Source organism: Danio rerio, chromosome 4 (assembly GCF_049306965.1).
Source record: "Danio rerio strain Tuebingen ecotype United States chromosome 4, GRCz12tu, whole genome shotgun sequence".
NCBI classification, from domain to species: domain Eukaryota; kingdom Metazoa; phylum Chordata; class Actinopteri; order Cypriniformes; family Danionidae; genus Danio; species Danio rerio.
The window spans coordinates 57,480,713-57,542,299 of record NC_133179.1 but is presented as its reverse complement, the minus strand read 5'-3'; the positions used below and the strand labels follow the sequence as shown (position 1 = coordinate 57,542,299).

The 61,587-nt window shown below is 36.7% G+C and overlaps 2 protein-coding genes and 2 long non-coding RNA genes across 7 annotated transcripts; all 4 read right to left on the bottom strand.

Annotated features, from left to right (window-relative positions):
* Positions 1-18,262: 18,262 nt before the first annotated feature.
* LOC137491151 (uncharacterized) lies at positions 18,263-22,605 on the bottom strand. The gene is made up of 10 exons (XR_011011130.2): positions 21,391-22,605; positions 21,123-21,256; positions 20,715-20,989; positions 20,496-20,614; positions 20,286-20,405; positions 20,049-20,118; positions 19,859-19,947; positions 19,585-19,665; positions 18,514-18,617; positions 18,263-18,428 (listed from the first exon to the last, which is right to left on the bottom strand). It is a non-coding gene; the product is annotated as an uncharacterized lncRNA (long non-coding RNA).
* A 3,178-nt stretch (positions 22,606-25,783) lies between these two features.
* On the bottom strand, positions 25,784-27,115 carry LOC141381938 (uncharacterized). Its single transcript, XR_012402848.1, has 2 exons — positions 26,688-27,115; positions 25,784-26,193 (listed from the first exon to the last, which is right to left on the bottom strand). It is a non-coding gene; the product is annotated as an uncharacterized lncRNA (long non-coding RNA).
* A 4,165-nt stretch (positions 27,116-31,280) lies between these two features.
* Positions 31,281-60,002, bottom strand: zgc:174704. 3 transcript variants are annotated; one of them, XM_073946248.1, is made up of 3 exons: positions 59,853-60,002; positions 35,956-36,106; positions 31,281-32,714 (listed from the first exon to the last, which is right to left on the bottom strand). In XM_073946248.1, the coding sequence occupies exons 2-3, from the start codon at positions 36,038-36,040 to the stop codon at positions 31,804-31,806; spliced, it is 996 nt and encodes a 331-aa protein (XP_073802349.1). In that variant the 5' UTR covers positions 36,041-36,106; positions 59,853-60,002; the 3' UTR covers positions 31,281-31,803.
* LOC137491109 (uncharacterized) lies at positions 47,288-61,318 on the bottom strand. Of its 2 annotated transcripts, none has more exons than XM_068220201.2 (3): positions 60,589-61,318; positions 59,853-60,000; positions 47,288-49,280 (listed from the first exon to the last, which is right to left on the bottom strand). In XM_068220201.2, exons 2-3 carry the CDS (start codon positions 59,935-59,937, stop codon positions 48,568-48,570), a joined length of 798 nt encoding a protein of 265 aa, XP_068076302.1. In that variant the 5' UTR covers positions 59,938-60,000; positions 60,589-61,318; the 3' UTR covers positions 47,288-48,567. The 2 variants fall into 2 exon arrangements, with proteins under 2 accessions (XP_068076302.1, XP_073805049.1); XM_073948948.1 differs by having other exon boundaries at positions 61,172-61,318.
* Positions 61,319-61,587: the final 269 nt, after the last annotated feature.

The following is a 61,587-nucleotide window of genomic DNA, read 5'->3' as shown; positions in this document are numbered from 1 at the left end:
TTAATAGAAACTTCTTTGCCATGATGACAGTGAGTGATATTAGACTCGATATGCTTCAAGACACTTCTGTACAGCTTATAGTGACATTTAAAGGCTTAACCGGTTATCTAGGCAGGTTCAGGTAATTAGTCAAGTTCTTGTATAACAAAGGATTGTTGTTTTCAAAACTCCTGAAAAATTGTAAAAAAATAAAAATAAAAAACCTCCCCATTTTCTCCGGGCTTGGGACCGGCACGAACACGACAAAGTGGTAATTAGTCAAGTTCTTGTATAACAAAGGATTGTTGTTTTCAAAACTCCTGAAAAATTGTAAAAAAATAAAAAACCTCCCCATTTTCTCCGGGCTTGGGACCGGCACGAACACGACAAAGTGTCAATGCTAGTGGCTGGGTTAAAAAAAATAGTTTATTTATATATTTATTTATTTTTTTTTAACTAAATAAATAATTAAATAAACAAATAAGAAAAATAAAGCAATGAAAACACACACACACACACACACACACACACACACACACACACACACACACAAAAACATGGCTGGCTGGACCCTGGGCGACTTGCTGAAGCCTTAAAGAGAGAAAAAAAACAAGATGAGTAAGGGGAAAAAAATTAGTATTTTAAAAGTATTGGATGCTCACCTGTAGTCGTCCAGCCACCTGTGCAATTGATACCAGTCCCTTTAAAAAAGAACAAGGAGGAGAAGGTGTCAGTGAGGGCCTCCTGTCTCCTAACGCCCTCCCTATGCGACAGCTCCTCCCCATGGTAGTCGCAAACAACATCTCCTTTTTAAAGGGCATGGTGGTGACAACACATGCACAGAACAAAAAAAAAGAAAGAACATGTTTTTGGTTAAGCAAATGACTAAACGCAGGGTTTCTGCAGATATCAATGTCAAACTGATGACTTTTCAGGACCTTTTTAAACACCATCGAGTATTAAATGTAAGACCTATGTCAATATCAAAAACAGGCATACACAATTTGCGGTGAAAAAAATGTATTCAAAAGGAACCGTACTAAAGACAGATTACATAGGGTACATTATTCTACAATTCACCACACTTTACTGTGTAAAACTACACTGCGTTTCTTTTTATCAGTTCATCATTCTTAATACGACAGTATGCTGAAGCATCTCTGGAGAGCAAAAACATGAAAGAGGAAACACAAGACACAAAAATTGTGATTCTGCATCGTCCTGTAGGGCAGGACAAGGTATTTTTATAATAATCGCACAGGATTGTAAGTTTGTAGATGAAGGCCTAAATACTCACATTTAAAATTAGTTTCAACAATATTTTGTTGTTCTAAATAGAAAACCCATAGTTGGCCTTTTACAGTCTAAGTATACTTGAATTAATGCCAATTTGTTAGTCGGATCTCTAACAACATTGTATAGCGTTACCACGCTGCTCCGTCTAACATGTTTTAGTCTGTTACTAACCTGTACAGTGGCTTGTAGTGCTATGAATAGCAACATTTACCAGTGATAACACAAGGACTGTTTAAATAATTCAAAACATAATTTATTTACCAGGTAAACGAAGATAATTCAAACAATCAAAACATTAATCAATTCATTACGTAACATCAGTCAATCAAAATTACATTAGTGAAACAAACGTTTAGCCAATTCAAATTACATAAATGAAGATTTAGAAGTTTACCTGAAGACAAAAAAAGACTACACACAGCAATTGTGCGGGAGATCTGGATGCAGATTCCCCAACTTCTCTGCCACCTTCCCTTAAGTACCCGTTTTTGCACCTCAGGGTGTTTCTTTGATATTCACATTTGGCCATTTCTCTACTGGGCATGTCCTTTTGTTTTCATGGGAAGAAGTTTCGGTTGAGGTTTCTGTGGTATTACCATTTGTGTGTTTCTTTGTTCTTGGTGAGATGAGGTTTTGATTGAGAAGCCTGATTATAATTTTATTACCGGACTGAGGGCAAATGTTTCAATATCTAAAGGGGTGAGAACCTTCTTTATCAGACACGCTGGAACCTTCAAAGTTAAACAGAGACAAAAGGGAGAGGGTATATCAGGAGATGCGTGTCCGGGGGAAGTTTCGCTCTCACACTGAGAGTGACAGATGTGAGCTCTTTGATGCTTATCAGGTAGCTGTTCTTATTAAAAACACAGATGTTGTAAATAATCATTCCTGGTACCAGCCTTACAGTCCCACGGAGCGAGAGCAGGTCATGTGGCGCAGCCGCGCCACCACAGCAAACCTCCGCAAACACTGCGATTTGACGTCACAATCGATGCATGCTGTAACAGAAAGCTGATTGGCTGATGCAAGTTGACCTCATTTGTAGTTGTAATATCGCAAATTGCAATCAGACTAGTGAAACAAAGAACAACAACACCACGGAAGCCTAACAACCGGAAAAAAAAGAAAAAAAAGATTTTAAATGAGCATTAGATGTAGCGTTACATGGAAAAACATGACCGGTGCAAAAACATTCAAGACCTAGAGCAGCAAATTTGGGACTTTTTAAGGCCTTACATTTCAAATTTCTAAATTTTAGACTTTAAGACGCTGGCGGCAACCCTGTAAACAAATCCCTCTCACCTCGTTCCCGTGAATAACGAGAGAAAGGTCTCACCTTTACCCCCAAAGGTTTGGATGTCCAGGCCCTTTCAAGACTGCTGGACCACTGACATGACCAGCTGATGGTCACTGGTGACGGTGGACGGCGCCTTTGTGAGCTCCCACTCCGCCAGGACGCTGTCCACCGTCGGCACGTGCAGTCATGCTGCCAATGGCCTTCTGCACCCTAGTCAAGGAAGGCTTCCCACCCTTCCGGTTGCTGCAATGATCTGGGGGAGAAGGGGAATGTGTGAGTTTCACTACATGAAAATGTTGATGGTGTGACGGGGCATAAAGGTAAGCACTTACCTAGGAGATGGCGCGTTGGGGGTTTGTACTGCTCCCTCCTCCAGTGGTGGTAGTGGCTGCCTCTGCCATACTAGGGGGCTTCCCATTCAAGTTGATTGGAAACTTGTCCTGAAAAGCCCCCCAATAAGAGGCGGAGGCAACGGAGGGGGTTGCAGGTCAGAGGTGGACAGCCTGGAATAGAGAGATAGAGAGAAAACGATAAATCTTCAACTTTTTTTACTATTATTGTTTATTACTGTTTTATCCTAAAATGTTGATTGTTAAATGTACAGATTGTTAAATATATTATTATAGATTTTTTTATTTATTGTAGACAAAAGAAAAAGAAATATTTAATGGTTTCAGGCTCCTCTGAACAGAAAACAAAAGACTCTTCCTCAAATTAAATAATTTTATAACATTTCTGCTGCTGGATATGTATTATTGATTATCCTAAACTGCATGTCTTGATTTTTAATAAAATTGTCCATTTTTAAGATACTGGCAAAATTATTTTTAAAGATTTCATTATCAAACTGTCCATTTTAATAGTGTATTGAAGTTGAAAAATTAACTTTAAAATACGCCCAATTACTTTGTTACTTTTTTTTTGTTCTCTGATACATCTCTAATCTTTAATTCAAATAATTTATTAGATACATTTTAATATTTTACAGTATATTTTTAAGCAATAGGAATCACTTAAACTATTACATTCTCTAAAATAACTTTTTATCTTATTTTTTTTTGCATGCATGAATTATGTTAAAAATTTGACCATTTACCTTGTTAACTCTCAGCAAAAAAGGTTGCTGATTCAAGTCCTGGTTGGGTCTGTTGGTGTTTATATGAGTGGGGTTTATATGTTCTCCCTGTGTTTACTTGGATTTCCTCCGCGTTCTCCTGTTTCCGCCCACGGTCCAACCATGCGCTATAGGTGAATTGAATAAACTAAATTGGCCATAGTGTATGTGCGTGTGTATGTAAGAATGTATGGGTGGTTTCCAGTACTGGGTTGCAGCTGGAAGGGCATCCGCTGTGTGAAACAGATGCTAAATAAGTTGGCAGTTCATTCCGCAGTGGTGACCCTTGAGGAATAAACTCGAAAGAAAGTCTAAAGAAAAATTAATGAATTTGATCGTTTTCATCTAATAGATCTAACACTATGTAACCTTTTGTCATACCATGCTTATTTAAATATAGATTTTCTATTTATAATAATGGATAGGTTGTTCCACAACCAACATAGGCTCTTCATAAAATGTAGCCCTATATACGTTTTTGGACATCGCAAATTATGTAGCCAGATGTACGTATGGCTGCATTTCATCTTTTAAACGAACGATATGAGGCGATATGACGCCGTTCCTTTTTTGAGCAAGCAGCGGACCACTTCACCCCATATGGATGACTTTTCTGCTGTAAACAGGTTGTCCAAGTAACCAGCAGCATACGTTGGTTAAGACGCTTAAAGGAGTTGACTGCGACAACATGGTTTGGATACAGCGAAGAACTGTTCCAGAAAGTTTTTGATACAAATAAATGCAATAAAACATAAAGAATCGCTTGTTGCTAACATTATTAGAATTAAATTGTTGGTATGTGTGTGTGTATGCATTCGTGTGTGACTGCCAGCCCACTCCGGAGATCCAACTATGAGCTTTTTAGCCGCAGCAACTTTTATCTTTGCTAGAGCTTTTTTATTTACAATATTTCAGGAAAAATCTGGAGGTTGCAAAAGTTTGAGGTGTTGGAAATAAAGGACTGAATGAAATATGTTGTTTTACATCCAGTCCACTTACAGCTCTTTTCTAGCTCTTCATTGTCTCCAATGTCTCTGGTTGCCATGAAGAGAATGACATCTCTATCATTTTTGCTGGAGTGTGGAATCCATCATCCATAAACTAAGGACAGAGGCTGGCAGTGGAAATTGTCAATGCATCAATGCATCATTGCATCAATGCGCAAGGATTCATTTCTGCTGTTTCCAGCGTTGATTTCAAAACCATCCTCTGCACAAGCTGCTGTCCATTACCTGGTCCAGACACTCAACAGGCTTCCATTGCTTCATAATAACTGAAGTCTTTGGGACATTTGATGTCCATCTCTGCTTCCTGATCCAGGCATCTATTTTGTCCTCAGAGGGTCAGCGGCCAGCAAAGTGTTCTGGGAAAACAGAACAGAACAGAACTGTTTGTTGAGATTTCACCATTTGTGTGATTTTTATCAGGTGTATACTCACCAAGGGCATGCTGTTGTTCACACAGCTCCTGTCTGTCTGTCCTTTTCAGAGCAGGCCCCTCAAGGGTCACTGGATAGGACTCTGCCCGACTGCTGTAGGGCGTCTGCTCATCTCTCAGCTGGCAGGTGCACTAGATGGTTGTCTGAAAGATCACAAACAAATAATGAAGAGAGGGCAAATAATCACTGCTGTGACATGCAGAATTAAGAATAAGAATCATCGTAGTCATTAGATGTGTACTGTGTTTTACCAGCAACCTGGTCAACAACCTTAGAAGCCAGAAATGCATATAAGTGCATACATAGAAATGCGATAAGTGGACATAAAACAATGTCAAGAGAAATATAAGTGTTCTGTCACCTGTATTGAAGCCTTTTTAAAATCATTTGATGGTTTATAAATTGGTCTCCCGGTGCTCGACACAAAAAATGAGCTGGCTGACACATCACTGGCCACACCTCACTGAAGTGCAAGAGAAACCAAAGAACCAGTAAATTTACATTATATTTAACTTGCTATTATGGCTTTATGATTTAGATTCCTATTTAAACTTACAAGTTTCATTTTGTCCTACAGTGGCACTTCTGCTATTTGTAATGCAGTTGTTTTAGGCTTCTTCACAGCAATAGAAACACCGGCCTCGTTGTGAATTTTCCCTTCCCATTCCTTAACCTGCAAAAAGAGAGTTGAGAGATAAAACAGAGTAAAGAAAATAATTTAAAAAATAACTAAATTGTAAAATAACGGCACAATATAGTCTAACTCTGAACAACTATGCTAAGGTGTAACTAACACTTGTTCAAAAAATGTTTGCAAATTAAGTTATTCTTGAAAAGAGTGAGTAATAAAGAGTTCAGACTTAGTCTTCTTAGTGACCACTCCAGGCTGCTGCAGAAGCCTTAGCAAGATGGCTTCCAGGTAGTAGGGGATAAGCAGCTGTTCATTCTTGGTTAGACTCTCCCTGGTGACAGCTCCAGAATCTTGCAGCTTTCCTGTGACTGAACTGAAGTCTTTAAGCGCAGCTTCAAAAACAGCAGGGCAGTCTTTAGGCAAGATTTCCTTGCCATAACTCTGGGGAAAGTAAGACACAATTTTTGTATTAAAATATAATAATAATAAAAACATATTTCAGTTTATTAGTTAGATATAAAATGCTGATCCTTTCTCACTTTTTTGACATTCTGCTCGATATTCCATACAGAGTGTAAGAATCCAAAATATTAGACCCTGAGAACTGTTATGGAATTTCATGAGACAAGATGCAATGCTCCAATGCACATCTAATCTGAGAAGTGATGAAGAAACCAGCTGTTCAACTGTTCTAACAGTTATTTTTTTTTTAGAAGCCCTAGAAAAGGCTTACATGCATTAAACCTTCGACCATGCTGTTAGTTTCATCTTTGGGCTAATAGATGGACTCTTACACTATCAATAGACAATCAGTATTCAATAGACTAGCCTACATCAATATAAAAACCACTGACTTTATCCCTTCTTCATCTCGGGAGGCTTTTTTTAGTTCATTCATAACAATTTGCTTTTGTATAATGTTATGATTATTAGCAGTATTATTTATTATATGCGCATTTATATTTGTTTTATTAAACAAGCTAGCATGTGTATTAGGATATAACTCAGTTTTTTTGACCACACTTCGTTATTATTGTTCTTTTATTAGTTTGCTGGAAATTAGAACTGAATTTAGAAATAGTTTTGAAACAAATCTTTGCGCTTAAACAAAATTAAGTATTTATAGGCTAATTGATGTCTGTGTGTACAAGGTTTCCCTATCTACGAGAGCGAAAGTGAAATTTAATAATTTCTCTCATTCTCCCGCTGTAGATGCTGTTTAACTGTTTTATTTATTTATTTATTTATTGCTAGTGAAATGCTCAGTTTTTCCACTTGCTCTTACTTTACGTCATGTAAATAGCAAATGCGCCATGGCGCGACGCAACTGACTTTTGAGGGGAATGAGGTGAGACTCTGATCTGAACTCTGAACACACCTATAACTCATTAAGAAAATAAGCTCAACCCTTTTTAGACCATGCAGCACGGCGCAAAGTGAAATTTTCCGTCCTTATATTAGCAAAAGTGGATTCTGACACGCCCTGAATGCGTTTGCGCCCTGTGCAGGGACTGTCAACATAGAGCCCTGAGTTGACAGTGCAGTGGACATGTTCTAGTCAACAGGATTGCCGTTGACAATTAAAAACGCGGCCGGGACTGGTGTATGTTGATTGTAGCTATAACGTAGTCACTATTTAAAATTAAGACACTTTTTTGTTTTTTTCACACCAAGTCTTCAAAGATGTGCGTTTAATCAAATGTGCTAAAATATTCAAAGAAACTTACGATCACACTTCCGGTTGTTTTCAGCTAAGGAATACGTGGGTTCTCGCGTTACTGTCACGTCGCTGTCATCAGAAGACTGAAAAATATTAAGAAGAACACGCGCATCACCACATTTGAGCAATGATTGTTTGTACAGAAACAAAAATGAGGATGCTTGATAATTTGCGGTTCATTCCGCTGAAGCGACCCCAGATTAATAAAGGGACTGAGCCGAACAGAAAATGAATGAATATATTTTAATAAACTCACAATCTCTATCTCTCTTTTATTCGCTGTCCGTTGGCTCACGATTGTACATAGCTGTGGGCTGTTTTCTTGGCTCCTCTCAGTAACATCAACAACATACTCAGACTGTCCGTCCTGAAAAATATTGAGAAGAGCACACGCATCTTCACATTTGAGCAATCAATGTTTGTACAGGAACACAAAAAACGAGGATGCTTGATAAGTTGCCGGTTCATTCTGCTGTGGCGACCCCGGATTAATAAAGGGACTGAGCCGAAAAGAAAATGAACAAATCAAGATATTCGTTAAAAAAAAAAAAACAAATAAAAACACTTAATCTGCTTCTTTTGAGCTCTGACACATTTCCATCTTGTAAATGAGTGGCATCTCGCATCTCTTCAGCATTATTGTGATCGGGAGCCTTTCCTTCCTGAAAAATATTGAGAAGAACACACGCATCTTTACATTTGAGCAATCAATGTTTGTACAGGAACAAACACAAATATATTTTGAAATAGGTTGAAAATCTGTCTTCCCCCTAATTTGCATGCCAAATGGCTACCAGGGCTTGTAACATTTTAAAACGGCACACATTATTCTTTTGCGGGCGACTCGGTGGGGCAGCACTGTTGCCTCACAGCAAGAAGGTTCGAGCCTCGGCTGGGTCAGTTGCCGTTTCTGTGTGAAGTTTGCATGTTTTCCCCACATTCGTGTGGATTTCCTCCATTTTCCCCCACAGTCCTAACACAAGTGGTACAGGTGAATTGGATTGACTGAAATTGTCTGTTGTGAATGATTGTGTATGGATGTTTGCCAGAGATGGGTTGCAGCGGGAAGGGCATTCGCTGCGTAAAGCATGTGCTGGATAAGTGGCGGTTCTTTCTGCCGTGGCAACCCCCGGGACTTAATAAAGGGACTAAGCCGGAAAGAATATGAATGAATGAATTTAAAATATTCAAACAAACTTAGTCAAATCACCCTGTCACTTCTTCTGACCTCAGGCACATGTAGGTGGGTTTGTGGGGTGGATTTAATAAAATACACGCATCTTCACATTTGAGCAATGACTTAAGTTAACTTGTTTCATGCATTATTTTTCAAAATTCCTATTTTGCGTGGATCAAAGTAAATACCTTTTTGGCTGCACGTGTAGGTTAACAAGAATGATTGAAACATCCTGGTTAAAAATATGCAGCGTGGAAATGACATTAATTCTGACATTATTTGGAAAAGTTTATAGATAAGGCTGTACGTGAATATACGCAAATGCAGTTAACGTTGCCCTTGGGAACTCCAGCTCTGCACTAAAATTCACAGAGTCTTAAGAATCTAACGTTTACATTACAGCCCGAATTAATATATGATCACAAACATTGGCGTCACTTTGAGACATCAAGTTACACTTTCTGCAAAGCAGCTTCGAGATTTGTTATGAAAAGCGCTCGAGGCATCAAATAATGCGACGATTAGGTTACAATATGGACGCAAACAATACACAAGTTACCCAAACATTCGAATTTATCGAAGTGTTGATACAACAAATCATAAAATTTACCTTTATTGCAGCCATGTGGTGCGTGCGTGTCGCTGATGTGTCTGTGTGTGAGTGTCACTCAGGTCATAACGGATACTGTATTTTTGGCGCTTTTCTGCGGGTATATGCCCTTATTGGCTAATCGGGGTTTTTTTTTTTTTTTTTTTTTTTACGAGCTTAACTGCTCTCTTAGCAGTTTTTATTTTATATACCATCTTGACCTACCATCCAGGTCATCTTTTAAAGGCTTCATCTATGTCTTGGGTCTCGAAACCAACTTAAGGAGGGCCGAAGCTCTGCACAGTTTTGCTCCAGCCCTAATCTAACACAGTTGACGCAAATAATCAAAGTGTTACCTATTTTCAATTATTTGGATTAGCAGTGTTTTAATTGAGGTTGGAGGAAAACTATTATTTATTATTTTTTTTTTACTTACATGGGGTTGTTGCCTTTCATTCAGCTGCTCCCTGATTCTTGCATTTGTGGGCCAAAATAGCTGCAGGAGGTCATCCAGGTCTTCTTCACTCCTCTTTCTTTTGGCATCCGGCATAGATAAAGCAGGTGCCTGCGAGGCTGTTTTCACTTTCCTTGTCGCTGTCGTCAGTGGCGCTTTCATCGTTGGTGCTGTCAGTTGCCTCTGTTGGTGCTTTCGTTGAGTCTGTCCTTGTCGGTTGCCTCTGTCGCTTCTCCATTTGCCTGCCCTGGTCTGTGATGGTGGATTTTAGAGCAGACAGCTCACTCTGTACAGCGGGTAGATCTCTTTCTGTCATGGTCTCCGTTTCTTCTCTGAGGGTTCTATGCGATTCCCGTAACTCGTCTACTTGGCATACCAAAAATGTTTCAATTCTTTTCATCCTGATGTTGAACTCTTGAGTGGCAACAAAGTCAAGGTCACTTCCACTTGAGCTGCTCATCTTGTTTAGTTTGTGTCATTTGGGTGATGCAAAACACAGAAGAGGTGAGAATTAAGTTGTTGCATTTAAAAACATGCGTGTGTGTGAGAAAGGGAGAGAATGGCATGCATTTATACTTGTGCTACGTCCTGTGTTTTTTTTTTTTTTTTTTTTTGGTTTCCTAATTTCTTTTGTTTGCAGATTGCTGCCACCTGATTCCAATCTGCGCAGCTAATTTACTGAGCTATACAGACATCAGTGCCTTGTGGCTTTATCGGAGTTATTGGACTTTGTTATTTTGGACCCCCACATCCTGACTCATTATTTTTGTTTTCCATTATGTTCTTTAAAATTTAAGATGCATATTTTCTTCTGATAACAAAATTAACCAATGCTCGCATCATGGTGATCAGAAAGATGACTAAGAATATGTTTGTCTCATAATTCTGGGTATGCTTGACGCTAGGATCAAAGGGTGTGTGTGCACGTCACAAAACACCAGCGTGTTCCCTATAAAGTGGTACAGTGCCAATTAGTAATTCTGTGGTCAGTCATTTCACTTAAGCACAGTAAAAGAGCGATCAACCTACTCCGTTACACTTTGACAACTTTAAACAAAAGACACTATTTAGCAATTTTTTGACTGACAGCACGCAGTCTGGACATTTTAACAACACTAACCATATCAGTAACATTATTATCAGTAACTACAAGTTAAAGATATGCATAGTTAAAATAATTCAAATGTTTGTTAACATTAAATGAGAACTTTTTGATGTTTTTATGTATTTATATGAGACATTTACATAGGTGGTAGCATCTAAAATAAAAACTATACTCATGCTTTTAGTTGTACATCAGTACATGAAATACATAATTCAAAATAGGTTTAACGTTATGTCATTATAACGTTCTTTTAAATTGCATGCATTCAAACAAGATTTCACTGCCTTTACGTGAGTGTGTGTATATTTATATATATATATATATATATATATATATATATATATATATATATATATTTATATTTATATATATATATATATATATATATATATATATATATATTTATATATATATATATATATATATATATATATATATATATATATAAATATATATATATATATATATATATATATATATATATAAATATATATATATATATATATATATATATATATATATATAAATATATATAAATATATATATATATATATATATATATATATATAAATATATATATATATATATATATATATATAAATATATATATATATATATATATATATATATAAATATATATATATATATATATATATATATATATATATATATATATATATATATATATATATATATATATATATAAATATATATATATATATATATATATATATATATATATATATATATATATATTTATATATATATATATATATATATTTATATATATATATATATATATATATATATTTATATATATATATATATATATATATATATTTATATATATATATATATTTATATATATATATATATTTATATATATATATATATATATATATATATATATATATATATATATATATATATTTATATATATATATATATTTATATATATATATATATATATATATATATATATATATATTTATATATATATATATATTTATATATATATATATATATATATATATATATATATATATAATTTTTCACCTGTGTACACCGGAAAATGTTGCAATAACACGAGCATGTTTCCCATATCAGCTGCGTTCAGTAAAACACATGGTGGTTACTCATTTAGTGATCCTATATTTTGCCTAAGCACGGTAAAACGAGCATTTAGCAGCAGCCTGTTACCTAAATCTGCAGAAGATAAAAGGTTCGATGGCGAGTATGGATGTTGTCGGATGATGTCACACGCTCATTTGCATATCAGTGACCATGTAATATTCAATTATTTGAATAAATCGCAATCAACAAAAAAAATTTTTATCTGAAAGATATTATTTGTTATTATTCTAATCCCAAGAATAAAAATGAAATATATATATATATATATATATATATATATATATATATATATATATATATATATATATATATATATAAAGTTAAATATAAAAAGTGATATGTCTATCTAACAACAAAAAAAATCTGCAAGTTAATAGAAACTTCTCTTTGCCATGATGACAGTGAGTGATATTAGACTCGATATGCTTCAAGACACTTCTGTACAGCTTATAGTGACATTTAAAGGCTTCACCGGGTTAATTAGGTTATCTAGGCAGGTTAAGGTAATTAGTCAAGTTATTGTATAACAACGATTTGTTGTTGTTTTTCTAACACAACAAAATATCAATGCTAGTGGCTGGGTAAAAAAAAATAGTTTATTTATTTATTTTGTTGTTGTTTTTTATCTTAAAATAATTAAATAAATGAAAAAAAGAAAAAAAAACTGTGAAAGAACACACACACAGACAAAAGATGGCTGGCTGGACCCTGGGCGACTTGCTGAAGCCTTAAAGAGAGAAAAAAACAAGATGAGTGAGGGAAAAAAAAAATTAGTATTTTGAAAGTATAAGATGCTTACCGCGCCTAGTCATCCAGCCATTTCAAATCTTTCCCTTCTCCCCCGAAGGACGCCCGTCTAACACCGTAAACCCACAATAGCTCCTCACCCACCGAGATGTCCCGAAGGGCGTGGAATGGCACACTCCTGTGGCCCATGTGGCAGCGGGAGTTGCACCACAATAGGCCGCACGTTGTGGCGCCGGGAGTGGTTCAACAGCCTTCCATAAGTTTCCTTGCCCGGGTGACAGGGGCAGGGCCAGGACTGGGCATCCAGGCAAATGCGCTTACCACCAGTCCCTTTAAAAAAGAACATGTAGGAGAAGGTGTCAGTGAGGGCTTCCTGTCTCCTAACGCCCTCCCTATGGGACACCTCCTCCCCATGGTAGTAGCAAACTACATCACCTTTTGTAAAGGGCATGGTGGTGACGACAACTGCACAGAACAAAAAAAAGAAAGAACATGTTTTTGGTTGAGGAAATGACTAAACACAGGGGAAAACCTGTAAACAAATCCCTCTCACCTCGTTCCCGTGAATAACGAGAAAGGTCTCACCTTTGCCCTCAAAGGTTTGGATGTCCAGGCCCTTTCAAGACTGCTGGACCACCGACGTGACCAGCTGATGGTCACTGGTGACGGTGGACGGCGCCTCTGTGAGCTCCCACTCCGCCAGGACGCTGTCCACCGTCGACACGTTGGTGGTCCATGCAGTCTCGCTGCCAATGGTGGCCTTCTGCACCCGGTCCAAGGAAGGCTTCCTGCCCTTCCGGTTGCTGCACTACTCTGGGGGAGAAGGGGGATGTGTGAGTGTCACTACACAAAGACTGTGGTGTGACGGGGCGTAAAGGTGAGCACTCACCTAGGAGATAGCACGTCGGAGTTTGTACTGCTCCCTCCTCCAGTGGTGGTAGTAGCGACCGTGACTGCCTCCGTCATACTAGGGGGCTTCCCATTTCAAGTTGATTGGAAACTTGTCCTGAAAAGCCCCCCAATAACGAGGCGGGGCTGCAGACCAGAGGTGGACGGCCTGGAATAGATATATATATATATATATATATATATATATATATATATATATATATATATATATATATATATATATATATACATACACACAGTGTGTGCAAACAGAAACTGGCAACGATTGTCCCACCTATGATTACTTCTGATTGGCCCACTGCTCTGAAAATAAGTTATGACTGTACAGTCTAAAAAATATGTTGCTCACATACGTGGCCTTTCTAAAGACTAAAGCTTAAAAGTCAAACATGTCCATCAACCATGTGTTCACATAGAAAACAACGGTAAACCCGTGTGGTAGAGTGGAAAAATGCAGTCGGTGAGGACAGACCCTTACTCACTAATGGTCATATTGACATGTTCAGGGAATAGAATTGAATCGGAAGATCATTACAATGTACTTTATACTATTCCTACTGTTAGTTATATTTCCAAAAGTTACTTTAGATTTAGCAGTATTCCTAGTTTTAAAAGGTTTGTGGACAAAATCTTAGCCGTTCTCTGGCAATAATACATTGGATTTCAGGATTGACTCTGTTTTACCTTGTGTTACATTGTATTCTGTGACTTTCCATAACATATAGTGGAACTACCTGTTTGCAGTTCACGCATGTTTGCTGCAAAGGCTTACCTTGTCCCATACTGTCTTACTAAAATGTAATTCACAACAACACTAAGGGAAAATTTACATATAACCCACAACAAAAAGTTATTGACATTACCTACCTTTTGATGATCACCCTTCAGAGGAAGGTTACATTGCAGAGGAACAATGTACGCCACAGCTTTGTTCAAACTGCTTCTGTTCTTGAGAAAGTTTACTGAATAACCATCTGATGGCATAACAATATCAATGAGTTGCTTGCTCCTGCAGCAACACATTATTTTAAAGCCTCCAGAATGTTTAAGAGAAGGGAGGCATCTGCAGCAATATCTATAAATTTCTGTTGTGTGCAATGCACATCAAAAAAACTCCCTTTTTTTCCCCAAGTCCACTTGCCTGGAGGCACATGCTTTCTTCCACACTTGGAATTTCTGCTGTGTTTACTAGAGCACAGCAAAAAAAGGTGTGCTCCCATGACTGGGTTGGATTCAATTTTTTTGGAGTCTTTACTATATGGCTCAAACGGCTTGCTCAAAGAACGGCTTGCTGAAAACTGATGCAGGGAGGTGAAGGGTAGCTGAACAGTTGGAGTGACAGTTGTTGGAGCGACACTGTAAAACATTGCTGTTAAAAACGGTCAGATTCTACGGTAAAATAATGTTTTTTTTTCACTAAAACAGTAGTATTCTGTTAAAAACAGTGCATTCTGGGTAACATTTTTGTTTTCGAGAAAGTAACCAACTGCAGAAAACTGTGAGCTAACAGAGGTCTGATTCGACATTTTGAAGTCTGTGTTTGAAATCACACTTTGTGCCCTTGTTCACTATTCCATCAACTAGTTCACCAATATAGTTCACCTGACAGAGTTAATGAACACTAATGAGGGAATTCAGACACTGACGAACACCTGCTGTTAATAATCACAATCACTGAAGGAAAGAAACAAGAAACACAAACAGTGACTTGAGTTACAACATTAAATAAAATCAAGTAAAATAAAACAGCTTCAGACAAGATTGGGCGGATGAGTGGGGGTTTAGATTTTCTACTGATAAAACTCAGGTTATTTGTTTTTCAAAAAAGAAAGTTAATCCAAATATAAATATTAATATATACAGACAAAAAATAGAACAGGTATCAGTAATTAGATATTTAGCAATGTGGATGGATGTAAAACTGAATTTTAATATGCATATTCAAAAAATAATAGATAAATGTAAAAAAGGAATTAATGTAATGAGGTGTTTGGCAGGAGCTGAATGGGGTGCATGTCGTTTCTCGCTTAAAAGAATCTATAATGCACTGGTAAGATCTACTATAGATTATGGATGCGTAGTATATAGTTCCGCAGCTAAAACTCAGTTGTTGAAAATAGATGCGATTCAATCTCAGGCACTAAGAATATGCTGTGGAGCACTAAGAACTACACCCATTATAGCATTACAAGTAGAGATGGGGGAAATGCCTCTAAAAATTAGAAGAATTAAGTTAAAAATGAGATATTGGGTTAGCATTAAAAGCCAAGAAGAGAGGCACCCAGTAAAGACAGTACTAAAGGAATGTTGGGAATATGGACATAAAAAGATATATAGTTTTGGTTGGACAGTAAAAGACGAGGCTCAAAATATGGGCATAAGAGACATCAATTTAGCCCCTGCTGTGCCAACCTCTGCCATTCCGCCTTGGCTTTTCCATAAACCAGTAGTCGATTTATTACTACATGAGGAAAAACACAAAAATAATATGTTAAATGAAAAAGAAATACAACAATACATAAATCAGTCATATTTCAATTATTTACAGATATATACAGATGGGTCAAAAGATCCTAAAGATGGAAAAACGGCAGTAGCAGTTTACATCCCAAAATTCAATATTAAAATATCAAAAAGAATAACGGACCGACTTTCTGTGTACACTACAGAAATTGTAGCTATACTTCTTGCTCTTCAGTGGATAGAAGACGTGAAACCATTAAGATCAGTAATATGCTCAGATTCTCTGTCAGTACTAAACAACTTAATTACTGGAACATCTAAGGCAAGACAGGACATAATGAATGAGATAATGCAAAATTTATTCAGAATCAGACAGGGTGGACTTTTTGTAAGCTTCTTGTGGATTCCTGGTCATATGGGAGTAGTAGGTAATGAAGAGGCAGACCAACTTGCAAAGGAAGCATTACAACATACTCAGATAGAAATAAAAATAAAAATAAGTAAGTCAGAGGTAAAAAACATAATTGCAAAAGAAACAGGTAGAATGTGGCAAAGGGAGTGGGATAATGGAGAAAAAGGCAGACATATGCATAATATTCAAGGATGTGTGGGTGGTACTAGAAATAAGTTTGGTAATAGAAGGAATGATGTGGTAATAACTAGGTTGCGTGCTGGTCATTGTTTGCTAAACCAGTATAAGTTCAGAATAGGGAAGCACGAGACAGGATGTTGTGATAAATGCGGGAAAATAGAAACATTAGAACATGTAATTACAAAATGTATGGCATATGACAATCAGAGATATCAGTTAGTTCAAGGATTAAGTATTTATGGGATTAAAAATTTGTCATTTCAGACCCTATTAGGAAACAGTTCAAATCAAGTTGAAATAATAATGCAATTAATTAATTACTTAAAGAAAACAAAATTGATTAATAGAATTTAAGAATAGCTTAGCAAAATAAGGAAATAAAATTTACTATGATTTTTAACTAGTATTGTTTTTTTTTCTTTCTTTCTCTCCTCTCCTCCTACTGTTATTACTGTTCTCTCTTCCCTATGGTAATCTCATCCCTCCATTCGTATCATATATCTTTAGTACTCATGCTTTTTCCAACATTATGCGCTCCACACTCCTATCCAGTAGGTGGCGGAAATGCACCATTTAAGTTGGTCTGCCAACCGCCATTAACCCCATAAGAAGAAGAAGAAGAAAACACCTTCAGTCTTAGCAGAGGATCCTTAAACAACTCCACAAACAACAGCAGACACACTTATTACTGACTGCTTGGACTTCCATAATCTGATTAAGATCCAACAGAAATTTAGGTGTTTTTTGTGTCACCGTAATGGAGTGAGGGGCTGATTTAGTTGGGCTCTTTGGTCCATGAAATGCTTTGCAGTGCTTTGTTCAATTCATACCGTCATATTTTTTAAGATGCAAGTATTCCGCTTAGTGACATTTTAAGGCTTTACTAGGTCAATTAGGGTAAAGTTGGGGAAATGTTGGCAATAATTATAATGGGTGAAAGATGCGGGAATTAAGGAAAGTTTAGTTGGCTCATATTGTAATTCTGCTCTTTTAGCATTGAAACAAAACACTCAGACTGTAGTCAAGATTTAGTTATTGAAATACTACAAAAGTTGTATAAATTAAAAGGAGAAAAGTAAAGGTATTGTTCATGTGGGTACCGGTGTTACACCAAATTCTGTGACTATCGTTTTCTGTGACCCTAGTAGGCGCTGTTCTCACAGTTGGCTTGAAAACGCTCCCTTATTCGGGATTGGACACGCAAACAGCGTACATGCCATCACGTGAACGCACTAGGCTCCCGTGAACACTATATCAGCGTGCATCATTCTCCGTTCAATATATTTTTCTTGCCTTTGATATAAAGATGTTAAATTCATATCTATTTACCAGCCTATTCAAGAACCATTTTACTATAATATGAGCAGTACAGCACGTTTTTACCTTAATTTTATGATTTAAAATAAATAAATCAGTATGTTTTTGCCTTCTTTTTCCCCGATAAGCAGTTACGTAGATTACGGTTGATCCTCTCAAATGTTTCCTGAAATAGGTTTATCCAATTTCTTAATTGTTTTTTAAATTTAAAAGAAAATATTGTGAAATGTTGTGAATGTGTGTGAAATGCTGATTAGACAGAATGTAGGCACACAAATTAAAACAGAAAGTCCATACTTTAAATTTGCAATAAAATGTTTTTATTTACTTATTTGTGTATATTTAAAAAAAAAGGTTCAATTCAAGATAACATTTAATTTAACAAAACTTAAGACAGAGTATGGGATTAACATGCTGCACTGTTGTACGGCTTTGTGGGGTCAGGGTCACACGTGTCACACTGAATCTGTAATGAAGAAATAATACATGTTATTTCTCCCAGGGTTAGGCAGAGCACTGAGATTGACCATCTTATTTCGAAAGGTCCTTACCCAAGAACAAGGTGGTGGTTTTCGGTGCTTTTCCCCTTTCTTTCCTTGGTCTCCCACTTCTATATTATTTTCCCCACAATAGAGTCACAGCTCACTAAGGTCATCTATTGAACCAAAAGATAGAATTAAGTTCAACTATATGGAGGGTTAATTAAGTCTTAGGGTGCTATGACACCTACACTTTTGTTTCGGAACGTGTCTCGTTTGCCCAGTTAGCGCGGTTCATTTGGCATATGTGAAGAGGGCAATCGCGCTCTGTTCCGCGCCAAAGTAATCGCTCAGAGATCGCTTGAATGAGGTGGTCTCGGCTCGATTGAAACGAACCCTGGAGCGGTTCGATTGCAGTGAGAAAGCAATCCGATCCGAGCTCTGTTATATCACAGTGTTTTATGGATATGTAATAGGCTTACGGCTATATGAAGAGAGAATTATGAGTAGGGCAGGAAGTTTCGCGAGTCCGGATGCCCGCAAACGAGTGATGATCTCCTGGTAATCTCGCGTCTCCCTCCCGGTCCTCAAATAGGCATCATCGCGCACCCTTCTCACCCCTCCCCACCGCATCTCTCCGCGCGCGCACCCTGTCAATCACCACCAAACCACCACCTCTCCTGACAGCTGAGCGGGACGCTGCAAAATAAACCCTGACACTCTGACCAATGTGAGGAGAGTTTACTCGCACATGACTTGTTTTAACTCTTTTGGTCCGATTAGAAACTTTGCAGTGTGAAAGCGAACCGCTCCAAGAGCAAAGAGCAAAAATGTAACAATTGTAATTTCTGTTTCGGAACCACTGAATCGATTCACAGGTGTAAAAGCACCCTTAGTCAATCGGGGAGGGGCGGGGTAGTTACCATGGCAATTTTTATTTGACAGTTTGACAATTAGTGATCTCAAAAGTGTAATATAGAATTAACATTTTCTAATTTTGCAATATTTTTAATATGATACATTTTCTGTGGTGTGAATAATATATATATATATATATATATATATTATAGTGAATAATTATTTGAAATGCTACAGTTACAATAACACAGAATAAAAGCAAAGTTACTTTTAGGACAAATATACCATATGAGGTGGCATCATTTTGAAGGCTGTGAGGCTCTGTGCTGGCTGGACACCTGGCAGCTTTGTTTTCTTGTGAAAGCCCTAACAAAAACAATAGAAACAAAAATATATACATATAAATTCTATACAATTAGTCATAAATGTATATATATATGTATATATATATATATATATATATATATATATATATATATATATATATATATATACATATCCCCTCAAAAAATCCCTTTTTTAATGAGACCGTTTCTACATTTATGAATTCATTGGTTACCTAGTTGACTCCAAACACTGTTTGATTTTGCCAGAATCCTTTCCGAGGCGATCCAATACAAGGCTTCTTTTCTCAGAAGGAAAGATTACCTGTAGAATTGTAAACTTGGATTTACCTTCACTGCTACTAAAAATATGGTACAGTATTTCTCTTCAAAGCTTAGTAAATAGATCAAAATATTTGATCTTACTCCCAATATCCAGTGCCCAGGCTCATGGCCCCATAGCTTCCAACATGAAAGCGTATTTTGTTGGATCACACTAAAAAGGCAAACATAATTTATAAGCTTTCAAAACTAGACATAAAATGATGATCACACAAAGCCTGACACAAGTGTAAGTACATAAAATAAAATTCACAACATAAACTTTGAGTTTGGCTTGAGGTAATTTCAGTAGATGGGAAAAAAACGTTCTTATATGCTTACCTTGAATCTTGAGCCCTTTCCCTCCTCTATCCTATTAATTCCATGTGTCAATATGAAGTGCTTTTTTTCTTGTGCAAAATTGTGTTTTTTCACAACAACGGCCATGTATGCATTGATCACCTAAACGTTAGAAATATAGAAATAGTAAATAAACAGGAATGCATTACTGAAATGTGTACATACATGCCATGCAAACAAATCTCTCTTTACCTCACTCTCAACTTCTTTATTGGGAGCTGTCCCAACTATGTCCCAGTAAAAGAGTTTATAATTGTCAATGCGGGAAAGCAGAACATGTGCATTTTTTCCTCCCCATGCATCTTGAATCGCTGTGTAATGAAGGAATATTAATGAAGGAAATCAATTATTTGATGTATTTGCCATTTTAAGCTAAAAAAAGGTCCAAGTTACGTTTTCCAAGTTACATACATTTTTTGTGACCAGATTGGACAGGATTGTCCTGCTGGAGGAGAAAGAGGTGAAGGTGGTGGAGGAGGTGGAGATGGAGGAGGAGAAGGCCAAATATCCTCATCTGGACAACAGGCATCCTGAGGTGGACAGACTTGAAGTGATTTGAGGTTGAACTGAAAATGGGGCTGAGGTGGCAAAGAGAAAACTGATGTTTCCTGATTTTTTAGGTATTCTTGGCCTCTCCTCATGGTGGAGTTTCAAATGATCAATGTTGACCCTTTGCGTGGACTGTCCTATAGGGTTGAAATGGACCACACATTTGTTATCTATTTTGGTCACCATAAAGGGATCAAAATATTCAGGGTCAAGTTTTCCTCCCTTTCGTTGTTCAATGCGAACATTTCTCCTCCATACTATGTCCCCCACCTTAAGGCTTTGGCATTGCCTTTTTGAAAGTCGCCGTCTAGTTCTTTTGTGGGTTTTTTCTGTGTTTTTCTCCACTAGATGCAGAATGTTCTCATGGCATCTGATGTCAACAGCCACCTCTTCCTTACAGCACTCTACTTCAAATGAAGAATCAACGTTTGGCAACATGTTAATGAGAAATATATTTTCTTCATTTACATTTACTATATACAGCTTTGAAAATATATACCTGGCACTTTTTATAAAATTATAAACAAATATTTTTCACCTGAGCTTTCTGGGACTTAAGAAGGGCATCTTGCTTCTCTCCCAAACATGAGAAGAAAACCTTGTGGTAAGCTGTTTTTGGTCCGCAGACCAAACATGGCTGCATCTAAATATTGGTTCCAGTTGCTGGGTTTGTCCTCCACTAGCTTTGCAAGTACTCTAATAACACTAAAACATAAAAGGTAAATACAAAACTTGAAGCATTTTTTGTAAAAAAGGATACAAATGCTTACAGTGTTGACAAACTCCCTTCCTTGATTTACTGAAATCAATGTTTCCTTGATTGACTTTTAACATTTGGACTGTAATAAGACATTTTGTTAGATACATGCAAAATGTTACATGGATAGTTCACCCAAATATGACAATTGCCTCATCATTTGTTTTCGGTCACTTGTTTTTTTCTAAATATCTTCCTTTAACTGAATAAAGGAATGCAAATGTGTTTTAAGCATGTGAAGGGTGTGTAAAAGATGGCAGAATGTTCAGTTATGGGTGAAATATTGCTTTAATACAAATCTTACATTTGTACTGTTGTCAAAAGTTTATATCAGTGTTCTGAAGGAGCAAGGGAGAAATTCAACAAAGTTTTTCAACCAAAGACAAAACTCATTTTCTAGGGTTTATGAGAAAGAGTCACTCATTTGTAACAGATATAACACAGGCAGTCAAAGTACAGGGCCTTCTCCTGGGCGATGCTGGCAGGTCGAACACAAAGGTTCCTCATCAAAACCGTTGAATATAATAGAACAGACCTCAGGCAGGAGATTGTATGGATTGGCTTTACTCGAGCACAGACTGTGGGCAGAGTAGAGGTGAGCCAAAGCACAGTGGAACAAACAACAAACGGGTAGAGACAGAGCACGACAAGACGAAGTTCACAAGACTCAACAAACTTGGATACAGGTAGGACAAGTAGCTTAGAAAGCTTACTGACATCAAACAATTATCAAGCACAGAACGAGGGAGAAGGGGAGATTGAATAGACACATAATCAGGGAGAGCAGGTGAGAGCAATGAGGATGGAGAAACAAGGGAATTGGTAACAGGTGTAACTGCACACAAATAAACAGACACAAGAGGGAGACAAAGAAAGCACAAAAACCCTGACAATTAAACAATGTTAGAAACATGGATGTAGTACCTTGATTGGAATATAATCTGGTTCGTGTTTTAGATATCTCCGGCTTTTTTGGCAAACAGTGCACTGTGAAACCTCAAACAGTGATAATATGAATTAAGTCAAAAGTGATGCAATTTTTTGATTTCATAAATTCAGTGAACTGAAGTATTCATAAAGTGCATTAGCTTACCCATTTCACAATGTCTTCTGACATGCCAGGCCAGTAAAATCTTTAAGAAATCGCATCTCTTGCCTTAAGTTGCCCACAATGTGCACCAATGTTGCTTGCATGATATTCTTTGAAAAGTTGGTCAGCCTCCTCTATGCTACACACAACTTTACATTTCGTCTCTTTATCAGAGCCCTTTTTCTGATGTAATATAAAACGTCATGTGCAGAAAATATATATTTAAAAAACATGTCTAAACCCAGCTCTTACTCATATACAGGAATAAAATGGTTTCTCAAATATATGTGGCCCTGGGCCACAAAACCTAAATATTGTAGAGGTTGGGAAAAATATTCATTGTACAGATCCAAATTATAGATTCTTTTTTTTAGGAGAAAAAGATAAGGAAAATATTATTTTCCATTGAGATGTTTTATTTGTAATTACACCTCATATTTGAAATCTTTTTTAAATTGTAAGAGTTGTATCTCAGCTAAATATTGTGCAATCATTTTACTTGCAGCACTCACTGCAGACAGTTGTTATATTTATCTTTGAGTAATGCCAATTTCTAGCCATAGTAAAGTTTGATACTCTCCTAATTATGCAATATCGCTGGTGTTTATCAGCATTTTTGGGGGTATTCACCCAAAAGAAGGTAGGCCCTAAGCCAGGCTAGGAAATTAGGATCCATGATGTGCTGTGGTAACTTGCAAGTCATCCTATACCGTGCTCATCAGGGAAGTTACTTCTCAGTGTTATCAGTGGATTATAAGCACCTGAGTACACCTGATGTGCATTTATTCAATATATTCTTGATGTAATATGAAGCCTTGAGCTGCGGTCACATTGGGCTTTTCCTCCCATAGATTTCCATTCATACGCATGCGAATGCATCAGCTTTGTGAACTTTGACCTGCGAAATCGCATCACTTTACTGCGTGAGACTGATCGAGGATCAAAACATGACCTCTCTAGACAGAAATTAAAAAAATTAAGCAATCGCTCGCTTTTTAAATGTCTAATCATCTAGTTTAGTCCCGCCCCTTTTCGCAGCACCGCACAACAGAATTTCGCACACACAAACTCTAGTGTGACCGCAGTTTAAGCTATGGTCAAACACACATGGAGCCGCCCTCCACTCTCTGTAACAAGCTACAAGTCGATTATGTAACTTAACTTACATAACTTAATCTTACTTATCAAAAAAAAAAACATTGATTCTCTAGCTTTTCTTAGAATAAAGCATAAGGTGGATATATAGCGTTTTGCAAAAAAAAAAAAAAAAAAAAAAAAAAAAATGGTATGTTATGCACATTCCGACCAAAACTAACTCAGAATCTTATTATTATTAATCAATCTTTGTTTAGATTATTCCATATATTTATGATGTGTGTGTATATAAATATATATATATATATATATATATATATATATATATATATATATATATATATATATATATTTTTTTTTTTTTTTTTTTTTTTTTTTCATTAATAATTTAAGATGTTTGACAATGTTAAGATAAATTTGTTGCATTTTGGCATGGTTTTTGACTTATGTATGAACTATTTATGGACATAAAACTAAATAAAAAATATCCTGGATTTGAAAATATTGTGTTCACTGAGCTAAAGCAATAGTTTTATGTACAAAAATTGTGAATGAACTTGACTGTTGATGTCTTAAAGCAGGGCTCACCAATCTCGGTCCTGGAAGGTCGGTGTCCCTGCAGGGTTTAGCTCCAACTTGCCTCAACACACCTGCCTGGATGTTTCAAGTATACCTAGCAACACCTTGATTAGCTTGTTCAGGTGTGTTTGATTAGGGTTGGAGCTAAAATCTGCAGGACACCGGCCCTCCAGGAACAAGTTTGGTGACCACTGTCTTAAATAATAATGTCAAATAACTAACATTTTTAAAAATGGATATATCTCGTTTTAAAACTAAACTCTTCATATGTTTTTTTTGTAACACTTACTTTTACAACCCGCAAAGTACCACGTAAGTACAGTGAAATAACGGTGTACTTTTGTGTACGTATGGTATTAGTAAAATGAACGTACGTGTTGGTATAATGGAACAAACTGTAATGCTTGGGTAATAAAGGGGGTAACAACTAGACATGCTACACGCAAATTACCGTGTAAGTATATTGATTTTACAGTGTACTTTTCTATAAAGTGCAAAGGAACAAATGGGTAATGTGTGGGTAATAAGGGGGTAACAACCAGATATGCAATGCTTGGGTAATTTGGGGGTAAGAACCAGACATGCAACACGCAAAGTACCGTGTAAGTATATCAATTTTACAGTTTACTTTTCTATAAAGTGCAAAGGAACAAACGGGTAATGTTTACGTAATAAGGGGGTAACAAGCAGATGTGCAACACGCAAAGTACCCCATAAGTATATTGAATTCACGGAGTACTTTTCTTTAAGTATTATATAAAGAATGAATCAAGGGTGATCACAACCTAGTGCAACCTGCAGACACCTGCTTAAGTACATTATTAATAGTACCCTTATTCAGTGCTTGGGTTTTTATAAGGGTTGTTTACTAAACAAGTTTCACAACCCGTATTGAATATTGTATGTATTTTAAATCTGCAATTCAATACAAATATATATTTTCATACACCACTTACCTTATGAAAGCTTAGTCGATCTCACCACCGCCAGCAATTTCTCAACAACATTATCAACAAATACTTTTGCATGATATACTGCAGGGTTTAATGCCGATTAAAACAGGCTTGCATTTTTACTGCTGTCTGCAGAACGGGGGGACCAACTGTTACATTTCAATGAATAGCTGATGTTTTATTGAAAAATGTAGTGTGCAATTTGGCATTTAATCAATCAGCTGTAGTTTTCTGTTCTTACTGTTCAAATATACACTTGTGCATTAAAGTCCAGCTTGTTCCCTCCTTGTTCCCTGTAGTTACAGGGTAAATACAGCATTTGCCGGTTGTAAAATAAAGTGAAGCCTTGTTCCCTTTAGTTACACAGTAATTAAATATGCTGTAACAGCATTAGCTGTTTTAAGTTCAAAGTACTTGTAAAAGTGCATACCATAATGAGCACAAGCAAAAACATAAATTTCATCAACTTCAATAACAATTATTTATTATTAACATTTATTAACAAACTCATAAACAAACTTTCTTACAAACTTTTATCACACAATTATTATATACACTTGAACAGATGGGGAAAAAGCTGCTTAATTATTTACTCAATTGAAAGAAAGAAAGAAAGAAAAAAAGAAAGTAAAAAAAAGAAAGAAATAAGAAAGAAGAAAGAAAGAAAAAAGAAAGAAAGAAAGATCAACGCCTGAACTTGTTTTTTATAGGCAACAGCTTGTGTCCCTTCTTCATTGTGATGATCTTTGTCTCAAGACTGGGGCAGGAGACAAGGAACTGTTGTAATTCTTTGGAATAGCACTGGAGTGTTGTTCCATTTACATATGGTGGAACTTAATTCAGTTCTCCCTCCGAAGCAATTGCCACCTGTAACCAAAAGTGCAGAAATTTAATTTGTAGAATTTCAAAAAGGTATAGCAATAGAAACCAATTAATATCAGGCTATCAGATTTACAACCCTCATTGAATTGATAATTACTGTCAGTAGTTGTCAAGAGCCCTTTCAGATTAAAAGTAGTTTGGTTTGTTGGGTTGGATCTAAACTCTTCAAGAAGGTGAATGTCGAGTATTTCTATTTCCAATATTATTTAACTAGAGGCTGTATTTTATGCTGCTTTTGAACTGTATTGCAATAAAGAATTTTTTTTCTGGCATTTAGCTTATGCTCTGATATAGATAGGGTGAAAAAAAGATTGCACTGATGAATCACTCAATAATCTTAACAAAAAATATAAATGCATCACCTAAAGGAAGGTGCCTAGTTGGAACATATTTAGATCAGGCTGTAATTTTCTAAGAATCTTTGTTTAACTACTTAGCAACAACCCTAAAATTATTACAACATCTGTGGTCATACATACCTCTGCAATTATACTGGTCAGGGCCAAGGTAGATTTTTCCACCTCGTGCCTTTTTAAGCAATCCCAAATACTTAGAGCCTTTTTTATATGTTTTAAGTACAAGTTTCATTGAATGATAATTTTCCTGTTAATCACCAAAAAGTTGCTTTTAAACAAACAAATGCTATGAGTATAAAAGTAACAAATTTAATCTCTAGAATTAAAAAAAAAGTTGTAAAATGTAAAACATTATATTAAACAAGCAAAACTGGGAAATTATATATCAAAATCACTTACTCCTTTCATTCTGATTTTCAATATCATCTGGTATGGAAAGCTGTTGTTTTCCAGCCGTTCCATGCATTCTGAACAATTGTCTGCTATAAATGAAACAAACAAAAAAAAAGAGTACATTACAAAGTAATAAATACATAGCATTTTACAATTATGTTATTACACCTTTACAAAATACCAGCAAACCATCATATTTCTGTTCTAGATATTAGCCTTTAGATATACTTCACCTTTATGTTTCTTGTCTTTAATATATTTTTTTGTTGACTCGAAAAAAAGATTAGATTGGTAAATTAATATGGGATAAAATGTTTTACATTCACAACTGTTTAAAAACTTTGGAAATACATTTGCCTTTTTTTCTTTTCGTTGAAGCAGTGGTGGGGTTAGGAGCAGTGGGTTCCAGCACATGCATAGTCACAATTGGGTCAAGAACAGGCACAGTAGGATCCAGCACAGACACAGCGGGGTCCAGCACATGCACAGTCACGATTGGGTCAAGCACAGGCACAATAGAGTCTAACACATGGGGTCACAGCAATGCATGGACCGATGTATCCTCTTTCGATTGATCTCGCATCCATCGCAAAGCAAAAAAGGATGATTATAGCTCTTGCTTGACCAGGCACAGGTCTGCCCAGCCTGTGAGCTACATCCACTACTCCATTCATCCTAGCCGCCCTCTCAGGCATCATTTCTTTACATATCTCCATTACCTTACATTTTATTTTCCATTTCCTGTACACACATAGACACCATCTTCATTTGTATTGCTCTGCATCCATAATTCTTTTTTTCCAGTTAAGGAATAACTTTTGCTTGTTCTGTGATTTTGCTCGATGTTGTTAATATTATTATTATTATACAGAATGTTGTACAACATTTGAATGTTACAGAATCGTGGTAACTTCGAGCACAATGTAGAAATCATGAAAAGTGGAACAGGGCAAGTCAAATTAAAATCAGTCAAAGTTCTTAGCAGTCAAAATTTTTTTCACTGCATCTATTGCAAAGGGATGTTTTCCCACAAAAAGTTGTGGTGACACACTCGCAGATGCCGAAAAGAACCTCAGGTGAGCCTACAAGGGCCAAAGGCTTGAGCTTATAAGCTGCAGAGTCTGTGTTCTCTGAAAATTTCTGTTAGTGTGTTTGAAAGCTTCTGGACCCCATTAGGCAGGATGAGTCAGTTGTCCGTAATGACATTGTACGTGTCTTGTTGGCTTTACGTACTGACTTCATATCACCAATGAAGAAACTGTAAAGCCAGCAAATTTTCACAAAGTTGTAAAGCTGGGAAAAAAGTGTCTGGTTTTGATGAAGAAAATCACACCTACACAGCACCAAGTCTAGCACTCATAATAGGGCATTCTTTGCAGAAAATTGCAGCTATCATTCACTGCAGGGCTCTGATGACAGAAAATGAGGACTTGATCAAATCAACTGAAGTCTCTAAATGCTTCTAGATGGTGTGAACTTGTTTCACACTTCACCTTAAACACACATAGTGAGAAAAAAGTTCAACAGACCATCAGCTTTCACACAAGACGTACAGCTTCTTCACACTCACCTGGAACAGGCTGCAACAGTTACCTCTGACAAAATGAGCCAGAAGTCATCTCCGTAAAAAAATATGCTGATCTTGCGAAAGCCACTATGGCAGATAATAGTTTTTAATTGATGGCGTGTGGGGGAGGTGTCCAAAATGCGTTTAGAGAACTTTACTCACAGTGATACAAACCACTTCTCAATGACGTGTCCTTAGGACTTCCCCAATTTGAAAAAAAGCTCTGTGAACCCTTTTCACATATTGAAATCCAAGGCAAGTTTAAACAAAAAGTTGCTGTTCTTCTAACACCCGACATGGTTTAATCCTTGAACCAGCTAATTAACAACAGAATGCAATGGGGTGTAGAGGAAACAAATGTCTATCTCTTCTCCAGGCCAAAATGTTTCACACACTACTATGGTCAAGACTGCTTGACACACAAATTATGAAAAAACAGAATATCTGCGCTCAACACAGCTAAGGAAACGCATAGCAACCCTGTCACAAATATTAAATCTTATACACAATGAACTTGATCAGGTAGCTGACTTCCTGGGACATGATATATGTGTCCACTGTGATCACTACAGACTCCCTGAAGCAACAGTTCAGCTCGCAAGAATTTCCAAGCTGATCTTTGCAGTAGACAAAGGCTGTCTTGGAATCCACCAGGGAAAGTCAATTGATGGCATTCAAATTGAAGGTCTGTGAAAATTGTTGAAATACCATCCCCAAAAAGAGAATAGTTACCAAATATATAAATATGGTATGATTTTAGATCAAATACCGAAGAAGATGAGAATGTGGACAAAAGGGACGGAAGCCTGCCTGACAGAAGCAGTGACAGAAGCCTGCCTAAATGAAGGTAATTATTGTATCAGCCTAAAAAAGGTATTGGCAGCAGCCTTTTAAGTGCAAATCATCATCAATTGATCATCAATAAAAAACTAATTCAGTAGTACTTTATAACTGTACACTATGAATAGTTAAGCATTAGCAAATATTTAATTCATTTAAGAAATATTTTTGCATCAATAGACATTAGTATGCAGTTATTACAATATGACTGAAAAATAAGATGTATAAATGTTCAATTAAATAGTTTATCAATGATTTCTTTACTCATTCTGAATGATCTTAATAACCACCAACTACTCTTGACGGGATCAAATTTTACTCTTTTTACAAGATGTAAGATTTATCTTTGTGGTTTCCAGATGGTCTAAAGTTTCAGCTCAAAATACCAATCGAATTATGTATTACAGCCTGCTGAAGATGAACATTTATAGTAAGATGACATTCTAGCATCTTTTTTATTGCCTTAATATGCAAATGAGCTGCTTCTTTCAACCCATCGTTCCTACACGCATGTCTACTTTTACTGCGTCATGTTCGGATAAACAGTACAGAGACAGACATGAGACAGATGAAGCAGAGAGTCAAAATAACTAATTAAGGTATATAATAAGGTTATTTGATGTATTTGTGGTGGAAAACATTTAAGCCTTTTTGCAACAATGAACTTCTGTCTAAACAGCTTCCAAAAGGTGAATTTGCATCATAGGTGCCCTTTAAAGGTAACTAGTAAGCATGATATCTTTTAAATATGATCCCTCCCATGTCATCCAAAGCCACGCCACCTGAAATCGCGAACACGCTTATTAAAGATGACAGAGAACCATTAAATCATGCCATTCACCAGTTGTACTTTATAATACTACAATTCTGAACAAAAACTGTATTATATCTTGCATGTTTTTAGTCATTTCCCAGAGATGGGTTGTGGCTAGAAGGGCATGCGCTTTGTAAAAAACTTGCTGGATAGGTTGGCAGTTCATTCCGCTGTGGAGACCCCGGATTAATAAAGGGACTAAGCCGACAAGAAAATAAATTAATGAATGTTTTCAGTCATGTAGTTAGCAAGCAAAACTTGTCATCAGTCTCTCATCAGACTCACTCTCTCACACACTTTGTCCTAAAGCCGCGACTGTATGCTTAGTGTTTAGCCTGCGACATGCAGGAATTACACTTATTAATGAGCCAAACTTGTATGCTATTTCAGACCGAATATTCAAAGTAGCATGGTGAACATTATAGGGACCACACAGGATCTCATTGTTCAAAAATAAAGCAATGTGAATAAAAAACAACTTCAGCTCAGTAAAGCAGGCTAAGCGAAATAACGCTATTTACTGATGTTTTGTTGTTAAACTAAATAAAAATCTACATTATCGATGCTGTAAAAGGTTTCTTATAAAACTGTAAATAGTCGCATTGAACTTGTTCGTCAGAAGATTTCAGTGGCTGAACAACACTTCTGTGCATATAACCCATTCATAACAACTCAATCTACATCAGCTCTGCATGACTGAAAGATGTTTAAAACAGAACATTACCTGTCTAACAGAAATAATTCAGCCATGGTGTCGTCCTTCCTCCAGCGTGGAAAACTAACTCCAATATTGATTCAGGATAGTTAAAAGTTTTGATTCTGCATTTGTTTTGACTGTGGCTTGTGTAAAGGCTCATCAGTGGATCTGCGTGGACATGTGCGCAGTAGTTCAAACCTAAATTTGTTCACAGTTTGGGCTACTTATCAGAATTATGGGAATATTCGGCCTGATATTTTTTCAATAAGATAAACATTTTTTTGTTTTATCCCTTAAAAAACAAAAAAAGTGCACGTAAATACATTTAGATTTGCATTTGAGTACTGAAATTAGCATGTAAGCTAACAAATCACTCATGTTCTCATTCACAATAGAGACACTGGGTTTCTCATACAATGATTTATATGTAGTAATGTTGGAGTTTTCACATGAACGTATATTTAAAGGCGAGCAGTTGTCTATAGAAAGTTTAATTGTCTTCATGAAGAAAACTTACAGTTTCTTTCTGAGATGAGTCCATCAAAATAAATGTGTAGTGTTTTGAAACCAAAGTCTTCATTTGTTACCCACAACACATCAAGATTTGATCAAGTCAAAATCTCATAATCTGAAACAAATCTCATCTGTCGTAACTGACAAATGGCATTGTGTAGTCTGAACAGGGCTTTAGGGAGTCTAAAAGATAACGACGAAGCTAACAGAGGTAAGAATCTCTTGTTATTTATAGGGAGTCAGGAATCATCTGATTGGTGAATCATGTTTTAGCTAATGCTGGACCAGTCGTGAACAATAATAAGCATGTGATCCTCTCGAAAGTAGTTTATAAATAAACTTCATGTCAATGAACAGCCAAACTACATGAAAAAGCTGCCGTTTTCAATATACTCGTGTTTGTGTGGACAAGGTCTCAATGTTGAGGACTCTGCTCTGCATTGTGAAGCTTCATGTGAGCGCTGAGGTTTATTTTTTGTTTAAAGCTTATTCCACACTCACTGCATCTAAAACGATCCTCTCTTGAGTGAGTCTTTATGTGTTGCTTAATGTAGTCTTTGCGTGTGAGACTCTTTCCACACTGATCACATATGAACACTATGATTCCAGAGTGACCATCCATGTGGTTCTTGAGGCTAGTTTTGGTTGTGAAGCTCTTTCCACACTGAGCACATGCAAACGGCTTCTCTCCGGTGTGACTTATCATGTGGTTATTGAGTGCGCTTTTACATGTGAAACTTTTACCACACTCTGTGCATGTGTAAGGCTTCTCTCCAGTGTGGATCGTCATGTGGGTGTCATGCTTTTGTTTTTGAGCAAAACTTTTTCCACACTGTGTGCAAGTAAATTTTTTTCCTCCATTGTGAGTTCTAATGTGGTCTTTAAGGTTGCCACTTTGCGTAAAACTCTTTCCACACTGTTGGCATGTGTAGGGCCTCTCTCCAGTGTGAATTCTTTTGTGCACTGCAAAGTTTCCTGCTTGACAGAAGCTTTTTCCACACTCTTGGCATGTGTACGGTCTCTCTCCAGTGTGAATTCTCATGTGGGTTTTGAAGCTTTTTTTTTTACCAAAACTCTTTCCACACTGTTCGCAAGTGTAAGGTTTCTCCCTAGTGTGAACTCTCATGTGAACACCAAGGTTAAGCTTTTGACTGAAACTCTTACTACACTGTTTACTGCTGAAATTACACTCAGTTTTGGATTTCCGAGATCTTCCGAGTGATGAAGTCTTTTCAGTCAGTGTGGGTTTTTCATCAGCTGTTATTTCTTGGTGTTGCTCTTCCATTTTATTCCATTGTTGAGTCTCTTCTTTCAGCACCATCAGGTCTAAAAAAAAAAAAAGTGAATTTTAGTATTAAGGCACTAAGCGACAAGCATGGAATGGATGTTTCACCCAAAAATTAAAATGACCTTACCATTTACTCTGCGTCTTTTAAATATTTCCTTTCTTCTGGAACACAAAGTAAGCCAGCATGTTTTTCACAATATCTTCTTTTGTGTTCAGCAGAATCAAGAAACTCAAAGATTTAAAGCCACACGAGGGAGAAGTAAATGGTGAGGCTATTTTCATTTCTGCATTAACTACCCCTTTAAAGGGTTCCTATTATGAACCTTTTTTTACAGGATGTAAAGTAAGTCTTTAATGTTTCCAGAATGGGTCTGGGCTTTCAGCTCAAAATCAGATCATATACCTTGCAGAATATTTAATTTTGGGGGTCAGAGATAAACCAAGCTCTTTTTGTGCCTGTGGCTTTAAATGCAAATGATCAAATGCACTCGGTCTAGATTACTCCTGTTGTGTTCCCTCATGTGTATCTTCCACTCAACATTTTTAACATGCTTGGAAGACCTTGTTGAGACAAATCCTGCATGTTCATAGCAATTACGGATAATTGAGCTTATATTTGTGAGTTTGCATTATTGTATATAACTTATGCAAATGTTTCCCTCTACTGGGTTGCAGCTGGAAGGGCATCCGCTGTTTAAAACATATGCTGGATAAGTTGGTGGTTCATTCCGCTGTGGTGACCCCTAATGAATAAAGAGACTAAGCTAAAGGAAAATGAATGAATGAACTTATGCAAATGCTTAATGTCACATTTGCTTTAAACTGTAGTGATGAGAATATGGCAAGATGACATACTTTGCTACTTGTTTTCATTCATTTGTACTTTTGTCTCAGTTTTCTTGCCTTTGTGTATGTCCGGAGGCTTAGCTGAAGACCTATATGGTGACATTTTATAAAATTAGAGCGTTAACAATTAATTTGATATATATATAAAATGTTTTTTAAAAATGATTGCAGTTGCTGTTATACTTCCAGTTGTAGTCATGCAAAGAAATATGCATAAGACCAAGGAAGCACTTTTGGAAGGAACATTTCAGTATAAAACAATTAATGTCGCATTACCAGGCTTTCCAGCATTACATCTAATTTAGTACGTTTCATTTTTAATCTTTAGACTTTTGCTGTAATAGAAATTGATACCACATACCGAACGGAAAGAAAAACCTCCGCATTTCGTGACTCAGTGTTCCTTTAAGGTAATAAAAAAAAAAAAAAAAAAACTGTTTACATGGTAGACTCTTAATAAGAGTACTAATCATATTAAAATGGGAGTATTGGTGTCCATATAAATGTACTCAGTGAAAGTGCCAGATAATGTCGCGAGCTGTCCAAGACATCTGCATTCGTCTGCCTTTAAGATGATTCCATGTGCGCTCAAATGTTTTATTAAGTTTGATGTGTTTCCTCCTTAAACGCAAATTTTGTACAGCGCCTGCTTTGTACAGCGCGTTGCTTTGTCAGAATCCTTGTGAAATATAGCCATACTTAAGAACGCATGGTTTAAGCAAATTTGATGAATGCGAACGCATTAGTGTAAATGGGGCCATAGTAGTGACCTGATCGTATATGGTATTGTTTTAGAACCTCCAATTTAGTTGCCTATTGGAGAAATGACCTGGAATAATAAATGGCTACTTGCTCTACAAACAAATGTGTTCATGACTATTCATACAAAGAAAAATAATAAAATGAGAAAATACGACTTTGCAACATCAAGCAGCATTAGACATGGGCCAGTATAAGATTCTGACGGTATGATAAGCTTGGATATAAATATCACAGTTTCATTGTATTGTGATTACTGCTCTAAAATGTATTCTTTTTAATCTCTGGGTAAAAAAAAAAAACAAGAACTTTTTCCCTTTGAACACAATATATTTTCTTTTAAGAAACTTTGAGGCTCAGTTTCACAAACAGGGCTTAGATTAAGCTGGGATTAGTCCTTAGTTAAATTAGGCTATTTAAGCCAAATTTATAAAAATGGCCTTAGTAAAATATATTACTGGTGTGCACCTGGAGAAAAAATTAAACTGATGTATTTTATCTCACGGAAAGTTATTTTGAGTTGAGACCGCTCAAACATGCAATTTAATCTTGACTAGCCTTTAAACCTTGTTTGTGAAACCGGGGGAGAAAGTATTATGGGGCAGTAAACATATCAGGCTGAATCATTCAAATGAATCATTCGTTTCAAAAACACAGATTTCTTTACATTTTAAAATGGCATCTTTGGATATATTTTATGCTGGAGATACTGTTGTCCTGAAAAACTTATAACAAAATGTAAAAAAAAACCTTACATATACTGTCGTACTGTGGTATACCTTGAAAACGGTTATCGTTCCATACCTAAGCAGAATAACCCTGTTTTAAGGATCTAAAAATAAATTCTTTAAAAAAAGTCTCAAGCAAAAAGATTCCAATGGCGACGCCTGCTGGTACATGAAGAATTTGGTCAATACTGACGAACTTCACACTAGTCAGTGCAATGCTAAACGTTATTGTTCCACTATATTTAGTTTGTTTTGTCTCACGTCATCCCACAGCAACATCTTATAGCTTAGAATACTGTACAATGTTTTATAACAATTATTGTAGTGTCCATTTCATTTAGCATATTTAATATTGGGGGCATCCACATCATTTGACAAACTGTAAACCAGGGTTTCTGCAGGTTTCTTTTTATGACATTTTTAAGACCATTATGAATGAAATTTAAGACCCATAAAGGGATAAAGCTAAAGAATTTTTCCAATGGTCTAGATGGAAAAGATTTTTATTTGCCCCATTAAAAAAATAAAAAAATAAATGAAAAAAATTATAAATTATATATATATATATATATATATATATATATATATATATATATATATATATATATATATATATATATAAACAATAATAAATAAATAAATAATTTTTATATGTATTTTATATATTTCTAGCTAAAGATTTTAAATTTTTTGTTTGAAAAGCAATAACCTTAAGAAGGTAGAGAAAATGGGAGACTAATAATACATACAATAATTTCAAAAGACATGAGAACAAGTAACAAAAAAGAAACTCATTTCTGTCTTTCAATGCGTGCTTATGTGCATTTAGGAGAACTAGGCAGCACACTCAGGGCTGCAAGATGGTTTTAATTCAGTATTCTTATTATTAAAATATATCTGAATGAGAATCAAATGACTGAGTTGGTCTTTGAGAATGAAAACCAACCTGTTTGTTCCTGCAGATCTTCCTGTTTGACTGTGAATGTTTCTTCAATCTTCACATCTTCACTCTCCTCTTTAATAAACGCCATCTTTATAACAGTGTGGAGATCAGTCGCTTCAGCAGGAGATTTTCCTCTGTGTTTTGACACTTTATCCTGTTTAAAAGGAACAAAACGATAAAAATGTCCTGTTGAAAATTTATAAAACAATGAACAGAAATAAAATAACTTCTCTTCAACACTTGCTTCAACAGTTTATTTTAATCAGAGTAATTAACAAAAATAAATCAGGTAAAATGTTTCATTAAAACACGTATTACACACTTTTCTGTTACTTTAGTCAAACAATAGCCCTCGACTACTGAGAATAAAATAGTACTACGTTGTATAAAGGGTTAAAATAATATTTCCAACAGCAGGAACATAATTTAGAATCGTATAAAAACCCTAAAACTTTAGAACTTTAACTTTAAATCGGGTTATATCTGTAAAACTTTTAAAGCAAACCTTTCTCCAGTTGAATCACCGCGCTGTAGCGGCGCCGCCTGATGACGTCACGTCACGCCAAAATAAAAGTCTTTTGTTTAGCTTTTTTGCCACTGTAGGCAGGGCAAACTTTATTTATAGAGCACAATTTTACACAACCGTGGTTGATCCAAAGTACTTTACAATAAAATAAACTACACAATAAAACAAAAAAACTAGTATTAAAAATACAAAAAAATGTATGTTTAAAAGTAATACTAAAATACAAATAAAAAATAACATGCATTTGTCACTCAAAGGAAAGAGAGTAAAAATAAGTCTTTAAGTTAGATTTAAAAGCATCCAATGATGTAGCAATCCCGATGTTCAGAGGGAGACTGTTCCAGAGCCATAGAGTTAAAGTTGGTTTTATAATAGCACATTCTGACTTTCCCCTTAATAATATTATTTTTTTTATAAAAGTATTATTTGCAAACTCTAAATAGTAAAATCATATTAGCAGCAAATGACTATCAAAGTACATTGTTCACAATCAAATAAACAGTGTCAATGTTGTTTTCAAGCCACACTTGCGTGCTCATTCCAATCTAATAGTCAAAGTAACATGGTAAACAATACAGAGACTTCTAAATGAACGAATGTGTGAATATAAAACCAACTTTACCTCTATCACAGAAAGCTCTATCACCTTTTGATTTGCAGCGAGACCGAGGGACAGACAAAAACTGGTCATCAACTGGTGATTTTAACGGTCTACAAGCTAAATAAAGTCCAATAAGTTTACTTCACTGACATAGGCTGGGGCAAAATTGTGCGCAGCTTTTAATTAACAAAAAGAAATTGAGTAAAACGTTTCATTAAAACACTTATTACACACTTTTCTGTTACTTTATTCAATCAATAACCCTCGGTTACTGAGAATAAAATAGTACTACGTTGTATAAAGGGTAAAAATAATATTTCCAAAAGCAGGAACATAATTTAGCAAAAGTTTTTTTTCTTTACATTTTTTTCCACTTACTGTTGCAGTCATCATGAATTATTGATACATTTCTCCCATGTTTTTATAGAAGTAAAGTTGGTTTTATATTCGCACATTCGGACTTTCCCCTTAATAACATAATTTCATAAAAAGTGTTATTTGCAAACTCTAAATAGCAAAATCATATTAGAAGAACAGGCGTAAATCTGCTGTATTAGTTACTTATTAAGTATTAGGTATAATTAAGTATTAGCTACTTAAGCTAAAGCCGTTTCCCATGGGTTGTTTCATTTGTGAAGACTTGGCATAATGTTAACTTTACATTAAGGACCACAATAAGCATTTTGTCTAGCGGTGTATTTGCTTAATGAGCACTGTGCTACGTCCAAACTAACCCCACTGTATTTTTGTATAATCAATTTCTATTCTGTTGTTAAGTGAATCAATTAATTTAAAATTAAAATGTTAACATTTTTTAATTCTTTGTGATTATTTTTGTGATTATTTTAATAATAGTTTTGCATTCTTTATGTAAAGCACTTTGAATTACCATTGTGTATAAAATGTGCTACAGTATAAAGAAACTTGCCTGGCAGTTTCATGTATTGGATAAAATGACAGAGAAAATAGACATAAGATCATGTTTCAGTGCAACTAAACCCCAAGTACAAAAAGTTCACAAATTAAGCAATTTGGCTTTAAGAATGAGTTGTTAAATTCTAATGTCACATTATCAATCACAGCAGGGTCGACCCGTGGCATAGGCAGTATAGGCAATTGCTACGGGCGCAGTACGGCCAGGGGGGCGCCAGAAATGGGAGAAGAAAAAAAAGTAACTTCCACTATACTTAAAACTAGTTGGTATGAATTCAGAAAAGAATAAGCCCACATTAATATAACTGCATAGTGCATAGCCTACTAAGTAGTAGTAGTATAATAATAATAAAACCTACTCGCCTAAGACGCCCCCTCTGAATAATTAGACTGTACCTGCTACGGTGTTCATTTTTTTTTTTTGATGGGTCAACATGCTCAATATGTCAAAACGTCCCAAACCCTCTCAAACAGTCTAGTGCGCAGGGGAGGCAAAAAAAAAAAACACAAAAAGAAAAGGAAAAACGCGACAAAGACAGAGGTAATGTTACAACAAAGATGATTATTTTACTGTATCCGTGATTGATGACGGCATTAATTAGCTAGACACATACTTGTCAACTCTCCGGTTTTCCCAGCTATCATCAAGTTTAAGTATTTCCCCGTAGTTGCCCTGTATGTTTAAACTTTCTATGAATAGTGAAAGTACTGTCAAAACAGAGCAGATCTCAAATGTGATATAAATTGCAAGAGCTGTGCAAGAGAATTGTGCTTTCGCTTTATTTTGGCTTGAAAGAATGTTAATAAAAATGTCTGCATTCACTTTTTTCCTGTTAAAGCTGTGCGTCGATCGACGCAACCCCTGAATCAGTGTATGCATGCAGTCTGACTACTGAACGTGCTCTGTATGATATACTGTTCCCAGATCCGCTTCTGTACACGCAATTTAAAGATGAGCGAAAGTTTAGCATACTTTGGGGATTTATGTGTGTTTAAACAGACACATACATTTAATAATATGTAAACATGTTTGTTCTGCTTGTATTATTTTTAAAAACACAACATTTTTTTTTCTTAAATGAGCACAAACAGTTACTAAACTAATCGAATGCTTTCATTAGCCTATAGATCTGTGCATTCTTATGCCGAGTTCAGACTGCATGATTTTCAAAGTAATCGTGTCACAGATGTTTTCACACTGCTTGACTATCTGGGCTAGTGTTTCGTCGCTGCTTTGTTTACACTGCAAGATGGATCGGCGACTGGGACATTCACATTGCATGACTTTACTATAGGAAGAATCGCTGACAACTTCGTCCAAACTACGTCTCAGCCAAAAACACGTAGTATATCTTTTGTTATTAACTACATAATGAGAAAGAAGCCTTTAATGGGGTAGAGCATGTACATGTTTGCTCACCTGGGTTTAAAGGGAATTAGCCATTTCTCCTCAACGTTGATAATAAACTAATTTCTTTCTGTATGAAACATCAAACAGACACAGTTGCTCCTGAGTCCTGTCAAACCTCCACTAGTTTTTCCTCCATTTCGTGGGTCCAAATAAACCGAAAAAGAGCGCTTTTAACTTCTCCCCCAGCCTCCCGCTGGCCTGCAGCAGGTATACACACACGCACACACAAGTGAAAGCTGCTCTCTCATTGGCTGTAGGCGATGGCTGATGTTATTTTCAGTCAAAACTCAATTCACACGGCATGATTTGAATCGCCGACAGCTCCAGATATTTAGCATGCCAAATATCTCACAGGCATCGGCGACTCATCGGCGATTCTCTCAGATCGCGTCTTTGATAGTTCATACTGTGTAATTGTCACTCACGTGCACGAGCGGCGATTTGCCTGTGATTTCAGGCATTTGTCGGCGATTTCTCAAAACCTGTCGGCGAGCCAAAATCGGGGCTAAAATCACGCAGTCTGAACTCGGCATTACAGTGACACCTCTGTTATCAAAAAACAAAATAAGAGATTGCTGCTCTTCACTAAATAACTGTAGTAATGCTAATCAATATTTAAATACAGTAAAACAGGATATAGAATACAGGATTTTATAACTTTATTTATTTTCTGTATAGGCCATTGGTTTTATTAGGCAAAATATTTTGTGTTATTGTTAATATTTTCTAATGTTTGCTATGTCTTCTTTTTAAAGCTAATTGTTGTCCCATATTTTTACATCCCAGTGTTGAGAGGTATGGCATAACATGGTTTGCTAATCAATAAATAGCAACCTCTTTGGTTGCTATTTTAAGACTGGCTGTCTTTTTTTAGTCTCTTTGTGCAAAAACGTCTTGCCCTGTTTTCAGCATTGTTTCTGTGGCTTAGTTGGTCAAAGTGCCTGTCTAGTAAACAGGAGATCCTGGGTTCGAATCCCAGCAGTGCCTAATGTACAGTTTCCAGAGTTGCTTCTTCTCAAGATTTACAAGTGTTTACGCAGCAAGCTGTTTAGCAGTGTGGTACTTAACAAAACTCAAATCCTTAAGAACGCTGCTCGTTCAAGAGGGCTTTGGACAATGTCTTTATAAAACATGGTGTGGTAATGCCTAACCAATTAGACTTTAATATTTCAAGTCCAGACATTCACACATGCAGCGCTACCGCTGTAAGTTGTTTTTTTTTCTTTTATTGATTAAACAATTAGCTCCTGTCTGACGCTGTGGCTTAGTTGGTCAAAGTGCTTCTCTAGTAAACAGAAGATTCTGGGTTTGAACCCCAGCAGTGCCTAGTCCGTAGTGCGATTGGCTTTTATAGGCCAGAGAGTACCAAAAAGTGCTTTCTGTGGAACAGTGCTGGAGCACTCAAGCTCTCCGGTGCAATCAATAGCGTCGGACTTCTAGGCTGTGAGCTGAGTCATGCAAAGGTTGTGGGTTCGAGTCCCACCAGAGTCGCAAGTTTTGCCCCTATTCTTCACTTGACTCAGGTGTGGTGAGTTTCCATCATTTTACGCATCTGTACATCCAGTTTTGCTTCTTTCCTTCATTGCTCAGTGCAGGCTTAGATACTAGGGGTACTCTACAATGAAGCTGATGACTTACAGTTTTTTCTTAGTTGTTTACACACAATTACTTGTACTACAGACACAATTTCTACAACATGTGTAACTGATGTACCAACCCCCTGAACCAATTCTGCTAAACTACAAGCACAATTCCTGCTTTACACTCAAATTGCAGGTTTACAACACACTTTTTTCAAAACACTACACACAATTTTCTGCATATTACACAATTTTCATGCAAAAAAATCTTTTGTTTTCACAAGGAACACACTGACAGTCTGTTTCTTAACAAAACTCAAATCCTTAAGAACGCTGCTCGTTGAAGAGGGCTTTGGACAATGACTTTATATCGCATGGTGGGGTAATGTGTAACCAATTGGACTTTAATATTTCAAGTCGAGACATTCACACGTGCAGCGCTACTGTTGTAAGACAGGGGCAAAACAAATTGTCCTTGTCTGTCGTTGTGGCTTAGTTGGTCAAAGTGCCTGTCTAGTAAACCGGACATCCTGGGTTTGAATCCCAGCAGTGACTTGTTTGCAGTGAGCTGTTCTTTTATGGGTCAGAGAGTACTCAGGCTTTGTGGCGCAATGGATAGCGCAGTGGACTTCTAGGCTGTGAGCTGAGTCATTAAAAGGTTGTGGGTTCGAGTCGCAAGCATTATCCATTTTCTTCACTGAGTTAGGAGTGGTGCGTTTCCATCATTATAGGCATCTGTCCATCCAGTTTTGCTTTTTTTCTTTCATTGCGCAGTGCAGGCTCAGATACTAGGGGTACTCTACAATGAAGCTGATGACTTAATTGAGATGTTTTAAATAAGGGAGATTGGAAAGCGGTGCAGGGCAGAGTGGGCTTAAAAAAGGCTCGAAGGCAACCTGTGATTTTGGGGAAAAGTGACTGCCACCTATTGTTGAGATCAAGCCTTTTGGGTTTGTCGTACAAAACCCTCTTTATGCATGTGCAAAGTAACTGAGTAGAAAGCATAGTAAATTTTGCTCCCCCCCCACTGTCTTAGATGAAACTGCGTTTTGGTTTTTTCTTTTAGTGTTAAGACTAAGTTGGCCAGAGCACCTGTCTTGGGAACAGCAGGTGCTAGGTTCAAATCCAAACTGCACCTTTCCCTCAGATTATGGGAGAGTGGCTTTCTGATCTGAAAATCTTTCAATGGCCGATAGCATATGTTTGTCCAGATTTTCCATTTTCTGCATCCTGACATGCTGGTTTTTGTGTTTTATTGTTTTTTCTTCATCAATTTTTGTTATCGGGCAAATGTCTCTTACAGTTAAACAACCTCTTTTGGTTGCCATTTTAAGACTTGCTGTCTTTTTTTTAGTTTCTTTGTGCAAAATCATCTTTCCCTTTTCAGCGTTAGCGCTGTCGCTTAGTTGGTCAAAGTGCCTGTTTAGTAAACAAGACATCCTGGGTTCATGTAGTGCCAATTGTACAGGTGCCAGAATTGCTTCTTCTTAAGAGTTACAAATGTTTACGCAGCGAGCTGTTTAGCAGTCTGTTTCTTAAAAAAACTCAAAACCTTACAGGTTTTTCCAATTGTTTACACACAATTAATTGTACTTCAGACATAATGACTACAACATGTAACATGCACCAACCTCCTGAACCAACTCTGCTAAACTACAAGCACAATTCCTGCTTTACATTCAAATTGCAGGTTTAAAACACCCTTTTTTTAAAACACTACAGACAATTCTCTGCATTTTGCACAGTTTTCATGCAGAAAATGTTTTGTTTTCACAAGGGACACACTGTCATTCACAATTCTAAAGTCAGTTGTCTTACTTTGCATACTAACTCATCACATGAGTAAACACCTGTAACACAGAATTGCAATTTAGAAATCAGAGCTCATCTGGTTCATAACTGGTTCTCGGCCAACTCATTTTTTTAGTTGTTCATCTCCCTCTCCATATTCTCCATTCCCCAAACCTATTGAGGATTTTTTTTTCTCCCTGGAGATGTAAAGTGTATGACCGAAATCCACACACACGTATACCCCTTCTCCAAGCTATAGCAGTTGATGCTTTTCGAGACTGGATTTGCCATGCAAGGTAACAAGTCAGAAATCCTCATTTAACAATTGAGTCAGAATATACCTTAAAAAGCTGAAGCATTGAAGCAGGGCTTTTGCTTCATTTGGACTCTGGACTTCTGCAAGGGTTCATCCAGGATTTGAACCCAGGAGCTCTCGCACCTTAAGCGAGAATCATATCCCTAGACCAACAAGCCACTGCAAGATCGCACCGTACATGGCAAAACTATCTGCTGACAAACCAGCATTCTCAGAAAAAGGCCTCTGTGTAAGCCACAACGCCTTTACAAAACAGCAGACAACTGTAAGGGCTCAACCAAAATTTGAACCTGGGATTTCTCACGGCATGATTGAGAATCATACTTCTAGACCAGCAAGCCACTATGCAAGGAATGATTTATGTGGTGACACTATCTGGGGTCCGTTCTTCGTACCTCGCTTAAATGATCTAGGATGATTTGGCAGATCCTGGATCTTTTCATCTCGATAACTGATCTCTCGCTAATTTGGTTCTTCAAACAAGTTCGCGAATCAGATTAGAATGTCTGGATGAACTGATCTGAGATCGCTACATGTGTTGTGAAGGACAGATCTATCGATCCTCGAAATCATGATCAGCAATGCCATGATTGGCTGACGGCACATCAGCGTATTGACATCATCTGATTAATATTCAATAGTCCATGTGAGCAAAATTACATTAAATTAGCAGTAAACGGTTTGTTAAATTTGAAACGCAATAACCTTCCACATTTGTTGTGAGCTGCAGGCTTTACACTTTCATGTGTCAAGACAAGAGTATTCATCATGTATTTTAATGCATATCAGTGTATTTAGTTCTACATTTAGAGAAGATTTTCTTTATTATAGTAGCCGGTTTTTTAATCAGTGTAAAGAAAAACTGGTTGTTTACAAAAGCATTTTAATATTGATAAGGCATCAGCAACTTTTGTGAAGCATCAAATCACTGGCATATTAACTGTCAAAACATGTTTATGACTGCATAAATGTATTATTGCTTTTAAAAAAAGTCACATATTGTGCATTTCTATTATACACAATTTGTACTAAAGTAATTTAAAAAGTTCATGTCAATACATTTTCTCTTTGCACCAGCAGGTGGCAGTCTTTGTACTTTTATTTCGAGGGTGTAGATTGCATAAGTTTTATTAATATGTATAACTTCATTTATTGTATTAGTAACTATAAACTATATATATATACATAGTTAAAAATATTTACCATTTTCCCAAGTATATATAACTACTACTGTAAGAAAATATTAGAATTCGGTACTTACTTTCTGTATTATCTTTGCTTGAACTGAGCCGATCTAATCCTATGTATATGAATTTAACCTGCTTCCGATCAGGTTTGACCTAGCAGAACTGTTGCTATGACAACAACTCTCAGATGAACTTTGAAGAACGAAACGATCCTGGATCGTGTTAAATCGTCAATATCTAAATACAGCTAACTGAGTAATCCACATACGAAGAACGGACCCCTGCTGACAAACTGGAATTCTTCGAAAGACGATTTTATGAAAGACATAATGCCTGTAAAACGCAGGACACCTGCAAGGGCTTGTCTGGGATTTAAAACCCCGGACCTCTCGCACACGAAACGAGAATCATACCCGGGGATGTCCAAACTCAGTCCTGGAGGGCCGGTGTCCTGCATAGTTTAGCTCCAACTTCCTTCAACACACTTCAACTCCATGGAGCTTTCTAGTATATTTAGAAGAGCTTGATTAGCTGGTTTAGGTGTGTTTAATTGGTGTTGAAACTAAAATATGCCGGACACCGGTCCTCGAGGACCGAGTTTGGACACCCCTGCCCTAGACCAACGAGCCACTAAAGTGTTGACATTTTACATGGCGTCAGAAGAATCAGATAGTCAGAAATTTTTCTCTAACAAATCAAGGGCACCCTAAGCGAGAATCATACCCCTAGACCACCGAGCCACTGCAAAACAGCAACTTTACATGGCGACACTATCTGCCGACAAACTGGCATTCTCAGAAAAAGGCATCTGTGTAAGCCACAACGCCCTTACAAAACAGCAGACAACTGTAGGGGCTCAACCGAAATTTGAACCTGGGATTTGTCATGGCATGAACGAGAATCATACTCCAAGACCAGCAAGCCACTTTGCAAGAAATTTTTTATGTGGTGACACTATCTGCTGACAAACTGGAAATCTTTGAAACACCTTTTTATAAAAGCCATAATTTTGAACCCAGGACCTCTCGCACCAAAAGCGTGAATCATACCCCTAGAAAAACAAGCCACTAAAATCTGAAGTTTTCACATGGCATCAGAAGCAGCAGATAGTCAGAAATCAAGTGCAGAGAATTTGTAAGATGGAGGAAGAGAGTCTGAAACAATGGTGGATAGTCTATTGGGTGAGAGAGAGCGTAGGTTTCTGCGAAAGTCAACTTGTTTTGGAGTGTGTGGTGGCTCAGGAGTCCTGTGTATGTTGAGAGACAAAAGGAAATGATCCGATGTGTGTAGTGGAGTTACTAGTGTTTGATCAGTGAAGCAATGTCGAGTGTAAATAAGATCAGTAGCAGAAGTAGGTGCTCTTTTGAGGTCAAAAGAGGCAAGCAGAGTCTGGAAGTCAGTAGCTTGAGGTTTTTCAATGTGGATGTTGAAGTCACCTAGCACCAACAAGGGAGTGTCATAAACAGAAAAAGATGAGAGAAGAACATCCAGTTCATCTAAGAAGTGACCTAATGTACCTGGTGGGCGGTAGATGACAACCACATTTATGTAGAAGGAGTGGATAATGGTGGCTGCATGGAATTCAAAGGAGCTGATCTTTGCCAGTGACTATCTTTGAGTAAATTTCCATTCTTTGGAAATCAGTAGTCCAGTTCCACCCCCTCTCCCTGTCTGACGAGGAGTGTGGGAGAAAGAGAAATTAGCAGAAAGAGTAGCATGTGTAGCAGTGTCCTCCGGAATCAACCAGGTCTCACTTAGAGCCATGAGATTATAGTCAGAATGTGTAGCTATGGAGGTAATAAAATCTGCCTTGTGAACAGCAGATTGACAATTTCAGAGGCCCACGGAGAGAGAGTTGTGAAATAGCAGATGCATGTATTGAACGAAGGTTGTGATAATTATGCCTGGAGAGTACCTCCCGTGCTTTGCGAGTGTTAGTAACAACAGGAATTAGTTAACACATAATAAAATTGTAATGAAAACAATAATAAGTGCAAAGATTAAGTAAAATAAATAAATAAAGTACTCAGGTGCTTTGTCAGTGTCTTTGCTCGGTGGAGTCGCACAGGTAGTCAATGGTCTTTACACTCGTCGGTCTCCACACGCAGTGAGACTAGCTGCTTATATACACCCCTGAGCGCTTGCTGATAGAATTCAGCTTGACATGCCTCAAGAGTTCCCACAATACAACAACAGAAACTGAGGCGAGGGGTGCAAAACCGACCGTGATCAACACACAAGCTCTTACAGTAACCAAGGAAACAGTGAGTAATCTTTCTAGCACTACACACAAACAACTGAAATCAAGTCTAAATGTACTTACACGCTGCTGGTCTCGTTGCTAAAGTGCTTCTCCTTATATGGTTGAACAAGCCATCCTACTTCCCTTACTTACATTGTCTATCCATCAATCTATTTATTCATTTTGTTTAGTAAATGTGTTATTTTTGAGGCTGACCTCAAAAAAATATAATAATTTTACTGCCAGAATTTTAGGTGCAGGCTAGGACTGTCTCTGCCATTGGCAGATAACGTTTTTTTGGCTTCATAGGACATGGACCTTCAGCATGCAGTGGGACGGTTTGCTGCTGAGTGTGACATGGCAGGGAAATAAACAGCACCTCTGAGTCAGAAACCATGGTGCTTGGCTGGTAAAAAGGTTGCCATCTCCAGTTTGGAGAGTCTTTACCCCAAATGGAGTACAAGTATCTGCGTTTTTTTTTTTTTTTTTCTTCATGAAAAATGGAATGTGAGATTAAAAAATGGATCAGTGCAGCAGTAGCAGTAATGCATTTGATGTGATTGTCTGTTGTGGTAAAGTAGTTGAGATGAAAGGCAATGTTCTTAATTTACCACTCAATCTAGGTTCCTACTCACATCTATGGTTATGACTGAAAGGACAAGATCTTGGTAACAACCGGACACATTTTGCAAAATGTTATGACCCGCTTGTTTGAGTTGCACTATAAAAGTGAGATGAGACAACAAAATAGCCTGAATGCAAATTATTTATTATAAAATGTAACTCAGAACAATCAATCAAAGCAACCAACAAATGTCTAGGCATAATAATGAAGATAAAGAACTTAGGATATAATCACAACAACACTTTAACTACATGATATAAGTAATGCAAAACAAAACCATAAAGTTAAAGAGTCAATGAGATGGCAGGTCTTGACATGAGCACTCCCGAGTAACCACAGCGTCCAGGGGTAGCTAGCACAACAACTTTTATATACCCATTGATGAGTAATGCAGACATCCAATCAGGATTTACCACATATTCCAATCTGGAGTCTTGGGATTATCACTGTGTATTAATATTGTAAAACTAAATACTTGTCGCTCTGCCAAAATCATCAAATATTCATCAAGTTTGTATTCTACTCAAAACAGTAAATGTAGTAAACTAGAAAGAATTTTGAATCTAAAAGTAAAGAAACTTTACTAATAAATAGATTATTTGTTTCTCATTCAGGGAGTCAGACAAAGAACATCATCGAAAACAACACTAGCTACATAAATACACTGAAGAGTAGAGTACAGATGTATCCACACCTGTACAATCACTTGCAAAAAGATTTTAAGCAGCAGAGATGCTGTTTGCCAGATGTTTATGAAACTGCTCTTTTCTCAGTTGCCATCATTGTGTTTACAGTAAACGCGAGGAGCGCAACACATTTCTACAAAATTTTCACAGAGGCACAACAAACACACAGACGCAGGGGAGAAAGACAGTGACTGTTTACATGGACATCAGTAACTGACTGTTTAATGACAGTGGAATGTTTGATACCGCACATTGTATAAGAGAAAAAAAACTGCATTTCTTGGTAACTGAGATGCACTCAGTATGTCAGAAAGCCATGTGCTCGTGTAGACTATCCTGTCAAAAAACGCGTTTACATGTTTACACTCAGAGAGCAGCATTTACAGCAGATCCTTCAGTCCATAATATTGTAGTGATATTAAAGTACTGACTTTAAACAATTCCTCATCTCCCACTTGTTTTGGCAACCCAACTAGTCGTCTCTCTGCCGTCTGAACACTTTCAGGTAAAACAGTCTTTAAAGCTATCATACATATTAATGAAGTTGCCCCGAATACACAATAGAGCGCACTGATTGTTTTGAACAAAGTCTTTCTCATGAATGAATGCAGTACACTCAGAGACAACATGAAATACTCCCAGGTACAGACAGACGGTCTACATGCTGGAATACACGCAAGGAAGTGTATGGGTAGAAAAGTCCAGTATGACTGCGGCTTAAGTGCATGTGAATGGTTTCTTTCCAGTGTGGATCCTCATGTGTTGATTAAGGTATGATGAGCGGCTGAAACTCTTCCCACACTGAGTGCATGTGAATGGTTTCTCTCCAGTGTGGATCCTCATGTGGTGATTAAGGTGTGATGATTGGCTGAAACTCTTCCCACACTGAGTGCATGTGAATGGTTTTTCTCCAGTGTGGATCCTCATGTGTTTATAAAGGGATGATGAGCAGCTGAAACTCTTCCCACACTGAGTGCATGTGAATGGTTTCTCTCCAGTGTGGACCCTCATGTGGTAATTAAAGTGTGATGAGCTGCTGAAACTCTTCCAACACTGAGTGCATGTGAATGGTTTCTCTCCAGAGTGGATCCTCATGTGTAGATTACGGGACCACGATAAGCTGAAACTCTTCCCACACTGGGTGCATGTGAATGGTTTCTCTCCAGAGTGGATCCTCATGTGTAGATTACGGGACCACAATAAGCTGAAACTCTTCCCACACTGGGTGCATGTGAATGGTTTCTCTCCAGTGTGGATCATCATGTGAATCTTAAGAATGTCTTTTCTTCCAAAACTCTTTCCACACTGAGTGCAGGTGAAACGATTCTTGTCTCTCCTTTTCAAAATACCATCAGTCTGTAAAAAAGTTTTTTCCTCAATTTTGACATGATGTTCCTCCTCTATACTCCTCTCGTTCTCTTCAATTATTTCTAAAATAATAAAAAAATAAAACATTAGTTTTCATTAAGTCTTAAAGGGCACCAAGGTTACCCCTTTTTTCAGATTTAATATAAGTCTTTTGCGTCTCTAGAATTTGTATATAAAGTTTCAGATCAAAATACCCATCAGATTTTTCATTATACCTTTTACAAGATGCTGTTTTATACTGATTTCCAGCAGGGGGTGGTTTTGTCGTACTGTGCCTTTAAGCCAAGTTCTGCCCGCCCACTGTTTCTACATGCCTCCTCCCTCAGCTGCGTCAGACAACAGACAGACTTAAAGGAAGAAGGTCTCACATAGCATTTGTGAGATACTACAGTAAGAACTAATCTTTACTAATCAGTATAGTGAAGTTGCCTTGATGAGTCACACACAATATCGTTACAAAAAGTTAACGCGTGCACACACACACACACACACACACACACACACACACACACACACACACACACAGATACACACGCAGGCAGACAGACAGAGCGCACTTAGCTTAGTTAAGGCTAACCTCAAGTACTGTGTGGATATCTGTTAAGCTAATGTACAAAGTAAACCTGATTTAACTTCCACAAACCGGGATTGAAGCGTCTTCTTTTATAATTGTTCTGACACGCGGCTGTGCTGATGAAGTAAAGCTGAAGTAAAACGCTGTAATTAATTACACACATACTCTGTTTTAAAACACTTTAAACATGTGAAACTTACTCTTAATCACATTTGATGATGATTGCTGATCCTAGCGAACAGAACAGACCTTTTATTCCCGGTTGCTCTGCGTATGTCTGCCTGGTCTTGTTGACATATACACGCGACTACCGGAACATGTTAATGCGCGCAGCTGTCAATCAATTCGGTGGGCGGGGGGATCGCACACCTACGTAATGGTGCGATCGATTTGAAAACAGCTCTAATTGGCCGACCCTTTTTTTGTAGTTAAATTGAAAAAAAAGGACTGGGTGTGTTCATATCACCCCAGTATGACGGTCGATACACTATTCCAACACACAGATCTGTCCAAACAGCTTGAAAAGTTGATTTTTTACCATAGGTGCCCTTTAAGTCATCCTTATTTATCTAGTGCTTTTACAATGTAAATTGTGTCAAAGCCACTTAACATAGAAGTTAAAGTAAATTTAAACTGTGTCAATCCAGTTTTCAGAGTTTCTTAAATAATTGATCATAAAAGTCATTTTGGTCATATTGATCAGACACAGATTTAAAAGCTGTAAATGGCCTATTTTTATTCCTATATATTCACAATTACAACAAAATGTTTTTCTAAAATGTGTAAAGCAGACAGGGAATACTTGTATATTCTGTGCCTGACTGGTAAACACACCAGAAAAAAAAGTTATTGCGTAACAGCTGAACAAACAGCTGAATTTTTGTCTTGCAAACATGAGACATGCCTGTCAGCATCTGCATAAAGCAGGGGTTCTCAACCTTTTGCAAGCTGGCCCCCCCCCAAAGCAGGTTTATTGCAGCTAGGGCCCCAGTGACTCAGAGAGGGTACAAGGACCTTAAATTTTTGAGACTTGCTTAGCTTCTCGAAGAGAAATCAAACAAATGAGCGCTTTCTAAAGTCTATGAGCACAGCACACACAAATAAACTAAATTGACATACTGCAGTTATATTTCGAAATGTGTTTTTTTTTTTATATTTATAACATTTGAATACAGTTCAGCAACATACATCACACAACCTGACGACAAAGGGAGCTGACAATTGACCATCACTAAATTTACCATCACCTCAAGATTGAAAATTTTACACTGATTTCATACAGGGTTCATACAGACACAGCCTAATGAAAATCAAAGACTTTTAGGCACTTTTTCCAGCATCTACTTTTATTTTCGAAACTGACATGCAATGTATTGACCACCTGAAATGTATTCTCAGCAACCCATAAAAACATTGCATAGGAACTATTAGCAAATTATTGTTATAATTAAATAAATTATGTAGCCTTCCCAGTATAAAATAACAGTAGCAGACCTAACTTTATAGCTACAGCTCGGCAGAGTCAGCACAGGTATAAAAACAGATGGTTTTATTCCTGATGAGAATATTTATTGTTGTCAGACTTCACTCTCACATAAATACACCTAAATAAATCAATCAAAACTCATAGCTAATCAGGATAGCCTGTGCGTGTAGGGGGAGAGTCAGAGGAGGGGAAGGTCCGTAAAAATTAGCATAAAAAAGGGAGTGTCAGTTTTGGGCACGTGCTGATTTTCACAGAGGCAAAACAAACACACAGACGCAGAGGAGAAAGTCAGTGACTGTGTTTACATGGACATCAGTAATCGAATTATTTGCCAAATTATTAAATGGTAGATTTTAATTGCAGTTTGGCTCTTTCATTCAGGAATTTCATTCGTGCCCGGTGACAAACGAGATATTTGATTCGAGGAATTGCTGGAAGCGTGTATCTTTCATGCAATGTTTGTTGCAAAAAAAAAAAATCCTTCACATTTCTCTGTAACTTAGATGCACTTGGTAGGTAGTGTCAGAAAGCCATGTATGTTATTCCTGTCACAAAATGTGGGTGTAAGTTTAATTGTGGTGCTAACATGTTTACACTCGGAGAGCAGCATTATTTATCGTACGGTAAACTTTATTAACTTAGAAACCATTTGACTAAGGTCTGTCTTTAAACACTGAAAGAGTACTGCTGACGAACTAACATTGCCTCTGAATAAACAAACAAAAATCACTGGTCGCTCACTTAACACATACTGGAGCTCTGTCTTTTATTTAAGGAGACGAGCAGCAAATCTGGATTTCACCATTTTCAGATGAGAAAAGCTCTCGGGTAAAAAATGTTCCTTAGACACACGTTTCTGTCACGCGTCGCGTGCAGCATAATCCACACGTGAGTCCAGCTACGCTATCATAGAGGGAAAATAAAAACAAAACCTTCACTGCAGCAAAGTATAAAACGCAACAATGACGACCCGAATCTCCAAATATTTCTTGTTCTCCCACTTGGCAACACAACGTGGCGTCTCTTTGCCGTCTGAACACTGTACAGGTACAAACAGTCTTCGAAGATATCATGCACATTAATTAGGTTGCACCGCATACACAATAGAGCGCATTGATTGGTTTCAACCAAGTCTTACTCATGAATGAATGCAGCACACTCAGAGACGTCATAAGGTACTTCCAGGTAGATGTTCAGTCTGCACGCTGGAATACATGCTAAGATCTCATGGCCGTGACGGAGCTTAAAAATTCATTTTAAACCGGAAGTACGAATTTGCTCAAAATAACGCAAAAACAACCAATTTACACTTTTTAGTGAAATATAGGTGTCCTAATAGTGTTTTTAGCAGTGTGGGACACATATACGACTGTCAACAACTCAAAAAATGTGTTTTGTTGTTTTGTGACCCTTTAATGTCAGAAGTAGAGTATGGTGGTATTGTTATTTTGGACCATTGTCCAGTCTCAATAAAATATAAATATGTTTTCCAGGCAATGTAATCCCCCAATGTACATGGCGGTTTAACTCAAGACGATTGGCAGATGACGATTTTGTAAAATTTATTGATGCTCAAATAGATTTCTACTTTGAGACAAACGAATCCCCAGAGATAAGTTAAAGCATCCTATGGGATACTCTGAAAGCATATAAGAGGACAGATTATTTCAGATCAACGTAGTGCAAATAAAACAATGTCAAAACGGCTTACAGAGATTATGAATAAAATACAATGGATCAGCTACACTCAACATCACCTTCTGAATAGCTCCATAAAAAAAAGACTTCTTCTGCAAGTGGAATATGACTCCTTGACAAGGGAAAAGGCGTTATGAACGAGCTGGCAGGTTATTGTGTTACCAACTGAAATGATCCTCAGCAGTTGGTTTTATATTTGCAGATCTGAGGTAAACAAAATTGAAATTAATGAGGGTTTTTTCTTTAATTATTTGGAATTACCATCTGTGATTCAGATCAGTTGGCATCAGAAGGAAAATAACACCTTCTGAAATTGAAAATGCAATCCAAAAAATGAACACCAGAAAATTGAAAACTCAATCTGGCCCTGGTGGCTTCCCAGCTGAGTTTTATAAGAAGTTTACTGTCACGCTTACACCCCTGTTGTGCAAGGTATTTGCTGAAGCTCTTGTCTCGGAATCACTCATCCTCTTTATGACATCGGCTGCTATAACAGTACTTCTTAAAAGGTAAAATGATTTATTTAAATGTGAATCTTATCGTCCGATCAACTTAATCTGCTGTGATTATAAGATCCTGGGGTGTTTCTAGAAAACCTAGTAAGAGCTTGTTTGTCAAGCCAAGGTGTGTCTGATTGGTGTCGGAACTAAACTTTGCAGGACACCGGACCTCCATGACTGAGTTTGGACATGCCTGCTCTAGGGGAACGAGACAGGGCTACCCTCTGTCCCCTCTGCTTTTTGCCATTGCCCTTTAACCTCTTGCAATCGTAAAGAACTCAGATAGCTTGCAAAGAGTTTTCAGAGAGGGACAAGAACATAAGTTCCTGCTATATGCTGATGATCTTCTTTTTATGTCAAATCCAGATACATGTATTTCAAAAGCTCTTACAATAATTTCAGAACTGGCAAATGTTTCTGGATACATAGTCAATCTAGCCAAGTGTCTCCTTTTCCCTATCAATGATAGAGCACAGCAAATGTCCTTCCAATCCTTTCCATTTTCAGCAAGTCCTGATAAATTTGTATATCTGGGTGTAAGTGTGACACGCAAATATAAGGATCTGTTCAATAATAATTTTAAAACAACCTTAGACAAAGCCAAACGAGGCATGGCATGGTGGTCAATCCTCACTTTATCTTTGGATGGGAAGATCAATTCCATTAAAGTGGCAATACTACCAAAATTTCTGTTTCTATTTTTAGACTGCCTGTTTTTTATTGTCAAGTCATTTTTTAAGAAGTTGATTTACATATTTTCTGGACTATAAGATTAAATTTTTTCCCTAGGTTTTGACCATGAGGCTTATATAAAGAAGCAGCTATTCTGTGGATTTTTCTTCCACCGCTAGGGACGCTCTGATCGGAATTACTGGTAGAATAAAAAATAAGAGACGAAAAATCTATGCAAAGAAAAATAGACTGCGCTACTTTTTCTTTAGCAGATAGAACACACATGACAAATTACTAACTGAAAATTATATTCAAATCCTTGCCCCTTCATCATGGAAACCACACAAAGAAGTTCATATGATGCAAGTTAAGTTGAAGGCCATCGGGCTTGCTACCCAGGAAGGAAACTGCGCTGCTGCACGCAAGCTTAGCGTCAACGAATCTATGGTGAGGCGTTGGAGGCGGCAGCGGGAAGAGCTCATGCAATGCCAAAAGTCAAGAAAAGCTTTCAGAAGACATAAAAGCAGTTGGCCTGAACTTGAAAATGTCCTGGAAGACTTGGTGAACACACAGAGAGCATATGGCCGAGGTGTATCCATTGTACAGATCAGACTGAAAGCCAAAACAATCGGCTTCAAAATGAACATTGAAGGTTTCAAAGCAGGGCCGTCATGGTGTTTCAGATTTATGAGACGTAAAAACCTGTCCAATAGAGCACGGACCACTCTGTTAGCAACTCCCTCCTGACTATCAGGAAAAAGTTGAAAACTTCCATAAATTCGTTGAAACAAAGATACAAGAGAACTTCCGGACCAGACAACATCAATAATATGGATGAAATACCTTTGATGTTTGATCTGCCTCTGACCAGGACTGTTACCAAGACAGGTGCATCATCCGTGTTGTTGAAAACAACTGGCCATGAGAGAACGCACTTTACCTGCGTTCTGACATGCACGGCATCCGGACAAAAAATTCCACCAATGTTGATTTTTAAGCACATAACTACGCCCCAAAGAACAACTCCCGAAAGGTATAGTGGTCAAAGTTAACGTCAAAGGTTGGATGGTGGAAGGCCTAATGAAGGAATGGTTAACGAAGTGCTACGGTAAGCCGATTTTTTCACCAGAAAAAAACGCTGCTTGTTTTGGATAGCATGAGGGCCCACATCACAGATTCTGTGAAAGCAGCAATCAAGAAAACAAACTCCATTACAGCTGTGATTCCTGGAGGTACAACAACGTATTTACAGCCACTTGACATCAGTGTGAATTGGGCATTTAAAAGGTGCACTCCGGGTTGAGTGGAAGACTTGGATGACAAGTGGTAAAAAGTCTTTCACAAAAACTGGCCGCATGCTAAAAACATCCTTTTCTGATGTCTGTCAGTGGATCCAAACAGCGTGGAGTGCTGTCAAAGAATCCACCATTACCATTGGGATCCGAAAGGCTGGACTGCTACGCGAAGAGAGCGGTGCACTTTCAGAGCTAAATTTACTAGAGGATGAAAGCAACACAGAGATCGAGACTGATGGAGACAAATGTGACGAAGCGCTTCTGAGGCTGTTCAACTCCGACACTGAAGAAGATGAATTCATGGGTTTCAGCAAAGATGATTAAAGTGACTTGTGGTTTCAAACACAAGAGAAATAAAGGTGAATAAATACCGTTTTTTTATGTTCTGTTTTTATCAGCAAAGTTGCTGCCGTGTTAAAAGGCAATGTTCAGAAAGAATCTGTTCAGGTACATACATACATGTACAGTTTCAGTACAAAATCGTTCTGTACATGCAGTAAATTTAAAATTTTTCAACATAGATATCTGCGGCTTATAGCCCGGTGCGGTTTGTATAACTTTTTTCTTTTTTTTTTAAATAGCGCGCATGTGGCTTATATACAGGTGCGCTCTATAGTCCAGAAAATATGGTAATTGTATTTTTACATTTCTCTAGGATAAGAAAATTCCTTGCATAAGAAAGGAACTCTTGGAAAAAAGAAGGAAGAGAGTGGATTGCCAATGCCAAATTTCTGCTCCAATTTTGTTAAATCCATTGTTCCCCCCCTCTCTTATAGATTCAGCGTTCCAATGATGGTCTAGGAAGGGAGTTAACTGTGATAAGAACCTGTTAAAAGATGCCATATTTTTCTCATTTCAACAGTTAAGAACAGACATTGAGATTCCACACTGTAATTTTTTAGGTACCTTCAGGTCTTTTGGTTTCGTTAAAAAAACTTCTCTCCTTCACCAAAAGCATGCTGTATAGATGAATTGGTAAACATGAACCCATATCAAAAAGGTGTAATGTCCATGTTATATGAAGTGATCCAAAGAACTGCCTCTACTTCCCTAAATCGTATAAAGCAAAACTGGGAAGACCAACTGGGACTAGAAATATCAGATACAGCCTGGCAATATGCCATAGAACTGGTACACTCATCTTCTGTATGTATTAGACATGGTCTTCTTCAGTTTAAGGTGCTTCATAGGCTTCACCTATCTAGGAGCAAGCTGGCAAAAATGTATTCAGGGTCAGATTCATCTTGTCCCAGATGTGGTTTGGAGCCAGTAGTTCAAAGTCATATGTTCCGGGGATGCCCTAGATTACATCATTTTTTACCAATATTTTTAGATAATTTTCATCTAAATGTAATAAAGATATGGATCCTAATCCTTTGATCTCAATTTTTGGTACAGTGGCAGAAGAAATGTACCTGTCAGCTAATCACGTCGAAATCATTGCCTTTTCTTCTTTACTGACCAGACACCTGATTCTTCTCAGGTGGAAAAAGACGAACCTGCCATCCCACAATCATTGGATATTAGAAGTGTTATCACATCTTTAACTCGAGCACCTTAAGTACACCATCCGAGGCTCTACAAAAAAAGTTTTATGAGGTTTGGCAGCCTTTCCTATCCTACACTGAACGCTCAGGGGTTATTATATCCTAAGTGAGAGTTGATCCCTAATTTCCTGATTTGTTTTTACCTATTTTTATTTTTCTCTTTTTCCCTTTTTCTTTATGGGGTATGAGTATGTCTGTAGGTATGTACCATGTTAATTTGTTCTTTAATTTGTTTGTTGTGGAAAAATCAAAGACTTTTGAAAAATCAATAAAAATATTTGAATAATAAGAATGTAAGCAGTACTAAATAGTTTTTTGAACAAGTAATAATCCCATTAATCTAGTTATAGTACATGTTCCTGTTGAAGATCTGTGAATTTAAACTATTTATTCATTAAAGAAGGACAAGCCATTCTCATACGTGACTTTGTTCTTTGAGTGACTGAAATGTAGGCAATAGCTATGTTTCCATCCAAAAATGCAAATTAAATTTATTTGCAAAACTGGAATATCACAAAAAATATTCAAATAAATTAGCGTTTCCATCCAATGAATCAAAGAAAACAAAATCGTCACTTCCTGATTAACTAGCATGAAATATCAACAGTAAAAACAGAATTTACTGCAGTAGGAGAAGCTATATGAATCTTTTCTTTATTTAATAAAAGACTTTCACATCAGAGGATAATGCCGACACACAATGAACATGTGGTGGCGTTTGAAGCAATGAGATGTGGAGAACAGACGCTCTTGACTCGCTCCAGACACTCTGGAGGTCATTAATAATATAATAACATTAATACTTAAACGGTTGAGGTGTTTTAGAATGACCAAAACAGCATTTCTCATATTTTTTAAATGTCTGGGTAAACAGACACTTTTTCCTCTTTGAACACAAAACATTTTCTTTTGAGAAACTTTTTAAATAATTTGGAGCAGTAAACATGTATGGCTAAATCATACAAATAAATCCTTGACTTCTGCTGTCTTCTTTTGTTTCAAAAACACAGATTTCTTTACAGTTTAAAACAGCATCTTTGGATATATTTTCTGCTGGAGATACTGTTGTCCTTAAAACAAAATGTAAAAAAAAAAAAAAAACTTACATATACAGATGAACGGTACAGCAGAAAATATTGGCGGTTTTAAAACCTTGACTTTTTTCAAACTGCGTTATACCTTGAAAACAGTTATTGTCCTACACCTCAGCAGCACAACACTGTTTTTAAGATCTAAAAATGTATTCTTTAAAAAAAAAGTCTCAAGCAAAAAGATTCCAATTTCAATGTCTGCTGGTACTTGAAGAATATGGTCAATATTCTGATGAACTTTACACTCAAATGTTTGCATATCATCAGCATGCTGTAATCCATTTCTTAAGCAACAAAAGTCATTTTAGACTAGTTTGTTGGCCAGTTGTAGTCAGTACAATGCTAAACGTTATTGTTCCACTATGATTTTATTGTTTTGTCTCACGTCGTCCCGCAACAACAACATATAGTTTAGAATACAATATTTTATAATAATTAATTAATTCAGTGTCCATTTCATTCAGCATATTTCAAATTAGGGGCATCCACATTTTCTGACATACTTTAAATCAGGGTTTCTACAGGTGTCACCAAGTTACATTTAAGACTTAAGACATTTTTTAAGACCATTATGAATGAAATTTTAGATTAAGGAATTTTTCAAATGCCCCAGATGAAAAAGATTTTTATTTGTCCTATCAAAAAATATAATATAAAATATTTAATAATACAATAATAAATCAATAATAATAATAATAATAATAACAATAAAATATTTTACATATTTCTTAGCAAAAGATCTTAAATATTGTGTAAAAACAAGAGAGCTCTACTTGGATCCACACTTTTTTTTCCAAAATAAACTTTCTTTAAAATAAAAAACAAATTCACAAATGTTTTACTAACTATACTAAACTATAATAAACTAAATCTATGCACGACAATCTGTCCAGGTCGATGTCCTCAGCAGAAAAAACATAGAGCACGTTTAAACAAATGAAGCACGAAAATAATTAAAGCATTATGATAAATAGAGTTAAAATGACCTTTTTGAATGAAAGGTTAAAGGTTTTATTGAGATGGATTGTTGGTGATTGTATGGGTTTCGGCCAGATTAGGTAGCAAAACATGAAAAAAGGAAAATGAAGACTTGTTTTAAAAAGATTTAAGACCTACAACACAATCTTTCAGTAAATTTAAGACTTTTTAAGGCCGAAACCTTTAGGTTTTTGAATTTAAGTCATTTTAAGACCCTGCGGCTATTAAATAGGGAATAGCCCTGATAATTAGTTATTATAATAATGATGATGTAATTGTAGATACTGTCTGTGAGAACTAGTAACAACTACTACAAACAAGTTTAAACCCATAAAGAAGTTGATGAAAAAAGGGAATTGTGATCAACGTGACATATGCAAATGGAAAGTACTAAGCCAACACCATCACTGTAAAAGCAGATGATCTCTTCTATGGGAATACTGTAGGTCAAATATTGTCAGCTCAGTTAAACTTTTTTAATTTATTGTTTTTATTTGTTTTATATAGTGCCAGTGCTCAAGGACGCTTTACAAACAGTAGGAGAACAAGAAAAGCAATAACCTTAAGAAGGTTGAGAAAATGGGAGACTAATAATACATAAAATAATGACAAAAGACACAAGAACAAGTAACAAATGAAACTCATTCCTTTTTTTCAATGAGTGCTTATGTGAATTTAGGAGAACTAGGCAGCACACTCAGGACTGCAAGATGGATTTAATTTAGTAGTATTATTAAAATATATCTGAATGAGGATCAAATGACTTAGTTGGTGTTTGATAATGAAAACCAACCTGTTTGTTCTTGTAGATCTTCCTGTTTGACTGTGAATGTTTCTTCAATCTTCACATCTTCACTCTCCTCTTTATTAAACGCCATCTTTATAACAGTGTGGAGATCAGTCGCTTCAGCAGGAGTTTTTCTGTGTTTAGACACTTTATCCTGTTTAAAATGAACAACACAATAAAAAAATGTCCTGTTTAAAAAAAAAATAAAACAATGAACAGAAACAAAATAACTTCTCTTCAACACTTGCTTCAACAGTTTCCTTATATGACAGTCATTAACAATCAGAAATCAGGTAAGTCTGAGCAAGAAACAATAGACACAAATGAGCCGATTAAGACTAGTACTCCATTTCTTATATATAGTGATGTATTCTTCGAATAGAATGTCATTATGCTATTTAATGAATTAAACCTTCACTAAAACACTTATTACATATTTTACTGTTGCTTTATTCAAACTTTAACAAATGTTGTTAATTATTGTCTTTGTTTTATTTATTTTATTGTCTGCTTACAGCAACGCTGTAGAACTTATTTTGCACAAGACAAGAATTTCCTCTTGGAAACAAATAAAGTTTATCCTATTTTATTCAAACAATAGACCTTACTGTGAGTAAAATAATACTTCGTTGTATAAAGGGTTAAAATAATATTGTCAACAGCAGGTACATCTAGCATTAAACGAACAACCTGAAATTTTAATCAGTCGGTTTACATCTGTGTAAAAGCTTTAAAAACAAACCTTTCTCCAGTTGAATCACAGTGTGGGAGCGGCGCAGCATTATGACATCACACCACCATGCCACAATAAAAGTCTTTTTTTCCCCCCATTTATTCTTTATCATGACTTATTGATACATTTCTCCCTCGTTTTCCACTTTATACTTTATCTGCTTTCTGTTTTGTACTTGTAAGACCATCATTTATGTTAATTGAATAAACCCATTTACCCCCACTAGATCTTTGCCTTCGGGTAGGTTGGTAAGAGGTTGCATTTTCTTTAAACGATTGCATTTCTTCATCCATAGCTTTAACCCATTTACTTGCATTCACTGATGTTACCACCTCTTTGTATGTTTGAATGGGGAAACATCAAATTCTCCAAAATTGCCTGCCAGGTTCCAACCTATATATGTAATAGGTTGAAACTTATTTATAACCAAATAAACAAACAATAAAACAAAACAGTTGTAAAGAAGCTTTTTAAAATGACTGAAGAACTTAAGACAGCGTTGAACAGTGCATCCACGCATGTTTAGATTTTACAATTTATAATGTTAGCATTCAGATATTATTTGAGTGTAAATTCAGAATGTGCAACTTACCTTTTCAGTCTTCAATGAAGAAGTGGGATGAGAAAAGGCATCAGTGGGTTTTTCTTTGTATGTTGTTGTTAGTAATAATCCCAATGTAGGAATCTACAATCGTAGTTTGTCCTCCAAAGTTGTTTTCTTATAGCAAAATAAGCCAATGAAGATTCTTTTAGGAACCCAGAATATATAGATGCAACCCTGCTGAGATACTGGATCTGGAATGTGATTGGATAAGACTCAATTGGCCCCCATTAATGCTGGTATAAAGATGCAAATGAGCAATGGGGAGCAGTGAAGACTCAAGACACATACAGTGGGGGATGGGAAGATCAGCAGCTTTACAAACCAGTTTTACAGAGAAATAATGATGTATTGGGAAAATAAGTTGACTTTAGCCATCTTTATTTGTTTTGCTGCTGTTGTTTTAT

Bases quoted from the DNA above. Each gene is read 5' to 3' on its own strand.
- LOC137491109 (XM_068220201.2), bottom strand. From the start codon at position 59,937: ATGGCGTTTAATAAAGAGGAGAGTGAAGATGTGAAGATTGAAGAAACA. The intron at 49,281-59,852 runs GTTGGTTTTCAT...TTATTATTTTAG, and splicing joins AGATCTACAAGAACAAACAG to AAATAATTGAAGAGAACGAG.
- zgc:174704 (XM_073946248.1), bottom strand. From the start codon at position 36,040: ATGGCGTTTATTAAAGAGGAGAGTGAAGATGTGAAGATTGAAGAAACA. The intron at 32,715-35,955 runs GTTGGTTTTCAT...TTTTTTTTTTAG, and splicing joins AGATCTGCAGGAACAAACAG to ACCTGATGGTGCTGAAAGAA.